We start from the raw sequence: 72,089 nt of genomic DNA on the forward strand, positions 1-72,089 counted from the left end.
GTCGACTTTCTGTACGCTCTGTGATCTAGAGTGCTATCAGATCTTCTTTATACCTACACATCTAGAAACGGGAGACCGACCTCACTCTCAGCCTCCTAGGTGAATTTGATTTTGGGGTGATTTCCATTTAAGAAATTGTTGTATCGTCCACATAGCGGAGCCAGCACGAAGGCTTCAAGGGAGCACTAGTTAACGATTGTTGCTCAAAACCCAGAAGATTATAACTTCAGTGACAACGGCCACGAAAGCCTGCAGATATACAGAAATTTATCTGATCCCTTTTAATATTCATGTGCCTAGCTTCACACGTTTTATTATTTACGATCAATTGATCAACTGAGTCTTTTTGCACAACACAGATATCTTGTCTAAATCATTTTGCAATTGGTTTTGATCTTCTGATGATTTTACGAGACCGTAAATGACAGTATCCTCTACAAACAAGCTATCATGGCTGCTCAAATTGTCTCATAAATCATTTGAATAGATTAGGAACAGCAGAGGGCTTATAACACTTTCCTGAGGAACACCAGATATCACTTCTGTTTCACTCGATGACTTTCCCTTAGTTACTCCACTGCAAAGTATGACCCTACTGACAGGAAATCAGGAATCCGGTCGAACAACTGAGACGATACTCCAGAGAAACGGAATCTGATTAGAAGTTACTTGTGAGAAATGTCAAAATCCTTCTGGAAATCTAGAAATATAGAATCAGTCTGAGGTCCCCTGTCGGTAACCCTCATTACTTCGAGTGAATAATCAGCTGTGTTGACTAATTGTCAAAATCGTTTTCGTCGATGTAATTGATAGCGCTCCACAATCATACTGGAAATCAACGTTAGTGATACGGCCCGTAATTCAGTGGATTATGTCAGTTTCCTTTCTTGAGTATTGGTGTGACCTGTGAAACTTTCCAGTGTTTAGGTGCGGATCATTCGTCTAGCAAGCGATTGGTATGTATGGAACTATTGTACCAGCATATTCTGAAAGGAACCTGACTGATATACAGTCTGAATCAGACTGGTGTCCTTTACGTACGACCAGATGTCTTTGGATTTTCTACAGATTTCTAGACATAGTTTCATCGTAGAAACTATTAAAAGCAACTCGAATAGAAATGAGTGCTAAATTTCGAGCTTCTGTAAAAATTCGCCAGCCTTGGAGATTTTGCTTACTCAGCATGCTTTTTTCGTAGCTTCCGCAACAGCGCTCTGGTCTGGTTTTGTGGCATGGGAGATCAGTATAAACTCTTACTGATTTCTTTGGTATATACCTCTGAGGGTAAGGAATGAGGAGGTTCTGTACAGAATTGGAGAGAGAAGGAACATGCGGAAGACACTGACAACGAGGACATGTGTTAAGACATATGGTAATGACTTCCGTGGTACTAGAGGGAGCTTTAGAGGGAAAAAAACTGTAGAGGAAGACAGATTGGAATACATCCAGCAAATAAACGAGGACTTAGGTCGCTCAAGTGCTCCTCTCAGATGAAGAAGTTGGCACAAAAATGGCTCTGAGCACTATGGGACTTAACTCCTCCGGTCATCAGTCCGCTAGAACTTACAACTACTTAAATCTAACTAACCTAAGGACATCACACACATCCTTGCCAGAGGGAGGGTTCGAACCTGCGACCGTAGCGGTCCCGCGGTTCCCGACTGTAGCGCCTAGAACCGCTCGGCCACTCCGGCCGGCGAAGTTGGCACAGGAGAGGAATCAATGGCGGGCAGCAAAAAACCAATGAGATGACTGATGACTCAAAAAATAAACACAATAAAATAACTCAATTTCCGTTGGTATTATTGTTGGTGAATTCAAGCCGCATCTGGTCGACGCTTACATAGTCAGTTTGGAAGGAGTGGAGACTCTCTTCTAGGAAGGCGCCAAGCGCATTCTTATCTGCTTTTTGAAATTGATATATTTTGTGTTTACGTTTGGTGGATTTGGATTTTACGGTTTTTAATGTTCTCCACCGACCTTGTGTTCACTAATTCCTGCATCCGTCACGATGCTCCCTATTTGGTCAGGATAATTTATTGGGAAGAGATGAAGTATGTTTCGCAACCACTTACAATTCGATTGGTCTCCTGAACTAACCTTTCAAAATAGGTTTTGGAGGAAGCATTCAGTACGATTTAGGAAGACGTTTTATGCCTTTCAATAAGATGAAACACAAGTTATTGCCAACATACCAAGTATGGATTGAAGTCATCTCAAACTATAATTGTGTGAATGAGATACCAGCTTGTACGATTACAAAATAAGTTCAGTAGCCTCCCAAATAGTTTGACTTTTCTCAGAGTCAAATAAATATTGGTCAGTTGCACTTGCGTGTCTTGTATGCATATTGCTTTGCGATTTCTACCTGAAAAGTTCTAGTAACGTTGGAAGCACGTAATAGCCAATATGTAAACACACCATTCTTTAAGCGTAGGAAAAAAGCCGTATACAGACGAAAGTTTAATCAGCACAGCCCACAGCCATGGGTATGCTTGAGTAACAGTTTGGCAGCATTGGTTCATGGCGTAATATTTTACATTTCCGTCAGAGTACGTGGAGCAGAGTATACTTGCAGGTACTTCTCTCCTCCCCCCCCCCCCCCCCCCCCCCACCTCTGTCCGTGCCCCCTCGCTAAATTTACGTTAGATGAGTACCAGTAATACTGTAGTAGAATTAATCAGAGTCGAAAGCGGTGAGACGTCTCAGAAGCATACATGGAACAATTGCTGCAGAGGTTGTCGAAATAAAGCACGTACGATTTTCGTCCAACTTTTCAAATGTCAAATGCAATCCTAAATCGTTCCTCTTCCACAAAAATCATTGAGCATTAACTGCAGAGGCTTCATAAATGAAGTAGGTACGATTTTCGTCCAGCATGGATGCCAAATACAGTGATAAGTTGTTGTTTCCCCCCCCCCCCCTCACCCCGCAACCCCCCCCCCCCCCCCACCCCTGTACCCTGTTGACCACTCACCAGAAATAATATATTTTTCGTCTCTAGAGTCGTTCTTTATATCTCTTACATGTCACTACTAGACCCATTAGATGAATCATAACAAAGCGCCAAACTCCAGTGGAATGTTTCGTCGTAAGTCTTTCTACAGCAACAAATAATTCGTGTTGCATATTAAAATAACCATACTAACATACTTACACATTATATCACAATTTAAGAGTTATTTAGTTATTACGAAGCTTCATAGGTTGTACTGTACAGTTAATTTAAAGCTATTGCTGAACTAAGCTTACATTTATAGGACCGTTAGCTACACATTTCCTAAGACGTGCGAGACTGAGAAATGAGCCGCTAACCGCATCATGATGAGACACATTACCTACTCCGGCTTATGAGAATTCACCATGAGGCAACTTGGTGATACATTCATGAATTCACTGGCCTCACACTAACACTGAAAATTTCCCTTCTTTCATATCGGCTGAAGCACATTATGGGACATAACATTAGTTCTTGTCGCAGGTAGAGAAAGAGGTACCAATGCAGATTCTTTTAGAAGGGCTCTGCAGATGGCCTGGCGAGATTAGAACTAAATTACGGGCGGAAAGTGGGGGGTGGGGTCACGGTTACAAGAGAAATTGGGGGTGGCTGGGTAAAACGCCGTAAACCTCCAAAGGCCTCGGGCACGCATTTGTCACTCGCAGCTAGCGGCCATCTGCGCCCTGGGGCTATCTCCAAAGTTTTAAACATTCAGATCATCCCAGAGCCGTCCTGAAGACTCCCGGATAATGAAAGCCATTCGTCTGCAGAATTAGGAAGAGGGTGGAGCGATATTTCATCACCGCCTGACGTGTAGTATTAGGGGAGCTCAGCGAGGGGACCGCGCCGGAAATGGATCTGTACGCCTCGAGCCTAGCCCCCCATTTTACTTTTACCTGCGGCAAGATCGCCTTAAAACACTGTGCAAAAGAGAAGGCGAGCTTCACAGGATTCTGTTTCTAGGGAAACGCTTGACAAAAATAAACTATATCCGTATCCAATTATCTGCCGCCATTCTCTCAATTAGAAGAATTTACGAAACAAGTTAAAACGCTGTGTTAGTCACACAGATCTTAGCAATATACAGAATGCATTTAGAGGACTTCTTTGTTAAATGTGAGATGGAAGCAGTGTGAATTTTATATGCCCTGTGATGTATGCCTCACGATTTCCTCGATATGAACTCATTCGTCTATAAGCATTAATTTCACAATATTACTATGTATGTTACGTGTTATCAATATTATTTTACTAAAATGAAAACTAACGTGAAATTTAGCTGATTAAGGTTACTAATTCGTGATAACATCGTCTACAAAATAATACTCAATATGCTTTATAGTGATAGGATGTCTTGTGCAGACAATTTGAAACATTCACACTACATCCATCTGACTCTAAATTCATAATGCATCCGTTTGAAGAAAATTAAGTAACTGCTGCGAATAGTTGTTTTATTTTTAATAAAGACGTAGTATTATCTGATCAGTTATCTTAAAACTGTACGTTATTAAGTACTATATGCAAATAGTGCTTACAAAGTTGAAAACAGCAGCCTGAGGGAAGCAGTTCCAAGCGATCTGGTTGTTGTTAAGTTCTGTGTACATGTAGCAGTGTCTACAGAAAACTGCCCTATTTAAAATATTTTAACGCCATCAGACTCTATTTCCAGAAGAATTTAACGCTTTGACCTATCTGACACAACGTTTAACCGATGGGTTTAAATGCATACTTAAATACACCTTAATGATCCAATTTTCTATCGATGAACTCATCACTTCACTTAAGAAATATGTAAATGCCCAGTCTTACACCCGAAACGTGTGCAATGAGCATGTTTGACTCAAAAGTTGTAGCTTAGATACCGTTCCTCACAAACAGTGTAAACATTGTATGACAGAAGAACGCTAAATGGATCCCGGAATGTCATTAGCTGCTCGGAAGGTTTCAGTATAAACTTACTTTACGCAGCCTGAAACAATCGTGCGAAAATGTCACTACAAATCTTACGTTTAATAAATAAATACCAACTTTGCAGGCCACACCCATTGCATAAATACCTTTTCTCAAGGGAAATGATCGTGTTAGAATCCCCACTACCGTATAATTTATGAAGTCCAGGAACACATGGCTTACTAAATAGAATCGTTATATGACTGCTATCAGTTTGATAGTGACAAGAAACGGAAATTAATTGAGACAAGTCGAGTGTAAACTACCGATTATTTAAACTCAAAACGTAGGCCATAAAGCGGGGAGCGCCATTGCTAATTTTAAACAAATATTTGAAGTCCATACCGCAGCATAACAAACAATTACCCATTAAGTATTGTAGCAACCGATAACAATACCAAAAACTGGTAGATGAATGAAGAAGAGGTTTATATACAATGTGCAATAGAATTAAAGGATAACTTTTTTGAAACACCGTAATCATTTCCCATTGGGACTCAGAAGTTTGAAAATTGGCTTAAAGGTGCCTAAGAACTGTCTCTGTAACGGTGCAGAAGCATGGCTTCCTCAGACGTCAGCCTTGGGCTCGACAACGCTTTAAACAGCAAGATATCGACACATGGGAAAGCAGACCAGAGTTGAGAACTTAATGTGACGTATAAGATGTGTTAGTGATGCCACATTGGCACCAAATTTCCTCACAATTTTGCTCATTGTCACCAAGCACATGTCACATGAAGGAGAGATCGTCACGCTCCCTCTTGCCTAGATTTCTCCGTTTCTTTTCACCACTCAACGATGAAGATCAAAACCGCGATAACAAGTACCGAATTCAGACGGTTCTCTTATCAGTGGCCGAGGTAAAAATTTCAGACCCACCACCACTCAGAATCGGTAAGAAAAAGCCTCATTAGTGGGGGAAGAGAGGTTTTACAAATAAAGGGCGTCAATGAAACCACTTCTTTAGATGTGTTCATTGGCACACATTTCGCGATCGAATACGACACTTTGACACTACTGGCACCCCCGGACGTTTTCGCCCTTTTCTAAGGATATTGTGGTGGTGCATCCCCATTCAGAGGGATCTACCCCTTTGGAATGCAGCGCGACCGCACGTTTTGGTCTCAAGTACATCTTGGAACCACAACGGACCTTTAAAAACCATTCGATGAAATTTGAACGCGGTACAAATCAGCGAAGGGTGATTGCGCTTTTTCACCCCTCCTTATTCAAGACGTCGTGTGGCTTCATCATGGGAGGAGGGAGGGGGTGTGTGATATTAACACATGAAAGAGTAAAATGGTAAAAAGTCCCTGTAAGAGCCCCAAGTTCAGCAAATGCGTCGCTAGCACCCGTCCACTGTAGAAATGCATCCGTGCAGGGACCATCTGAAAAGTAGTACTAGACGCCTGCAGGCAGGCAATCCCTTGACACCCCTCAGATTACAGTTGCCTGCCTGCAGAGAAGCACTATAGGGGTTGTCCCTCAATTAAGGAGGTTTTGCCTAACTGGGAGACCTTAGACATTAATTTGCCGTTTTATGCACGATTGTGTCAATGTTGCAGCCTGTGTGATAACACCTCTGGAGGTCACTAAACAATAGCGCTGTGAAAACGTAAGCACCCTCTGCTGCTCTGAATGGTCCATAGTGGTTCCAACCTGTACACGGTAGCAAGAATTAAAGTCATGCTGTACTACAAATGGGTGCGGTTACCTTTAACGTGGATGCACGAACACAATGTCCTTAGATAAGTGTGGAAATGTCTGGGTGTGTGAGTAGTTTCAAGGGTTGCCATGGATTACATCATGCTATTCATCGCTCTATGATCACCAAATATGTCTACAATCGAGCACATGTAAGACATTACCGGATGACAACTCCAGCGTTATCTACAAACAGCATTAATCATCTCTGAATTGACCGACCAACTGCAACAGGCATAGAACTCCATCCCTTGCAACGACATCCGTCGCCTGTGGAACACAATTCATACTCATCTGCATGCTTGCATTCAACACTATGGTGGTACACCGGTTGTTAATGTACCAGCATTTCACATTTGCAATATCTTATCTCGCGCTTGCATCAACCTCTGGTCTTGCTTGAATATGTTACCAAGAGCAATGTTTGTATTTCCGAAATTGTTTTACTCCACATTAATTATTTTTTGTTGTTCTAATGTTCTTCCGTTCATTGTATGTTCATGAGCCAGTTATCCAGCTATTGTGAGTGTTCGAGAAGTGTGAAGACAGGAATTAGCAGACGCCCCCATTACGCTAATTCAACCCACCATACGTCTCTCACTTTAGACCGTGAACGCCATCGCATACCCCTGTTACACCGGCCGGCCCCATCCAAATTCCACTGTTGCAACGGACAAGCAGCACAACTGCCCAAAGGCCCTACTTCACAACCCTACGCCACAACGAGGCTGGTAAGACTCCGTCAACTCATGATGAAATCATTCAGACTGGGCAACATTCCAGTCAATGCACAAGGCAGAGCATGCCGACAGATCATCTCCGATCTGGCCCGCGTACGTACTTTGACTGTCGATAGCGCTATTCTCTCGCCTCCGAGCAGGCAGTGGTACTATGCATCCACGAGATGGAAGCAAATCTTTGGGATCGCCTGCGATCCGGCTGAATCCATCTAATGGTCGCAGGCCTCCTGCACAATGTTACGCCGCAAGTTCAGCGAAACAGGACAGTCTAGTCCTGTGATGGCGTAATGCTGTTAGTTCATATCAAACTGGACCCTGACCCCACGAGGAACGCGAAAAATATGAAAATACTGCTGATGAATGATATCCTTATAGACCAGGGATGGCCACAACGCAGCCTGTGAGCCGCATGCGACTCTTGTCTCCATTTGGAACGATTCTTGTTGGCTTGTACACGAGCAACCTTCCTGACTTCTTTAACGCTGTACATCACAGATATTTCTAGTATTTGCGTGTTGTGCAGATAGTCACATGAATTGGCAATTACCGTCCCTCGAATGCCAAAACACACCGACAATTCAAATCCTGCACATAAGAAATGTACAATGACGAGATCCGTAATGTACAGCATGGTTATAATTAAACTTTCGCTATTTTAAAGGGCCATCCATGACAAAAACAAGTGAGCGTAGGACAATGAAACTTCGAGAAAAACATCTGTAAGTACGTGCAGAAGAAAAATAACGAATGAACCATTGAAAGTAGCACATGAGAGAGTAACATTTGTTAATCGTGTAGTAATTTTGCATTCCAGGTTACAGACCTTGCTCAGTGTGACGTAGAGACGTTGCTCAAAGTGACGACTATCTGCACCCATGATAGGCTGGAACCGCACGAGAGATTCTTCTACTGGTGCGCGAAACAACGGTGGACCATGGAATGATCCTGTCGTGACACTGCTTGAAGATCACACGTTGCTTTAAGCATTCTCAGCCACGCCAGAATAACTTCTTTAAACTGTTATTATACGTGGCGCAATTGTTCATCGGCCTGTCCCAGGAGCAATTCCTAGTTCGCCAGCTAATTTGAACTTCCGAATAATCTTTTTCAACCGCAGATGCACAGCCTCTCCACATTCCTTTTAATGCATCAGTACATGCGAACAAGAACAGCACTGATGCTGTTGTTTTGATAACACAGCCTTACGAATAAAACACTGCGTACCTTGTTCGGATCTTCGTTGACTGTCAGCAGCCCTACGTCGCCCTACTTGATCCGGGGCGTAACGGCATGTCATGACACTAACACTACTAGTAACGTAAATCTTGCAGCGCACAGTCTGAACATCATTGCTATAAAGGTGGGAATCCATATGGCAAATGGTTTCCGTCTACAATGGCTCAAGTAGCAAAAGTTTAATAAGAACCACCGCGTATCTTTGTACTTTTTAGTAGGTAGGCTGTATAATAGGCCCATTTTTAGTGTTACTGGATCAACTAACACAATTTCTTCTAGAGGAAGGAAAACCTTTAACTCAGCTTGATTACACGCAGTCGTTGTTAGATGCAGCCATTATTTTGTATAAAGTTCAGTAACTACAAATACTAAGCTTCGGATAGCAAAGATAGTTTTTGTTTATTTTTCGCACAAAATAGGTATTTTCCAAAAAGGTCTTAAAAATAAAACATTAATCAATGTCAAATGTGTGAATAAAATTACTGAACACCTTCCTGAAGCTCAAGAGGGAATTGAAGATCATTTGTGTGAAACTTTTTACCTCGCAGGAGAAATATATTGCAGATTTAATGATCCGAAGGTATCTAAATCTTCATATTCATTTCTAGAAAGTCCGTTTACTATTGGAATTGTGGTGGATGACTGTCACGTTTCACCGCCAATCATGAAGTATTCAGTAGCTGTATAGGTTGAACTGCTTGTCCTGTAAGAGGAAAGGACTGGAAGGCCTGAAATGAACTCGTTGTTCAATTATTGTTTGGAAGAAGTTCCAAGAAGACAGTTACCTTCTCAAAAAATTTTGTTCCAATTTCTGTAATGACTTTTGTGTGAATCAGTAACCTCAGCACTTAAGCTCGTTAAGTCTACGTACAGATCGGCACCGACGAACATTTGAACCAACTCCTCAGAACTGTGTTCATCAGTTTTTAGTGAAATTTCGAGAAGCTTACTGCAAAACAGAAAAGCCGACAAAGCGACTGATAGAAGTATGTTATTATTTCCTGCTCTGCAATGCACCATCAACGTTTCTTCATTTACGTTCAACATTAGTCTCTGAGGGATGCAACTCTCTTCCAATAAGCTCCTGAAGTTTGCGGTTCCCGAAGATAGGGTTAGAGGCCAACCTTAACGTAGTTGATGCCGACAAAGAAGCTCAGGTGCCCTCCACGTGATTGCCCCTGACAAGAACACTTGCGCTGTTGAAAGTGTCCTTTTCTGCTGTATTAACTGGGTTATCAAGTAAACAGAGGCGTGGTAGATAAAAACACGACGATAATCACTCTCGAAGCGTATCAGCGACTGATCCTTGAGAATTATCCTTTGACCAAGCCGAACGACGTGTTACTTTTGTTTGAGGCGGCTCGCGGAGCACACAAAGCGATCACTTGCAGACGAAGATACACAGTGCGGTAGGAGACACGTGATCCACAGACAACAGCAATGTGCCAAATGGGCAGTTGAGTCGAGATGACAGAACTGAATCACACTGTCGGTTAAACTATGCTGAGGGTGATACTCAAAATCGCAGCTGACCACGCTATAAATACTGTTGGTCCTCAAACTTCCTATGATCCATCCATATGCATTGTCATGCAAGTGTGTTGATAACACTTTTATACTACATTACTATTGTAACACTGTATGTCAAACGCATGCTACGCATAACAGTGTAATTTTATGTGTTTATGATAGTGTCGCGGGCCGTTGTGGCCAAGCGGTTCTAGGAACTTCAGTCCGGAACCGCGCTGCTGCTATGGTCGCAAGTTCGAAACCTGCCTCGAGCATGGATGTATGTGATGTCCTTAGGTTAGTCAGGTTTAAGTAGTTCTAAGTGTAGGGGACTGATGACGCCAGACGTTTTGTCCGATAGTGCTTAGAGTTATTCCAACTTCCTCCTCTGGTATAAACAACTGCTCCCAAACTTCGTGCTGCACGCTGTCTCCTGTCTTACAGAGTCTCATCGTAGGTAAAAAGGATTCTTTTCGCTTCTCACACAATGCTGTGTTATGGGGCACTGCCTATTCTCTTTCCATGCTACAGCTGGTGTGCTCTACACCAGCTCTGATAATGGCTTTCAGCGGGAAACATCTTTACAACTATTTTATTCCACTAAGTGTAATTTCCCTTTTATGAGCCAACTAAATGCCTCAAGGCTGCTGTATTGTACAACACACCCTCACTGTATCAAGAGAAAAGGGTATATAGAAACAACTATAATCGCAATCATTGGCAGTACTGAACACTGTAGTTTTCATCCACTGTCAATAACGCCAACTAAATGCCTCAAGGCTGCTGTATTTTACAACACACCCCCACTGTATCAAGAGAAAAGGGTATATAGAAGCAACTATAATCGCAATCATTGGCAGTACTGAACACTGTGGTTTTCATGCACTGTTAATAACTTGAATTGGCCGACTGTTTGGGAATAAACTGCCACATAACAAAATTAAGTAGTTCTGAATCGATGGATCCTTGCGCCTCAATTACGCAGTTTCTAGAAGAGTTAATTCAATTACTTGACCATTGCCCATTATTCTGTTATTCATTCTGCTTGTTACGCAGGCCAGTGTAATTGACAGCGGCTGATCCAGAACGACACCACCGCAGGATAACGTGGACTTTTTATGTTTCACGTTATATTAATTGTAAGTGTCCACCAACACCATATGTATATGTCTTTTGTCGGCTTCTGTCCACTTTCCGTCTTGTTTGGCGTATTTAAAATGTACAGTTTTATTTCTCGCTGCGAGTAACTGCCTTTTTCGACGACCTCTGATGACCTCAAATGCTAGGTCTCATAGTCCTTGGAGCCATTTATGATAACGTCAATATCTGAGCAAACTACCAACGTTTAGCGTTCATAAGCCGACTTCGCGTACGCGCGCTTGTGTGTGTGTGTGTGTGTGTGTGTGTGTGTGTGTGTGTGTGTGTGTGTGTGCGTGTGTGTGTGTGTGTGTGTGTGTGTGTGTGTGTGTGTGTGTAAGTGTGTGCGTATGTGTGTGTGTCTGTACTAAGGTGTAGGTGCGTGGAAGAACAGTAATCCTAGGCTGCACCCCGTGACACTACCACATTGAGACGAAAATTTTATGAGCATGTAATTATCTGTTCTTTTAGACTATATCCTCTGATTCCCTAATCGTTCACTCTTTCGAGTGTACATTCATACTCATATGTATTGCCCAATTTCTCTTCATACAAATGTAAATTGTTTATGAGTGTATTTTATTACGTAAAATTGTTAAGTTATGGAGATTTATATTTTGTAACAAACATCGCAAATTATTTTTTCACATGCTATGCCCAGTTAGGAAAAAATGTAATCTGAGTTTTAAGCGAAATGGGAAGATGATGACAGTCGAAGGTGGGGAGTATGTTGGAATGGAAGTGCACTAGTGTTCGCACTTTTATGGAAGTCAGTAGAGAAGGAACGAGACAGAGTAGTAGCTTGCTCTGACATTTGTAATGAGGAACATTAAAAGAGGTGATCATCGACGTTGTTTAAAGTGAAGATGGAGTCAAATGGTTCAAATGGCTCTGAGCACTATGGGACATAACTGCTGTGGTCATCAGTCCCCTAGAACTTAGAACTACTTAAACCTAACTAACCTAAGGACATCACACAACTCCCAGTCATCACGAGGCAGAGAAAATACTTGACCCCGCCGGGAATCGAGCCCGGGAACCCGAGCGAGCGCTTGTATATGATTATTAAGTAAGGAGTTAGTGCACCAACATACTCTGAAAGGGACCTAATTGGTATACGATCGGAGCCGGAAGACTTGCTTTATTAAGTGATTCAAGTAGCTTCACTACTCCGAAGTTATCTACTTGTAAGTTACTCATGGTAGCAACCGTCAAGGGGTAGTGTCTTCGATTACTTACCAAAACGTCCGCGATCCCGGGTGCGAAACCCGACACCGCTTAAATTATATGCTTTTGCGCCGGTCCCAAGTTATCTTATACCAGATCTAACAGTAACATCATCCGGAGACCAGCGTCGCCACCGTGATGGTAATGACGGACAAGCTTGCAGCACGTCGTCGGGGTCAAGAATCGCCGTTGTGGCCAGCACTGTGTGCGACAGTGGGCTGGGCCTGGATGTGTTGGTCAGTGGGCTGGGGAGATGGGGCGACTATAACTTTAACCAGCACCGGAAGCGTCAGCGCCTAGCGCCGGACGAGTCACGGTGTGACGCCGATCATGCTATGGGACGCTCTCCAGGCTTGTTTTGAGTGTTGTGTGATGGTCACAAGTTGAGGTCTCGCGACACAGTTGGAGCAGACCGTAAGTTGATTGGTGGCCACCGAATTTCCAGTCTAAAACGTTAAATGGCGTGAAGCCGAAAGATAACTGGTACTGTACATATTTTCCCGTATATTAAAATACTGCATTGCTTTCGGTTGTGACCGTATATTAATTTCCTTCTCTCTTAGTATCTTCTTAATTTACAATAACAAAAAAAAAATTTTGCATAACCCCCGTTCCGAGAATCCTGAGGATAGACGTTGATTGTGGATATTATATCATAGACACAATCCCTTTGACTGTTCAGAGACGTCGCTAAACCTGCCCAAAGATGTAAACAACCATGCTGCACCTATTAGACGGAGGGTCCGACAGCAGATCAGTTCCAGTTATTCCACCAGGAAGGAGGTACACGGCTCTTGTTGTCTGTAGTTCACCCATGCCTAGACGGTCAATACCGCGGTTCGATCACGTCCGCATTGTTATTTTGTACCAAGGAAGGGCTCCCAACAAGGGAAGTGTTCAGGTGTCTCGGAGTAAACCAAAGCGATGTTGTTCGGACTTGGAAGAGATGCAGAGATACAGAAACTGTCGTTGAAATGGCTCGCTCGGGCCTCCCAAGGGCTACTACTGCAGTGGATGAGCGATACCTAGGGATTATGGCTCAGAGGAACCATGAAAGCAACGCCACCATGTTGAATAATGCTTTTCGTTCAGCCACAGGACGTCGTGTTATGACTCAAGCTGAGCGCAATAGGCTACATGATGCGCAGCTTCACTCCCGACGTCTATGGCGAGGTCCATCTTTGCAACCACGACACCATGCAGCGCGGTACAGATGGGCCCGGCCCAACAACATGCCGAAGGGACCGCTCAGGACTGGCATCACGTTCTCTTCACCGATGATTGTCGCATATGCCTTCAACCAGACAATCGTCGGAAACGTAATTGGAGACAACCCGGTCAGGCTGAACGCCTTATAGACACTGTCCAGCGAGTGTAGCAAGGTGGAGGATCCTTGCTGTTTTGGAGTGGCTTTATGTGGGGCCGACGTACGCCTCTGGTGCTCATGGGAGGCGCCGTAACGGCTGTGCGATACGTGAATGCCATCCTCCGACCGGTAGTGCAACCATAACGGAAGCATATTAGCGAGGCATTCGTCTTCATGGACGACATTTCGCGTCCCCATCGTGCACATCTTGTGAATGACTTCCTTCCGAGTAAAGGTATCGCTCGACTAGAGTGGCCAGCTTTTGCTGCCCAGACATGAACCCAATCGAACATGCCTGGCATAGATTGAAAAGGACAGTTTGTGGACGACGTGGCTCACCAACCACTCTGAGGGATCTACGCCGACTCAGCGTTGAGGAGTGGGACAATCTGGACCAACTGTGCCTCGATGAAGTTGTGGATAGTATGCGATGACGAATACAGGGATGCAACACTGCAAGAGGACGTGCTACTGGGCATTAGAGGTACCGATGCGTACAGCAATCTGAACCTCCACCTCTGAAGGTGTCGCTGTATGGTGGTACAACATGCAATGTGTGGTTTTCATGAGCAATAAAAAGGGCGGAAATGATCGTTTATGTTGATCTCTATTTCAGTTTTCTCTTCAGGTTCCGGAACTCTCGGAACCGAGGTGATGCAAAACTTTTTTAGATGTGTGCATATTTCTTAGACTAACAGCTCATGTTAGCTATATGGTTACTAGGGATTTGTAGAAACTGAAAATAGTTCCTTGAATTTTATACTTAAATCTAGTAAAAGGTTCGTTACGTCACCTTTTTTATATTTTTATAAAGTCATGACTTAATAAAAATGCGTTGGTTAGCAGCGCTATCTGGCAGTTAGTGTTTTCGTGTAGCAATCTCTGACAGCCCTAATACAGGTATTCCGGTGGTCCTGTAGTGAATCGCCTTATTTACACCCACATCTGGACTATGTTACTGTCACCACTGTCAGTCGCCTTATTTTACAACACAAGTGTAACAATATGAGTATTGGTGATGCATGTGATGCCTGGCAAAAGTTGTAAATTACCTAGCCATGACGACTATCTACTTTAGGCAAGATAACAGCTCTATACCTCTTTACCAAATATATTTTTTATGTCTTTATTTTTGTTACACTAAGCTATATTTTTAAATATGGACATGAGAATAGGAGCGATCCAGCTCAACAGACAATGCATAATTATACACATTGAATTAAGTAATAATTTTTAACGTTGTGTATGATACAATAGAAGTTTTAAAATTAAATGTATTTTGCTACTGCTCATCTCTTAAATGCAATTTTCTGTATTTTAGATACGAAAACGGCTCGACAATGAGCTGAAACTATTTAACAATAAAGGAATTTTTGCAATCTTGACTTTTTGTACTCACATTTTAATGTAACAGATCGCCTATGTCCATATTTGACCATGTCAAATAACAAAGAGAAATGAAATGTATTCTCGCCGTCGTTGTTTTGTCACATTATCAATGTGCCACCTTTTTCTTCGTATACGTAATCTGCAAAAACGAGTTAGGAGTTTCATAATACGAGGTGGACTGACTGCAAATTTTATCAAGAATATAGCTGAATTGCTTTCAGGAGATATTTGACTCTGCTATTTAGTGATTATACTGTACAGGATGTTCGGGAATCACGTGACGAACTTTTAAGGCCTGTAACGAGGAGTAAGTCCATAACATTTTAAACAGGAAGTCATTTTCTGTATGTGCAGTATCCTGGTTTCTTTTTTGTTTTGGAATAATGTAAACACGTGATGTTTAAGTGTCAATACAAAAAAGTGTGTTTAAATGATAAATGAGCATTACCTTACGTGTCCTTTCGAATAACTGAACTGCATCACATCTAATTTAGTCCATCAAGCAGAAGTGGAAGAGTTAAATGGCTGAATTGAAACTGTCGTCGAATGGAAACGATATGTTTCCGGACGTCGGTTCCTATTCAGAATATTATTCCTATGCAAAATATTATGTGGTCAGTCCCTTCTATAGTTTCTGAACACCCTGTATAAATGCGTTTGTTTTAATTTCAGTCAGAACACGTGATAAGCAGTGTTAATTCTGGTGAGTAAAGCAGCTATATTCAGTTATTCACTTATTCTTATCTTTGTACATACAGTCGTCACACTCGCTGCTGTGATAATTGTTGCCGGCTGATAGCTGGAACGACACTGGCGCCCCTAGAGTCGAAAATCAGCCGTAATATTAACTTATTAGCAATGATTTCATTATTGTAAATCCGGTGTCGAAGCCTGAAGCTTATCTTCAGGTACCACCAAATGATTATAGAAACTTAAATGTTTGGCTGTCTGGACAGTGAATGATGGGGGGTGGGGGTCACACCCACATGAAACAGCCGCATGAGAGATTAGAACCAGAAACCGTAACGCCCGCGTTGACACTACGACAAGGAAGATATCACTGGCAACTGAAGCGGATATTTTGTTCTGTCAATCTGTTCCTTAGATGCGGATGTTAACCTGATCTAATATTTCCTAAGATTAACGTTTGTTTTTATTTATTTTGCTAATTAATTATCGAAATAATTATTATATTTTAGAGTTCCAAGCATCAGCAAATCACCGAGAGAAATGAATTATCGAGGAATAAGTGTAAAAACAGCCGCATCTCACTGACAGTGTCATAAGCTACAGCTTATTCACGAAAAAATATTTTCGAATATGTCTATAACTGTAGGCTATAATGTTGATACCAAGAGAATATACACTCCTGGAAATTGAAATAAGAACACCGTGAATTCATTGTCCCAGGATGGGGAAACTTTATTGACACATTCCAGGGGTCAGATACATCACATGATCACACTGACAGAACCACAGGCACATAGACACAGGCAACAGAGCATGCACAATGTCGGCACTAGTACAGTGTATATCCACCTTTCGCAGCAATGCAGGCTGCTATTCTCCCATGGAGACGATCGTAGAGATGCTGGATGTAGTCCTGTGGAACGGCTTGCCATGCCATTTCCACCTGGCGCCTCAGTTGGACCAGCGTTCGTGCTGGACGTGCAGACCGCGTGAGACGACGCTTCATCCAATCCCAAACATGCTCAATGGGGGACAGATCCGGAGATCTTGCTGGCCAGGGTAGTTGACTTATACCTTCTAGAGCACGTTGGGTGGCACGGGATACATGCGGACGTGCATTGTCCTGTTGGAACAGCAAGTTTCCTTGCCGGTCTAGTCCCCTCGACGATCACCAGTGGTGTACGGCCAGTGTAGGAGATCGCTCCCCACACCATGATGCCGGCTGTTGGCCCTGTGTGCCTCGGTCGTATGCAGTCCTGATTGTGGCGCTCACCTGCACGGCGCCAAACACGCATACGACCATCATTGGCACCAAGGCAGAAGCGACTCTCATCGCTGAAGACGACACGTCTCCATTCGTCCCTCCATTCACGCCTGTCGCGACACCACTGGAGGCGGGCTGCACGATGTTGGTGCGTGAGCGGAAGACGGCCTAACGGTGTGCGGGACCGTAGCCCAGCTTCATGGAGACGGTTGCGAATGGTTCTCGCCGATACCCCAGGAGCAACAGTGTCCCTAATTTGCTGGGAAGTGGCGGTGCGGTCCCCTACGGCACTGCGTAGGATCCTACGGTCTTGGCGTGCATCCGTGCGTCGCTGCGGTCCGGTCCCAGGTCGACGGGCACGTGCACCTTCCGCCGACCACTGGCGACAACATCGATGTACTGTGGAGACCTCACGCCCCACGTGTTGAGCAATTCGGCGGTACGTCCACCCGGCCTCCCGCATGCCCACTATACGCCCTCGCTCAAAGTCCGTCTACTGCACATACGGTTCACGTCCACGCTGTCGCGGCATGCTACCAGTGTTAAAGACTGCGATGGAGCTCCGTATGCCACGGCAAACTGGCTGATACTGACGGCGGCGGTGCACAAATGCTGCGCAGGTAGCGCCATTCGACGGCCAACACCGCGGTTCCTGGTGTGTCCGCTGTGCCGTGCGTGTGATCATTGCTTGTACAGCCCTCTCGCAGTGTCCGGAGCAAGTATGGTGGGTCTGACACACCGGTGTCAATGTGTTCTTTTTTCCATTTCCAGGAGTGTAAATATATATTTCATGTATGAGAAGCATACTTTTGAATTGTGATTGGTTCTTATTATGACAAACACTTTCCTTGACACGTAACAATTTTGTATAGAGTCTAATGATTCCCACGTTCTGACACTTCTCTTGACGGTCCATTCACGAAAATTTGGTGAATGTAACTTTTTTGCTTCAAAAGCGAGTATGTTGAAGATTATTTCGGTTTGTGGCTCGGATGTACCCACAATAGAGGAAATGGTCTCTTTGGTGTTGGGCAACGTTTCTTTGTCAAATCTGTGTCGTCTTACCTTCAGGTAATGTTTTGGAGGCGTATCTGGTATGTTCCGTAATATGCATATTGCGTTCCATCTAAGTTTTCTATGTTCCACATTCACTGATTTGACTGGAAGTGTAGTGAAGAAAATTTAACCTTGCTGGGTAGATACACGACTTCCTTCTGCAAAAGGTCATGTCATCTGATGTTTACTAGTCACTTTTTGGTTCTTCAAACATAACGAAATTTAATAAATATCTGTTGATCACAAGAGAATAATAAATAAACTAACCTGCAGTGTACCGTTTCACAACCGCCGCGTTCTTAGGAAACTGAAGGAAAACATATGAAGTGTCGTTGTTTAGTGTCGATTTTTATGGCACAACGTACGTTCCGCATTGTAACAAGTAACTTGCAAATCAATATAAGCGATACTATTTGCAGTCATCCGATATTGTATTCAGAACTGTCGTTTTCTGGCCACTTGGAGCGCTGCTGTCGTAGAGCATAACAAGAATCACCGGGAGTGTTGCATGTGCGTGTTAATCTGTCGCTTTGTGACAGAGTATTCTTAGCTTTTACGAGGCACGTACGTAGCAGCGGAACTTGATTGTTGGAACGTACTGAATATTTCAGTAAGTTGCGGAGCCACAGCCAAGAATTTAGTGCTAGAACATTAATACTTTCAGGAGATTTTTATGACATGTCTCTAACAGCAGTGTACAAAACACTTCTTGGGTTGGCCAGACGTGCCCCGGCCTCTAGTTGTAATAGAGTGACCGCACACGCCAGGTTGTATGAGATTTACAATACTGTCATATGCCGCAGATCTTATTAAATTCACAACCTTACCTCTTCAGTGATATCACTTCACTGCGATGGTAGCACGAGGTCGTGGTCTCGGCCAATGTATCTTTTTTAATAGTGATATTTGGAGGTCTTGGCTTTCGGGAAAGAGCATACAGTTAAACTTTTTTAAGGGGTGCCATTTAATGATTCCTGAGATTTTCATCACAGTTCACTCCACACTTAATATGTTGCACAAAATATCATAACAATTGTACATTTATGGGCAGATGACGCTTTAATTACGTCCAACGCACATAAGCGAGCGTACTATGAACCGGACTGTGATAACGTAATCATACAAAATTTTTTTAATGGTATTTCTCAACAAACGATTCGATCGTCTACAAACGGTGGTTGTCGTATTGTGCTCCACGTGCCACTGAATGTGACCCCAATTAGGTATTTGTGTGGCCCACGATTCAATTTTGTAATAATATACGTTTAGCAACGAACAGCCGAATCCAAGATCTTCAACAACCGTTAAGAGTTTCTTGAGAATGTAGTTTTTCCGCGCTGGTACAGACAAAAATACTCACAGAGACAGTAATATTTTGTGATACATTTAAATTTAATTGACGGTGGTGAATCCGGCCGTAAGATACGTAAAGTTGGCGCTTACCTAAGGAGCAAGAGGATGTGAGAAGAGGAATATTTTCTTCTTTACCTTCCAGGACTGACAACTTACTGGCATATGATCCTCGTACCAATCCGCTTTAATGGTATAAATTTAAAACGGAAAAACATGTACTTGAGAATGCGTGTTACAGAGACGGTCATCTTCAAATACGGTACATATATGCAACAAGAAATATGAAATTAAATTAAGACTGCTGTAATACAATAACATTAAATATATTTAGCCAGCAACTATGACACTGTCACGTATTGCAAAAATGGTTCAAATGGCTCTGAGCACTATGGGACTTAACATCGGAGGTCTTCAGTCCTCTAGAACTTAGAACTACTTAAACCTAACTAACCTAAGGACATGACACACATCCATGCCCGAGGCAGGATTCGAACCTGCCACCGTATCAGTGGCGCGGTTCCGGACTGAGCGCCTAGAACCGCTCGGCCACTGCGGGCGGCTCTCACGTATTGCATAATGCATTTAATTGTTAGTGCAATTACTATTATTAACACCGATTGCCACTCCAGTGCTAAATTTAAAATGCAAAAATCTTGGTAGACTGCCGATCCTAACGTGTGACGGGGTACAATTTCTCCAGCACTGAATACGAAATCACGTATGTTGACGGAAATTTTTTTTAAGATATCAAGCTGCTGCAGAGCGGTAGCTGTCGATCTGTGTGTAAAGAAACGAAACACACAGCTTAATTTTTTCTTACGGACGACGAAATTTTCCGTGATTTGGAGCAAGATTTTGTTGACACTGACAGTGAGGATTACGATATTGAAGATTCAGAGGATGATTCCGACGTCGCGTCAAACTTCAACTAGTATTTCTCGTCTTGATTTCGTAAAACATTCGCTGAAACTTTGCGTTCTTTTATGGTGTTTCTCCATTGGCTGAAACGTGAAACACTTCTTCTGTTTGTCGAGGCACACAGGATAAGCTGAAAGAGAAGGCACTACATACCATTGCAGCGAGTGCAAAATAGCCATATGAAAAAAGCCTTGTTTTAAAGTATATCATACAAAAATATTATAATATGTGAAAGAAATGTGTAGTAATTTTTATACGTATTCCAGAAGAAGAAGAAGATGTGTCAGGTTTTCAGTAAAGGTTAGTATTACAGATTAAATGTTGGGTAGCCTTCTTAATAAAAAGAATACTGAAAAACAAAAACAAAAAAGACTGGCATTTTAGGTACGTGCAGCGACATCGTGGCGGCAGTGAAAGAGTTGATCAGTTTCACAAGCTGCGACATCGTCGCGAAAAAACACAGTAACCCGTATATGTAATACGTTTCCTTCAATTTACGTCTATGGTCACAATCTTTTCTTTTTAACAGATTACCGGTGCGGTCGTTTCTGTTAAACAGAAAATATTGTGACCATAGACGTAAATTAAAGAACACTTAGTTAATCAGTTAATCATCTGCTCAGACAAACAACACTTTGTCATTCAATTACAATGATAAAACTTTGGGTCGCTATGAGTGGCACCAATCTGAAACAGACAACTCGAAGTGTTCCGAATGGTGTCGACTTACTTTTAACGGTCCTTGGGAGCGGAGGCCAGTTAATCGCATTCCTACTATAGATAGTGTACTGAGGCACATAATTTACATGTATTTCCAATTAATAATGCGATCGGTACGTATGAGACGCGAAGAGTCGCCCCACGATGTCAGTATTGGCTCTTGATCAAAAAAATATGACGACACTGTTCTACAGCGTCCCATGCTCCCACGCTGCTTTTATAATGTAATACTGAACATAAATGGCAGAGCCACCCTATACATGCTCATGTGGCCCTTGCTACCAGACTGACACTACCAGCTCTGATCTTCGAATCCCTGTCGACACAAGGGAGTTCTGCGTCGCTTGTTTCAGCCAATCCTGCCATGGAAATTTTGTGTTACCATATATATTGGGGTATAGCTCAGCCGATCGCAAGATTCTGATACGGATGACGCAGTGAAACCAGGCCACGTCACCAACAGACCAAGCTTCACGTCATTCCAAAGTCACATTGTCCGTCCATGCAGATTGTAGGCTTTGTGCAGTATTAGGATTTAGATACTTGTTAGCTAACGTAAATGTCACAAATGATTCACCAGAGATCGAACTTTTCATTTCAACTTTACGGTGGCAAACTGAGGTTGAAGTACTTTTTAATAAATACAGTTATTCAGTACATTTTTGATACCTTTCCTATCAGTTGCGTTACATCTAATACCGATGGAACACATCTGGGATGTTATCGGGCACCAACTCCGTGCCCACAACGAAGTCGCCAGTAATTTGGAGCAACTGCTTAACTTGTCCCTAAACATCTAGTGCCATATACCGCAGCAGGATTACAGAGACTTTCCGGATTCATGCCACGCAGACTCGATGCGGTACGGCGTTTAAAAGATGGACGAACACGCTATTAAGCTGGTGGTCAAAATGCTGTGTCTCATTACTATTCATCACATAATTTATAAATGGTATAACCAACGAAATGCTAAAGTTTTTTCAAGTTGGGGAGGGGAATGCCACAAGTTTCAAAATAGTTGTGAAGATAGAAAATCAGAAAAGGTTAATGCTAGAGGCTCAATCTAGAAACAGTAGGAGTCAGTGAAGTGAAATTGAAAGAAGGCAAGGATTTCTCGTCTGACGAGCATATGGTAATACAGACACCTGCAGAAAAAAAAGTGTGACAGGAGAAGGAATCCTATACTCGGAATAGTTCAATGATAGGGCTGTTCTCATCAGAACAGACAGCAAACGAACACCGAAAACAATATTTCCTATACGCAGGCCAACGTCGCAAGCACAAGATGAATAGTTAGAGAAATAGTATGAGAATACTGAACGCGTTATACGTGGAAAAGTCCTGGAGGTACAGAAAGATTTCAATTAGATTAAACCGTCGTCAGGCAAAGAGTCCAAAACCAGATACTAGAAAAATAAGGCATACCCAGCAGTATATATAGACTCACGTAACAAGTTAGTAATGATGAAAAGTAGGCTGAAGTGTAAGAGACTACTAAGGAAGAATCGATGTGCAAAGAAGTGGGTTACGGGAGTACTAAAGAATGAAGAGATACGCTTGAACTTCTCTGACGCTATATAATGAACAGCTCAGCAAGCTGTTCAGTTGAAGAGGAATGGCCATCTCTGAAAAGGACAATCGCAAAAGTTGGAAAGAAAACAGTGGTGCAAGAAACGTAACTACGGAGAAATCGGGGATAACAGAAGAAATACTTCAGCTGAGCTATGTACAAAAATGTACTGGGAAATTCAGGAATACATAAATAAAAGCCGCATCAAACCATTCAGTGGACTGGTGACACAAGAAAAGAAAAACAGGCTTAGTCCTACTCAAAACCGCGACCGTAAGTTAAACTTGGTCTCAAAATGAAACGCGAGATATTTAGTAGCCGCAGTGTGTAAGTTCGTCCATAGAAGCGTCTCCGTATCCAGTAAGAAAAAAATTGTTGTACATGGATAGCAAGAGCAGAAACAGATAGAAACTAACACGAGGAATATACAGAGTAATGTGGGAGCTAATGACAGATTTGTAAATACTGTGATATCAAAGCACTGTACCAACTTCATGTGAACGGAACACAAGTAATGAAGATAGGTGCCAAGTGCAATATGGAAACATGTTACATATTGATAAAATCCTTTAAAAAGGGCTGACTAAATCAGACAGAAACAATAAACATGTAGTATAATCAACAAAAAACCAATGAGAAGTACTGTGAGAACAAAACAATTAATCTTCCAAAAACTTCAAGTAAAATGCCACCAAAATTATACGTTAACTCGTACCAGCAGTGGCATTTTTCATTGGAAATAAAAACAACACAGTAACACTTTGGCGCCCTACATTTACAACAGCCGAATAAGACGTTTAATTGCTGAGAAAGTATCGGACAGCAAGGAATGAAATGGGAAAACGAACAGCAGATATTTGTACAATACCTTGTGGAAATCTAAATTAATAGCACCGTATAACTTTAGAAACCTGAAAGTACACGAATTTGACGATTGTAAAATACTACACTGAGATCGCATTCGTTAGGAGGTTTCAAATAATTCCTACTTGCTCTTGTGAAACGTGTTTCCAATAGGCAGTCCTAATAAGAAAGGATAACATTGAAAAGCTCGGCATGTGCGACACTGTAATGTATTTGAACCTATAAATGGAGGAGCTTGACAGTGTGCGTCGAATTCAAACAGAATAGGTGGACGTAGAACTTACTGTACACCACCGTCTACATTAGCATACTACCGTAGCCCACGACCCTTTCTTTTGGTTATCTACTACACAAGTGTTCTTGAAAATATGCGTTACAATTTTCTGTTCCTTGGAAACGTTTGACATTGCTCGGCAAAAGTAACTTGAGTCGTTAATAGATGTCTTTCTACGCCCATTTAGTAATCGAAGCAAATGCGGTTCCGTCTGCTACACTGTTCGAAAACTATAATAGTATCACATTCCTTTACATACCAATTCTCCAATTTCTTTATACAAAATGCCTGTTCCAATGTCGTTAACTGGTGAGACAGAATTTAAATCGAAGCCGCAGATACTACTGTGCTACATTAACTAACAGTTATTTACTAAATACGCAGCTTCACTTTGTTCTGTGAAAGGGAAATAATACAGAAAACAACAAGGAAATCACGGAAATCTGTGGTAGACCACTTTTTACATGCAGAGAAAGGATGTAAACCATTTTTAAAAAGAAGGAGCCTCTAACTTGTCTTCTGGATGGATTATTCGTCCCAAGCAAAGACTGAAATCGGATTCCATATACACGTAGTGCTTACCAGTGCCTTCCTGCAAATTGAGATATATTTAATGTTTATTTTAATTAGGTGTGAACTTCGTGGAACGAAAAGAAATGTAGGGAAGGTGGGAAAGAGTTAAAAGTACTGGCATTAGAAGAGTTGGAAGAAGCTTTAAAACCAATGGATAACAGAAATGGTACTGGTGTAGACCGCAGTAACAGCGAGTTATATGAAATACGGCGGAATTCTCCGCAAACTAAGATTGTTACATTCCCAAATTCATCCTGAGAGAAACCTAGAATACGGGAGAATTTGTCAACAGCAGTTGTGTACTCAAGTTTTAAGAAAGGAAATCGAACTAAGAGTGTAATAATTATAAGGGAAATAGCGTTTTAATAGCTGCATATAAAGTGAATGCAAAAATTTTAGCTGTAATATCAAGATCAACAGCTATAACAACTCTAACTGAAGACCAGAGTAGATATAGTTTTACGTAAACAACAATGGGAAACCCATTTGCCTTGAAGTTCCTGATAAATAAAAGAAGAGAATTTAATAATGACACTGTGGTGTGCGTACTGTAAGACATTCAGTACACACACCATCAGATTATTTGACTTGTCGCTCTAACGAAGTAGGCGAGTGTAAGCAATATGTCTCGTGGTCTCATTGTGGCGTGTTTATCTTCTGCCGTTAGGTCAGACGATAGAAAAGCCACTTGCACGCTTAGAGTAGCAGATTGACAGTGACCGACTTTAAACAGAACTTGATTAATTTTCACACACATTTATTAAAATAATAACAAGCATAAAAATTACTTAACTTGGTTCTAGATGCTATTTGCAATTGACAATCTGAAGTTCCTTTGGTATTGGTACGTTAATCTTATTCTCGCATATATCTCTGATACTTGACAAAAGTGTCTATACATTTATCTTCATGGCTATGTACAGGAATATGGTAATCTTATTAAGCGCAGACTGAAACTTGACTGTGAACTGGTACCAACAAATGTAGAACTTGTACAGACTGGTACAGACTAATGCAGACTGCTACAGACTGGTGCAGACAAATGCAGACTGACTAATCAGAGGTCTGTACACTCGTTATAATACCTCGCGCGTTCATGTATCACTGCGAAAGTCTGATCAACGAGGAGAAAAGGTTCTACGTTAGCAGCAATCTCATTGGCTGCGTTACATATTAATACGCGGATCGGCGGAAGCAGAATTTGGTCCGTCTCTACGACAGCGCCATCTCGTAGTGTGGAGACGGACGAGCGCTGCGCCTGCGCTGTTGTGCTTAGCGGGGCGCGCTCTAGTGGGAAAGTTGTGTACGCGCTGACTATGCGGAGCTATGTACACAACAGACACATTGCATTTATCGACTACGTCAAGGCGATTAACAGATTAAACAGAATATCTGTAATTACAATTTTAAAATTAGTAGTTACATGTATACAAACAGTAAAGAATGTTAATTATCTTTAACAGCCATACAATAAAAGCCCTCTGGAGAGGCTGTAACTGCAGTGAAACATGTTTGGGTTAAAAAACAAAAGTGTGTTTTGCTAAAGGCGGACCCTATCCTAAAACATATGTAAGAATGAAAATATGCTCAATATCACAAGAAAATGGAATTCCACGTCAATTCCAGTAGAATGTTAGATGCTTATACAATGTAAGTAAATTTTTAATAAACGCAAGGGAACAAAATAAGTTAGACTGGCATTATAATGAACCAAAGAGTTAACAAAAGATTCTGTCTTTCTCCAATTTTAGTCAGTTTATATACAAATTACATGATTAAAATCTAATGTGCAAACAAAAAACAACAAAGAAATAAAACTGGGTAAAGACGATTACATAAACACATTAATGTTTGCTGACAACTATAATAATAGGCACTATAATATAATAGGCACTTCAGGAGAAGAATTAGAAATAAATGTTCTTAAATTAAAGAAAATTGGACAAAATCATAATTTCATAATATCTATAGAAAAGACACAAGTCATCCATTTGGAGGAAACCAACAGGTGATAGAAAACAAAATAATCAAGCAGGTAGTTCATTTTAACTATCTGGAATGCGACAGTTCCTTTGAATACAAGAAAGACATAACACCAAAAAATAAATAAAAAAAATCTGGGTGCTTGTGGAACAATGAAAACAATATTAAACAAGGAAAAAATGAAATAGAAATTTTTTAACATACACTACTGGCCATTAGAATCGCTACACCAAGAAGAAATGCAGATGATAAACGTTTATTCATTGGACAAATATATTATACTAGACCTGACATGTGATTACATTTTCACGCAATTTGGGTGCATAGATCCTGAGGAATCAGTACCCAGAACAACCACCTCTGGCCGTAATAACGGCTTTGATACGCCTTGGAATTGAGTCAGACAGAGCTTGGATAGCGTGTACAGGTACAGCTGCCCATGCAGCTTCAACACTATACCACAGTTCATCAAGAGTAGTGACTGGCGTATAGTGACGAGACAGTTTCTCGGCCACCATTGACCAGACGATTTCAACTGGTGTCGATCTGGAGTATGTGCTGGCCAGGGCAGCTGTCGAACATTTTATGTATCCAGAAAGGCCCATACAGGACCTGCAACATGCGGGCGTGTATAATCTTGCTGAGATGTAGGGTTTCGCAGGGATCGAATGAAGGGTAGAGCCACGGGTCGTAACACATCTGAAATGTAATGTCCACTGTTCAAAGTGCCGTCAATGCAAACAAGAGGTGACCGAGACGTGTAACCAATGGCACCCCATACCATCACACCGGGTGATACGCCAGTATGGCGATGACGAATACACGCTTCCAATGTGCGTTCACCGCGATGTCGCCAAACACGGATGCGACCATCACGATGCTGTAAACAGAACCTGGATTCATCCGAAAAAATCACGTTTTGCCATTCGTGCATCAAAGTTCGTCGTTGAGTACACCATTGCAGGCACTCCTATCTGTGATGGAGCGTCAAGGGTCACCGCAGCCATGGTCTCCGAGCTGGTGGTCCATGCTGCTGCAAACTTCGTCGAAATGTTCGGACAGATGGTTGTTGTCTTGCAAACGTCCCCATCTGTTGACTCAGGGATCGAGACGTGGCTGCACGATCCGTTACAGCCATGCGGATAAGATGCCAGTCATCTCGACTGCTTAAGATACGAGGCCGTTGGGATCCAGCAGGCGTTCCCTATTACCCTCTTGAACCCTCGGATCCCATATTCTGCTAACAGTCATTGGATCTCGACCAACGTGAGCAGCAATGTCACGATACGATAAACCGTAGTCGCGATAGGCTACAATCCGACCTTTATCAAAGTCGGGAACTTGATGGTACGCATTTCTCCTCCTTACACAGGGCATCACAACATCGTTTCACCAGGGAAAGCCCGTCAACTGCTGTTTGTGTACGAGAAATCGGTTGGAAACCTTGGCTCAAATGGCTCTGAGCACTATGGGACTTAACATCTGAGGTCATCAGTCCCCTAGAACTCAGAACTACTTAAACCTAACCTAAGGACATCACACACATCCATGCCCGAGGCAGGATTCGAACCTTCGACCGTAGCGGTCGCGCGGTTCCAGACTGAAGCGCCTAGAACCGCTCGGCAACACCGGCCGGCGTTGGAAACCTTCCTCATGTCAGCACGTTGTAGGTGTCGCCACCGGCGCCAACCTTGTGTGGATGCGCTGAAAAGCTAATCATTTGCATATCACAGCATCTTCTTCCCGTCGGTTAAATTTCACGTCTGTAGTACGTCATCTTCGTGGCGTAGCAATTTTAATGGGCAGTGGTGTACTAACTGTTCCGGTGCCATTTTACGTGTCTACGACTTGATTTGCAATACCTAAAAAGAAAGTCGACACATACGAGCAGAAACGAAAGCAACATGTAAACATGCTGTTTATATCCACGGGAGTACGATAGTCTACACTATTAGTGGAGGCTCATGATAATCATGATGATGGTGATGCGGTTACTGGCTTTGTTCTAGTACCTAGTGGCGTTATCCCCATAGGGTCAGACAAATACTACTTCAGAATTTCGACAAGTCTAATATCTGAAATATTGTCTTAATTGAAAGTATGTTGCTGGCTAATAATACAGGTAGTTCAGTGCTTCCAGTGAAATTGTGGATCCCTCACCAATTGCAGTTTCTGGTTGCCTGCACGTTTTGTTTTTGGCTTATTGACTGAATCAGGTTGGCGAGGGTAAGACGGGCTACAGGCGCACTGAAACAAAAGTCGACAGAAAAATGCAAAACTAAAAATTTTACAGAATGTTATCATGATATAAATCAGACTATTCCGTTTGGCGAGGGGGTTACAAAACTGTAGATGGATATTGTCTAGCCAAGATATTTTGATATGCCTTTATCGATGTTTTAATTAGTTAACAGTAATTAAAATACCGTCGTTTAAGTGAAACTAGTTGTCAGAAGTAATATTTTTTTACCCGATGCTTCGACAGAAATATATCAGTTGCTTAAAATGCTTTTTCTAAAAAATTCTTAAAACTGAGTTGAACCATGTTCTTATTTCTGGCTTTGTAGGATTTGAGAAAGTCATTCCCCAGAAAACCCAGTCTGTCACTCCTAATAAGAGGTAATGTTGACTACCACTATATGTTACCAAATATGGGGATAATTTGTAAAAGACGAACAAAATACGATAACATTAACCACGTGAAGAGAGCTGATAAAGAAAATATAAGGAAAAGGTCCATTATGAAAAGCGACAGCTATTTTCAAGAATTTTTGTCAGAATCTTATTATACAGAATTTAGGTTATGGCAAACAAAGCAGCTTTCATTAGAAGCAATGGATCTGGAGCAGATCGACTGACCGCAATCGATCTTGGTTTTATGAAATGCACGACGAGTTAAATACTTTTATATAACAATACAGTAGTAAAGTTCACTCTGTTGTTCTGCGTTGCCAGACGTTTCCGTCTTCTTCAAACTTAGCGTATTTGTTTTATATCTCGCTTCTCTGATCATATAGCAGACGGTCATACGTTTCATTGCCTTCCCCTGCATCCCGACAGCTGTCCACTTCTTCCATTTCTCTATTCACTCGAGCATGCAAATGTGTCTGACATTTTTGGAATCTTCCCCAGCGGCCAGTGCCTTCCTAATTTTGCTTTCATCGCTCTATTGTTAAAGCTCTTCATTCGTTTTACGCGCTATGGATACGCCACTTAAACGACAGCTAGTCAGACGGATTCATGCGAAACACTTGCAATACTACTTCCTGGCACATCACTGTTGCATCAGTGGCCAGAGTGACGAAGCAGTCTGAAAATGTACAGAATAAAACCATGAAAGAAAGCGGAAGCAGCCGAATGAAGCGATAAATAAGGTGGAACGATGAAATATATATCTCCGCTTGCCGTGGAAGTGGAACCATATATCTCGAAGCTAATTACTCGAGTGAGCTCCAACAACCCGGCACCGTTGGCCGTCCTTAACTGTGTAACAGAATGCCTCTGCCAAGTCCAAGCAGATCATATCGAACAATTTCACGAAGTAATCGAAGCCAGCTGTAAGTAATCGACAGCAAATGAGCTTCATCGGCAGCTTGCGTAACCACGCGGGACTGAAACTTTGCTGTCATAGAATCGTTCCCCGGAGTTTAGCTCTGTAGGCGACGGCCACCTGTGTTTCTACCTTGTAAAGCCCAAAGCTCTCTGGAGTTCGATACGGTTACGAGGACAATCAGTTAAGCACTGAAGAAGACGGTTAAGGAAAAGCATTTTCGTACAAACCGTATTACCTTTTCTCAAGATATTCACTTTTAAAATTTATGCGCTGTTGTATGCGTTAGAACTAAATATGGAAACATTTTCTTCCACTGGTTCCAGTACATCAAAACATTTGTTAGATTGGAGAAGCTAATCTTCTTTGCCAAGGTCACTAATAATAATCTTTATTCTCAGAATAAAGGTTATTATTAGCGATCTTGGCAAGAAAAGCTTAGCTTCTCTAATCTATCTACATCTACATCCATACTCCGCAACCCACCTGATGGTGTGTGGCGGAGGATACTTTGAGTACCTCTATCGGCTCTCCCTTCTATTCCAGTCTCGTATTGTTCGTGGAAAGAAAGATTGTCAGTATATCTCTGTGTGGGCTCTAATGTCTCTGATTTTATCCTCATGGTCTCTTCGCGAGATATACGTAGGAGGGAGCAATATACTGCTTGACACCTCGGTGAAAGTATGTGCTCGAAACTTCAACAAAAGCCCGTACCGAGCTACTGAGCGTCTCCCCTGCACCGTCTTCTACTGGAGTTTGCCTATCATCTCCGTAACGCTTCCGCGACTACTAAATGATCCTGTAACGAAGCGCGCTGCTCTCCGTTGGATCTTCTCTCTCTCTTCTCTCAACCCTATCTGGTACGGATCCCACTCTGGTGAGCAATATTCAAGCAGTGGGCGAACAAGTGTACCGTAACCAACTTCCTTTGTTTTCGGATTGGATTTCCTTAGGAGTCTTCCAATGAATCTCAGTGTGGTATCTGCTTTACCGACGATCATCTTTATACGATCATTCCATTTTAAATCACTCCTAATGCCTACTCCCAGATAATTTATGGAATTAACTGCTTCCAGTTGCTGACCTGCTATATTGTAGCTAAATGATAGAGGATCTTTCTTTCTATGTATTCGCAGCACATTACACTTGTCTACATTGAGATTCAATTGCCATTCCCTGCACCATGCGTCAATTCGTTGCAGATCCTCCTGCATTTCAGTACAATTTTCCATTGTTACAACCTCTCGATATACGACAGCATCGATGTTATCCACAAGGTCATTTATGTATATTGTGAATAGCAACGGTCCTACGACACTCCCCTGCGGCACACCTGAAATCGCTCTTACTTCGGAAGACTTCTCTCCATTGAGAACGACATGCTGCGTTTATTATCACAGGTCCCCACTTGCAGCTCAGAACGAGTAAACTGAAAAACATGTGTTTGGAAGGACTCAACAGTTGCGTCAGCCGACTATAATCGCTGTCCACATAACTTTTGTTTGACATGAAGCAACGTAATTTGTCTGTAAAATTATCGGCTCTTTGATGTGCTGTGTACCACGTGGGAATGCCATGATGAAGAATGAAGCAACATTGATTTATTTATTGAATCTGGAAATATTAGCGTCATCAGGCCCTGTCTAACATCTAACCACACATTCTACATATTTTATATTACATTCATTATGACAAGCATGTTGCAAGTTACACTTAATACACAAAATTATAAAATGTTATTGGCGACTATGGTGGTGAAAGAGAAATAAAAAAACCACAGTTGGTGAACAGGATCTTTTCTAGTGTCAAGAAAGAGTTAAATATTTAATTAATATAGAATCTGTGGCGTACCAGTACGTCTGTGGCAATCGATACCAGTGAGGCTTACCACAAATCCACTGCCGCGCTGGTTATTTCTGGTCAAGGAGGAAGTGGAACAGCGTCGGCTACTGTGGGGCCTCAGTCAGGAGTCTACATATGGATGAGGGAGGGAACACCTAGTCCGCTGGAGTGCCCTGCGTAGCAGCCAGCCCGTGTACTGGAGTTGTGGCTGCGTCGGCTGAGCTACGAGCGCCATTTTCTCGGGGTCATGCACAATGTGCGGCGGCCAGATGTATGTCGTGGAGTAATTGGCATCGAGTGCACGCTTTCGGCCTGCCATCGCCTTGGTGCCGTGTACCAAATACGTCGCACATATTGATGCTGTGGAGTCACCAGCAAAGAGCATAAGTTGTCCACTTCCCGCTATGTGTGGGGTAAGGTTTTTGGGTACATGCTGCGCCTTTCGCGTCTCAGTTGGTACGGATGAAAGTGATGGAACCACACTTGCAAGGTGATGATCTGAGACTGCAAGAAGTCGATTATGAGTGTGAGCGATACTGTTTTGTCAGTCATTGTGGTTTCTACGGCATATGTCACTGAGGGCAATATTATCGAAATGGAAGATGACGTAGATGAAAATGAAATGAGGACATGATACGGCGTAAGAGTTTGACAGAGCACTGGAAGACCCAAGTCGAAGCAAGGCCCAGGGACCAGACAACATTCCATAACAACTACTAATAGCCTTGCGAGAGCTAGCCCTGACAAAACTCTACCATCTGGTGAGCAAGATGTATGAGACAGGCGAAATGCCCTCAGACTTCAAGAATAATACAATAATTCCAAGCCGCGCGGGATTAGCCGAGCGGTCTGAGGCGCTGCAGTCATGGACTGTGCGGCTGGTTCTGGCGGAGGTTCGAGTCACCTCTCGGGCATGGGTGTGTGTGTTTGTCCTTAGGATAATTTAGGTTAAGTAGTGTGTAAGCTTAGGGACTGATGACCTTAGCAGTTAAGTCCCATAAGATTTCACAGACATTAGAACATTTTTTGAACAATAATTCCAATCCGAAAGATAGCGGATGTTGACAAGTGTGAAAATTACCAAACTATCAGTTTAATAAGTCACGGCTGCAAAATACTAACAAGAATTCTTTACACACGATTGGAAAAACTGGTAGGAGCTGGTCTTGGGGAAGATTAGTTTGGATTCCGTAGAAATGGTGGAAACGCGAGGCAATATTGACCCTACGACTTATCTTAGAAAATAGTTTAATGAAAGGCAAACCTATATTTCCAGCACTTGTAGACATAGATAAAGCTTTTGACAATGTTGACTGGAATAATATCTTTTAAATTCTGAAGGTGGCAGGTGGCAAATACAGGGAGCGAAAAGCTATTTACAATTTGTGCAGAAACAGATGGCAATTCTAAGGGAAGCAGTGATTGGGAACGGAGTGAGGCGGGGTTGTAGCCTATGTTATTCAGTCTGTTTATTGGGCAAGCAGTAAAGGAAACAAAAGAAAATTTTGAATAGTAATTAAAATCCATGGTGGAGAAGATACAAAAGTTTTGAGGTTTGCCGATGACACTGTAATTCTGTCTGAGACTGCAAAGGACCTAGAAGACCAGTTGAATGGAATAGACAGTGTCTTGAAAGGAGGTTAGAAGATGAACATCAACAAAAGCGAAACGAGGATAATGGAATGTAGTCCAACAAAATCAGGTGATGCTGATAGAATTAGATGAGGAAATGAGACACTTAAAGTAGTAGATGAGTTCTATTTGGGGAGCAAAGCAACTGATGATGGTTGAAGATGAAAGGATATAAAATGCAGACTGGAAATTGCAAGGAAAGCGTTTCTGAAGAAGAAAATTTGTTAGCATCAAGTATAGATTTAAATGTCTGGAAGTCTTTTCTGAAAGTATTTGTATGGAGTGGAGCCATGTATAGAATTAAAACATGGACGATAAATAGTTTAGACAAGAACAGAAAAGAAGTTTTCGAAATGTGGTGCTACAGAAGAATGCTGAAGATTAGATGGATAGATCGCGTAATTAATGAGGAGGTAATGAATAGATTTGGGGAGCAGAGGAGTTTGTGGCACAACTTGACTAGAAGAAGGGATCGGTTGGTAGGACATGTTCTGAGGCATCCATGGATCACCAATTTAGTATTGGAGGGCAGCGTGGAGGGTGAAAACCGTAGAGGGAGACCAAGAGATGAATACACTAAGTAGATTCAGAAGGATGTAGGTTGCACCAGTAGGTACTGGGAGATGAAGAAGCTTGCACAGGATAGAGTAGCATGGAGAGCTGCATCGAACCAGTGTCTGGACTGAAGACCACAACAACAACAGCATGTCATTTCTGGTTTTCTTTGTGTCCTGTTCGCGTCATTGTCTCAGTTATGTTACTGTTCCTTGTGTGTTCGAGCCAGTGTCCTTGTTCAACTGTGTATGCGAGTGGTTTCGTCTCTGGTAAAGTCGGGGGCCTGTTTTGGAACGTTACGCTTGATGCTCGTTCTCCCATGGTTTTAGAAACTAAGGTTAAGTTTGGCTTGTCTTTGTCTACCTATGCCTGTCACCTTGTGTTTTACGTGGTGCAAAGGAATGTCATACTTTACTGAACTGTTAAGTTTTGAAACTTCCTGCCATTCCAATACCTTTAAACACTAACTGCGTTGGAAGTTTTGTGGTTGTTCAAAATGTTCAAATGTGTGTGAAATCTTATGGGACTTAACTGCTAAGGTCATCAGTCCCTAAGCTTACACATTACTTAACCTAAATTATCCTAAGGACAAACACACACACCCATGCCCGAGGAAGGACTCGAGCCTCTGCCGGGATCAGCCGCACAGTCCATGACTGCAGTGCGTCTGACAGCTCGGCTAATCCCGCGCGGCGTTGTGGTTTTCTTTAAGATTGTTCCGTATATGTTACTGATCTCAATGGGGCACCGTTGAATTCTGTAAGTTGTAGTATGCCAGTCTTTTATTTTTTCTTAATTTTATAAATTTTTAAATTTCTTATTTATTGTTCTTAGGTAAACACTTTGATGTGCGTGAAGCTGATGTACGTATCCCATATTTTCCGTGTGTAGATCCTCTGCGTTACCCCGTTTACCTTAAGAATTTTCTGATTGCTAGCAAGTGTCTTTCAAGACTCATAGAGTACCACTAATTATGAAGTTTATGTTATTATATATTAAAATATTTACCATAACGTTCTTTCGTTGAATATTGGTCATTAGCGCTCATTTTTGATGTCACCGTTGATGAATTATTGTGTCCTAGTAGTAATCCTATGAGTATTTTTTTGTATAATTACAGCTATATATTTTGCTACCAACTGTCAAAGATTAAAGGATTTGTGTCCTATGGACAAATATGCTCAAATATATTTCAAGATCAAACTATTGTGATCAGGCAGGGTGAATCCGCTCTTATAATGATGTGTAGTGCTGAGATCTTGATGTTATTAATACATGATGAACTGACATTTGTCCAGTAAACTTGCCAGTATCTTCCACTCTCCCTGCCGTTTCAGAACGCAAGCAGAGATTCTAACTACGATGGAGATTACGAAGTAAATGATCTCAGTCTCGGGTTGTGTACATAGTGAATGGACTGGTAAATTTGAAAGGCAAGTTTCGTCCACAAATGTAGCTTTCCCCAAGATTCTGAACTGACTGTCGTGTTTTCAAGGAAAATAGCCACAGGATGAGAAGATCGTCATCATTTTTAGATTTAATAATACAGTACTATGATGGTGAGTTTGTTGGGAAGAAAGTTAGAGTCCGTTACGTTCAAAAGTGTTCCACCGCTATGATTTCTCGCAACGAGACAATGACCAACTTAAAAGCGACAGATTCTGTCCCGCCTCCATACCTGGAACACAGCAGGAGGATCAGTGCTGCCTCCCTCGTCAAGTTGGCAGCTAGGAACTGCTTTTTACCGATGGAGTCAGTTCATAGCATTTTCACCGAGCAAATAAAATCAAGGAACACACAGCCCCAAGTCCACTCTGAAGCAGTCGCGGTCGATTGGTTTTGTTACATCGAGTAGACTTGCGTGCAAATCTGCCGCTATCTTAATTGCAACACGCGCTAGAGTTCATTACCTTTACGTCAGACGTATAGCTGTAACTCAGGATAGGAATTCGGTCGAACCTTTAAAAGATGCGATCTACTTCGGCATTCGTTGTAACAGCATACAGTTTTGCCCGGTCCCGCAAGCAGCCGGCTGCTAGCTTACGGTTTCTTTTGTCGTACGGAACTCATTCATGCGTCCACGCCCTCATCCTCGCCTCTACCACTCCGTCGGTAAATTCAGCAGTTAAGTGTTTTATGTACTCTTTTGGATAGCTTGTCTGTAGCTACAGTTGTCCAGAGATGTGGATTCATGACTGTTCTGTGCAGACTGACTCAACATTTCCCTTGTGTTTGAGGTCAATACACAGATTCTGAATTCAACTGCAGCTCCTATTTTATCCTTCTGTATACTTTCCACCTGTCCTAAGGACACCTGCTGTAGGTTGCAAGTGTCGATGCTGAACGGTCGAGGAGAGAGTCAGTTTTTTTAGGTAAGCCATAATTTGTCTGGAAAATTGCAGGGAGAGTGACAGAGCTGCACATAAGCTTATAATCGAGATAAATCAAAGTTCTTATTTAAACACGGTGGTGGGTCGAAATTCCTTAAGTCTTCAATGCCTGGACGAGGAGCTCGTTTTATGTAATAATCGTACACCACCTTATCATTTAATAATTTCGTTACGATTGGTGATGAAGCAACACAATATATTTTCTTCCAGGGCTTCAAAATCATATACGAGACCTAGAGTTTTGTACAACAAGCTGCAAGTTCACTTTCGTCCATAAGTACAATGAAGAAGGATTGAAACTATGTGGGCTAGCAGCATGGACAGAGAAGGGGTGGATGAGAAACAGACCGATGAAAAACTATATATGTTAATTTCTGGGATAAGTTTCGATTATGATGAAACAACTTGCACTTAATCTGCGATGCAACTTTCTGGCCTGTGTGTTCACTAGCGAACCGATGAAACAGACATAGCATTTCGAGGTTACGTAACTTGATTGGTCGCAGCCAACTGAGCGTACGAAGCACTGTCATGGTCAAATAGACGAGTGTTGCGGATGTAATGCACATAAGCCTTCATGGTTAGTTCTAACAGTCTAGTGTTTGACGAACTGTGCCCTACTGGATTAAATGACAACAATGGAGGTTCGAGAGATTTTACACGTTTATGTTTCACATCCTCTGCAAATATGTACTTAAGCAGATGTGCGTCGAAAGTTACCTCCCTCCCATCCCCCCCCCCCCCCCCCATACAGCTTCTCATACAGGTGTCCCCTACAAAAATGAATGTCAAAAGCCAAATGTGTAATTTTAATGCCCTACACTTTCTTTAGACTCTGGAGAATATTCATAGTGCCCGTGCCCATTATACTCATTACTCGCGGCGCGTTGCCGATTCCTGTAAGAGTTCGGGCACTGTTTGTGCATCCGCACAGAAGAAGAAGATGATCAAATGGCCGGTGAGCCTTAACTATATATATACATATATATGAAGATGGTATCTCTTCTTTCAGACATGTCCGAAAGAACAGAAATCATCTTCATATATGAGGCTCACCGGTCAATTGACCATCTTCTTCTGTGCAGATGCACAAACAGTGCCCGAACTCTTACGGGAATCGGCAACGCGCCGCGAGTAATTAGTATAATGGGCGGGGGCACTATGAATATAGTGCGGGACAATATGAAGAGAGTCTAGGTCTCACGGCATGCGTGCCAGAGATCATTCCCCGTAGTCGCACTACCCTCGGTGGCTCAGATGGATAGGGGTCATTATAAGGAAATGGTGGACTAGGATTAACTGATGCAACGGATAAAGTCTTTGCACTTTTTATCAAAAGACAAGTTAATTTAATAAGAGACACAGGAGAAAGCATAACCAGCCCACTTTTCGAGATCATTAAACCTCGAAGCCTGCTTTCCCCGATTGACGTGCAGAATATCAACAGTCGCTTACAGCATGTGAGGATTTTCTTTGTTGAGCTTAGTTATGTCATGTCGAACTCAGACCATCACGACACTGAACATTGAGAGCCATAATGCGGGAACGAAAGAAAAGCGAAGGAAGTAACAAAATAGAACGACAGTTTCCCAACATTGAGTGAACTGATATTTGGAAAAAAACATTAGTTCTAATGTGCTCACGTCTAATATAAAAACATCATGGTACAAGACAGTTAACAACATAGTTAGAACCAATGAAAGACTGCACGCAATCGGACTCTGTGAAACAAATTTATGTCAAAAATGCCATATAGTTGACACAATAATTCATAGATATAATTGCAGTGGTCACATGAATAGTTGGAAGTGGGTCCAGGAGCAAATAGCTCTGATTACAAGAACATCCCCTGAGTATATATCCCCTGAGTATATATCGCTGTCATTGATACACCGGCCTGAAGCACGCTATTTCCCAGAAGCAAAAAATAACGCTGTGTACTGGTTGCGGGGAAATTTTGTTAATTAAGTCCTTAACAAATTAGGATCCGATAGCATCATAGAATTCAAGGTACACATGCTGTGTGAATTCCACAAAATTAGAAGGTATTCGAATCACAAGAAAAAGTTCGGTAATATGTTACAAATTGTATTTGAAAGAATGGGCATTGGTTAATATAAAAAAGGAGACTGTGTTGGCAGTGATGTATTGTAGTTACCTTAAGGATATTATTTAAAATTTTACAGTATATTTTTAGTGTGTTCTTTTTCTACTTGAGAGAGTAGTTTTTGAAATTTATAAGCTAATGTACAGAACTTATGTGACAGTGAGATTGTGTGTCTAATAGTGACAAAACACAAAACACTAAAGGAGCGTTATTGACTTATATTATAAATCAGTAAATTTACAGTTTTTATGGAAAGGTCCTTATCGATTGGTTAAAACCATAAGATTCTATCTGATAATGTAATATTTAATGGCTGGCACATTGCCCTGTTCATTTCTGCACTGTGATGTGTAAGTCAGATTGGCAGTGAAAGATACTTAACATTCAATTAATGTCCAGAAAGTGTAGTTGGAAGGCTAATAAACTTTATTATATATCTCCTTTCCACAATTCTCAAGTATTTCAGATATTGTATAATATCATTATTAAATTGTTTTATATTTAAAATCATTTCACCAACTTGCTGATATCCATCATAAAGAACTATTTACGCTTCTGTAAAGATTGGAGCTCATGTAATTCGAAGTGCAGATTTTATTTCTTCCTGTTGAAGTTTTAATGTCTTTAAAAAAACTTTTCTTTATGTTTAACTGAATTCCTTCTGTTAATTCAGGGAGCAACACAATCTTCTGTTGTCTTTCTTTAACATCAGCATAACTGAAATGATCAAACAGTTTTTGTTTAAATAACTTCATGTATAACAAGTGTCCATGGTTAATACGGAACTTAGTATGCATATGGGATGTGTAACATCGTTTTTTAATAAATGTTTTTGTAAATAAAGACGATGGATAGAACATCTGCCATGTAAGCAGGAAATCCCAGGTTCGAGTCCCAGTCGAGGCACACATTTTCAACTATCCCCTTTGACTTATATCAACGCCTGTATGCAGGTAGGGGTATTCATTTCATTGTAATTTCATTCTAACAAGCTGCATGGTCACTGATGGAATATGTTGTTTTGGACATCACGGATCCGGGAAAACAATTCCACTAACAATTCACAATCCTAAAACCAGTCACTGAGAAACAACACGGACGAATTATAAGAACAGATACCATCCTCTTATAAGAAATTTTAACCTTTTTGTCCCCACTCAAAAATTATACTTTGTTCCATAACCAGATTACTGGGGTAACCTAATGAATTTATTGTCGTAGAGACATGGCTGACAATACTCAGCTCTGTGTATATTTCAAATCGTTGCAACGAAGCGTTCTAATTGTTGCTGGATATTGTTGCTACTGTTTCACAACATTATGAAATCTTCATTATTGTGTAACCTTTGTTACTGTGAACCTCAAATCTGAATTTCTCATGTAAGATTAACTGGAATTCTATAGATCTCAATACGGTGGATTAACCCTGTGGCAGGCGCGCTGAAGATGATCACGCCAGCGGGCGCGTGTGGCGCTCAGTGCCGCTTAACGTCAAGTACCATTCAAAGGAAATTCTTTTTAATTTTCTGGTAGAATTTATAGAAGAGGTTTTGAGCTACGAGTGAGGTTATCACCACAGATTTCAGTGCTATTATAAGTCTTTAATAAAGCAAGTCTTACAAAACTGTATTGTGAAGAGAAACGGCAATACTGTACAGTCATAATAAAGAACGAGACATCCAGTTACAAAATATCGTGGACACGTATCGTCAATCACACATTTTTTTCTTCTGGAGATGCTCTGCAGTCCTTAAAAGTCACAATATTGTGGCTGTGATGCTTGCAACAAATCCTTTGGAACTGGCGCAAGTCACAGTAGTTTCGTTATTTTTTTTTTTTAGCACTACAAAGATGGCACCTTCCACACCTTCTAACAATCTCTTCGTTACTTACGGGGATTGATCGCTACGGTGACAAATTCTAGGATGTCACTTGGTAAAGTAAAGAGTTGAGCCCTTTCTTTCAAATGGCTCTCCATTAGAGTCTAGGCCATGTTTCAGAGGGACGTTCCTCTTCTGAACCTTTTATCTGGATTTTTTGCAGAGAACAGCACCTGGGAATTAATTCCAGCAATATCCAGACACAGTAAAAAAGGCCAAGGGCCATCATCTTCTTCTCCCCTGAGTGGAGTACGATCTACACATGTAATCAACAAGGTGTACGCCAACTTTGGTCTTATTGTTGTGGAAGTGTCTATTTCATCAGTTTCGTGCATTGATGACAAAAAAAGAAGAGCCTTTTTTGTTTTCGTTTGGCTAGAAACAAAACAGAAGTCGTCTAGAAATCCGGAAAGACAGTTTCCAGTTTCTCGCGACCTGTTTGGTAAAAATTCCGCAGGAATTTCCTTCCTTTTCTTTTTTAGTCCCTGTGAAGACTAGCCCATTGCCGACCGCTGCGGCGAAGCGGTTCTAGGCGCTTCAGTCCCGAACCGCGCTGCTTCTACAATCGCAGGTTCGAATCCCGCCTAAGGCATGGATGTGTGTGATGTCCTTAGGCTAGTCAGGTTTAAGTAGTTCTAAGTCTAGGGGACTGATGACCTCAGATGTTAAGACCCATAGTGCTTAGAGCCATTTGAACCATTTGAACTAGCCCGTTTTCTAGAAACTACTCTCCTAAAGGATAAGTACTATTGTTGTCTGCAGTTACATTCCTGTGAGTGCCCTTGATTGGTTCAACTAAGCTTTTAACAATATCCATAGGCTGGTTAGATGCAAGATATGATCCAGGATTATGTCTGCCGTAGTATACTTCAAAGTTACACAAGTGTAAAATGTCTTGCTGTCCCTCAATGCGTACAACTTCAAACCATACTTGGCAGGTACTTGGCAGGCTGATGGGACATGTATGAACAAAACCACGACGTCCACGAAAACGAACAAGCATTGCATCTGTGGTGAGTAGAAATCACGGATGGCAGCAGTTTTGACAACTAACAGTCGCTTTTTTCTCGTTGAAGTATCATCAACATCTCAGTGACCAGAGGAAGAACAGAAAGCGCTTGCAGCTAAATGCTGCCCTGAGAATAATCTTTTCTGTGCCATTTGATGCTCACAGCTTTGATACATTTGTGTGTCCTCCTTTTTGTGAAGAAATGGGAAACAGTGCTCCTAAGAGAGCCATTACTTCAGAAGAAGTATTCCTGCAGTCTCTGTCCGTCGCGTAATTCACGGATTGACTCTTGTTATCTATATACGTATTGGTGTTCGCAATAACACAATCAATTATCTCAGGATCAAAAAAGTTGAGAAAACTTACAGTTTCAGTTTTAGTTCCTGTAGCATTGCGTTTCGGGCCAGGCACAACTAACGGATTATTTACCCATAAAATTGCCTGGTCCTTAACAGCTTAAAATGGCACTCATCGCTTGATAAATCATTCGGGACAACAGGAAAAGTATAATATTAATCGTCGGTAACTAAATAATTATTCACTCGAAGTGTTTTTTGTAAAACATAGCTTCTGATCTTCTAACCATTCAGCAGAGTTTACGCCACATTTACACTACTGGCCATTAATACTCCTGCACCACGAATATGACGTGCTACAGACTCGAAATTTAACCGACAGAAAGAAGACGCTGTGATATACAAATGATTAGCTTTTCAGAGCATTCACTCAAGGTTGGCACCGGTGGCGACAACTACAACGTGCTGACATGAGGAAAGTTTCCAACCGATTTCTCATACACAAACAGCAGTTGACCGGCGTTGCCTGGTGAAACGTTGTTGTGATGCCTCGTTTAAGGAGGAGAAATGCGTACCATCACGTTTTCGACTTTGATAAAGGTCGTATTGTAGCCTATCGCGATTGCGGTTTATCGTATCACGACATTGCTGCTCGCGTTGGTCGAGGTCCAATGACTGTTAGAAGAATATTGAATCGGTGGGCTCAGGAGGGTAATGCGGAACGCCGTACTGGATCCCAACGGCCTCGTATCCCTAGCAGTCGAGTTGACAGGCATCTTATCCGCATGGCTGTAACGGATCGTGCAGCCACGTCTCGATCCCTGAGTCAACAGATGGGGACGTTTGCAAGACAACAACCACTTGCACGAACAGTTCGACGACGTTTGCAGCAGCATGGACTATCAGCTCGGAGACCATGGCTGCGGTTACCTTTGACGCTGCATCACAGACAGGAGTGCCTGAGATGGTGTACTCAACGACGAACCTGGGTGCACGAATGGCAAAACGCCACTTTTTCGGATGAATCCAGGTTCTGTTCACAGCATCATTATATTCGCATCCCTGTTTGCCGACATCGCGGTGAACGCACTTGGGGAAGTGTGTATTCACCATCGCCATACTGGCGTATCGCCCGGCGTGATGGTATGGGGTGCCATTGGTTACACGTCTCGGTCACCTCTTGTTCATATTGACGGCACTTTGAACATTGGACGCTACATTTCACTTGTGTTAGGACCTGTGGCTCAACTCTTCATTCGATCCCTGTGAAACCCTACATTTCAGCAGGAGAATGCACTACCACATGATGCAGGTCCTGTATGGGCCTTTCTGGATACAGAAAATGTTCGACAGCTGCCCTGGCCAACACATTCTCCAGATCTCTCACCAACTGAAAACGTCTGGTCAATGCTGGCCGAGCAACTGGCTCGTCACAATACGCCAGTCACTACTCTTGATAAATTTTGGTATCGTGTTGAAGCTGCATGGGCAGCTGTACCTGTTCACGCCATCCGAGCTCTGTTTGACTCAATGACCAGGCGTATCAAGGCTCTTATTAGGGCCAGAGGTGGTTGTTCTGGGTACTGATTTCTCAGGATCTATGCCCCCAAATGTTGTCACATGTCAGTTCTAGTATAATATATTTGTCCAATGAATACCCGTTTATCATCTGCATTTCTTCTTGGTGTAGCAATTTTAATTGCCAGTAGTGTACTTACATCACCGAGGACGTGCGGTAGGCAGTGACGCCTCAATGCAGTTGTCCATTTCACGGAGCAGTCACGGCTGTTATGAAGGGTCTCACAATGCGACAGTAGTGAAATTTGTCGCCTGACACTGAAACTGAGGCATATGCAGCACCATTGTTGTGTGCTTGGCGCTCTAACTTGATTACAGAAAGAGAACTGAACTGGCAGTATTGTATGGCGCCACGCGCCTGCCGCAGGGTTAAGCTATGAAGCGAAAGAAGAGTATATTAGAAAGCTATTGTCTACTGTTGGTACGGAAGAAGATGACGCTACAGATTTCAGCGACGAGGATTCTACAGACGAATGGATTCCGAGTCATGAAAACGCTACTGCTTCAGATATTGAGGATGCTGTTGGTGCTTGTAGTGATATTGAAGTTGACAGAGAGACAAGTCAAAATAATAAAGATGAAAATAACAGAGTTGACGAAAACAGTGAAACAACTGTATCTTTGCTGGAATTCTACGTGGTAAAGTTGGAATTAATGGCATAAGGAACCTTTGGGGATAAGAAAGTTGCCCCAGCATAATGTTTTGCAGGAAAGGTCTCGTCCAACACGTACAACAAAACTTCTTTCTATAAAAGACACCTTCAGGATTATATTTACAGAAGAAACGTTAGACCAAGTGCAAGGCTAATTATGTATACACAAACTTTAATATCCGTTCAGAAGGAGCAGTGGAAATGTGGAAGCCATTGACAACTGAAGAATATGAAGCATATCTTGGTATACTGATTACAGCCGAGATAAGATTCTACAACATTGAACACACAAAGAAAATGTGGAAAACAAATGTATTCCCACTGTATCGTGCAAACTTGTCTCTCAACATGTTTTGGCAGATAAGAGGATTTATAAGATTTGAAAATGTGAACAATAGCGCTGAGCGTCTAAAAAGTGAAAAAGCTGCTGCGATATTTGACACATTAGAAATGCTGGATTCATATCTTCGTAAAAACTGTGCACCTTGTGATTACCTCGCTGTTTATGAGCAGATTTTTCTTTACAAAAGGAAGACAAGATGTACTCAACACGTGCCCTCAAAGTCAGCCAAATATGGCTTACAGGTTTGGTGGGTTTATGATTCGTGAAATTCTTATCCAATAACTGGCCAAATTTTTGCAGGTAAATCTGTTTCCGGAAGAGAAACTAATCAAGGGGAGATGGTAGTAACAGATTTATGTCACCATTTCAAAGATAATGGGAGAAACATAGTCACTGACAGTTTTTTCGCAATTTTACCATTAGCAAGTCGGTTTATGACTTGGGATGTGTCCATAGTTGGTACTGCGAAAAGAAACAAGCCCTGTATACCGCAAGAAATGCACCCTTCCTCTTCACTCCAAGAACTGTCTTCTGTAGTCGGATTTATTGAAGACAACGGTTTTCTACGTTCATATGTCCAAGGAAGAAAGAAGCAGTTCTAATGTTATCCACAATGCATTATGGCGCATCCACTTGTGGCACTCTTTCAGAGGCAGTTGTTATACATTATTATAACAGCAGAAAGAGGGTGTTTATAATATGGACAAGCTGTGTTCTCATTACAGTGTAAAAAGAAGGCACAGAGATCGCTTCTAGCATGTTTTACATTGTGGATATTTTCTGCTTAGCGGCAGAGATTATTTACGCAGAAAACAATCCTCAAGGTAGAAATACGACTCATAGACACACTTGAAAAATAGGCTATTATAGTTATAAGGGTTACCCAAATAACCCAAAGTGAAAGAGTGAAAGAGTATTAATCTTACATCTCAACATTGTATTTATTTGTCCTATGTAAAAATTTATACCATGGGCCGTAACCGTATCACATCTGGAACAACAAAATGGTTCAAATGGCTCTGAGCACTATGGGACTCAACTGCTGTTGTCATCAGTCCCCTAGAACTTAGAACTACTTCAACCTAACTAACCTAAGGACATCACACACATCCATGCCCGAGGCAGGATTCGAACCTGCGACCGTAGCAGTCGCACGGTTCCGGACTGCGCGCCTAGAACCGCGAGACCACCGCGGCCGGCTCTAGAACAACAGAATGGGCTTAACGACCTTAAGATAGAGGACCTTTAATCTAACCTAACATAGCCCGTCTTACATCACCTGGCGTGGTATCTCTGAACAGTCAGAAGGACTATGTCTGTAATACAATATCCACAGTCAACGCCTGTCTACAGGAGTTCGGGGAACCAGGGTGATGGAAAACTGTATTTTGATGTGCGTGAATGCGTCCAGAGATATCACTAAACCAGCCCAAAGATGTAAACAACCATGTATAACCAGCGTCTATTAGAAGGAGGGGGCCCAACAGCCGATTAGTTCCAGTCATTCCACCAGGAAGGAGGTACACGGCTAATGTTGTCGGTAGTTCAACCACGCCTAGACGGTCAATACCGCTGTTCTATCGTGTCTGTATTGTTACTTTGTGCCAGAGAGGGTTCTCAACAAGGGAAGTTTCCAGCCGTCTCGGAGTAAACCAAAGCGATGTTGTTCGGACATGGGGGAGATACAGAGAGGCAGGAACCGTCGATGGCATGCCTCGCCCAGGCCGCCCCGGGGCCACTACTGCAGTGGATGACCGCCACTTACGGATTATGACTCGGAGGAGCCCTGACAGCAAAGCCACCATGTTGAGTAACGCTTTTCGTGCAGCCACAGGACCTCGTGATACGACTCCAACTGTACGCAGTAGGCTGCATGATGCACAACTTCACTCCTAACGTCCATGGCGAGGTCCATCTTTGCAACCACGACACCATGCAGCTTGGTATAGATGGGTCAAACAACATGCTGAATGGACCGCTCAGGAATGGCATCACGTTCTCTGTACCGATGGGTGTCGCATATGCCTTCAACCAGAGAATCGTCGGAGACGTGTTTGGAGGCAACCCCGTCAGGCTGAACGCCTTAGACACACTGTCCAGCGAGTGCAGCAAGATGGAGATTCCCGGCTGCTTTGGGGTGGCATTATGTGGGGCCGACGTACGCCACTGATGGTCATGGGAAGGCGCGGTAAAGGCTGTACGACACGTGAATGCCATCCTCCAACCGATAGTGCAACCATATCGGCAGCATATTGGCGAGGCATTCATTTTCTTGGACGACATTTCGCGCCCCCATCGTGCACGTGAATGACTTCCTTCAGGATAACGACATTGCTCGACTAGACTGGCCTGCTTGTTGTCCAGAGATGAACCCAATCGAACATACCTGTAATAGATTGGAAGGAGCAGTTTATGGACTACGTGACGCACCAGTCACAGTGAGGGAACTACGCCGAATCGCCGTTGAGGAGTTGGACAATCTGGACCAACAGTGCCTTGATGAACTTGTGGATAGTATGCCACGAGGAATTTAGGCATGCATCAGTGAAAGAGAACGTGTTATCGGGTATTAGAGGTACCGGTGTGTACGGCAATCTGGACCACTATCTCTGAAAATCTCGCTGTACTGTGATACAACATGCAATGTGTAGTTTACTTGAGCAATAAAAAGGGCGTAAATGATGTTTCTGTTGATCTTTATTCCAATTTTCTGTACAGGTTCTGGAACTCTCGGATCCGAGATGATGCAAACCTTTTTTGTTGTGTATATTTGGTTGGATAAGTCTTGTTTCACACTCTTCGCATCTTCTGGTTGTGTTTATTTCTGAAGAGCGAAACATGGCGGGAGTTCGATAGTGATTTGGGCAGCCACTTTGTGGTATTTTATGAGCCTCATGGGTACTCTGCAAGGGCGTGTTACTGACACGGATAAAGTGATCATTCTGGGCGATCAGGACAATACCATGATACAACGTTTGTTGGTAGGTTGGTTGTGTGGGGAAGGAGACCAGACAGCGAGGTCATCGGTCTCATCGGATTAGGGACGGATGGGGAAGGAAGTCGGCCGTGCCCTTTCAAAGGAACCATTCCGGCATTTGCCTGGAGCGATTTAGGGAAATCACAGAGAACCTAAATCAGGATGGCCGGACGCGGGATTGAAGCGTCGTCCTCCCGAATGCGAGTCCAGTGTGCTAGCCACTGCGCCACCTCGCTCGGTACAATGTTTGTTCCCCAATGGTGGTGCTGTGTTGCAAGATTACAAGTCCTCTGTTCACAAAGCTCGCATCGTCCTGAACTAGTTTTGTGGGCACGAGGATGAGTTGTGCCATTTCCCCTGGCCACCAAAATCATCATATCATGTTGTTATTGTACTATTATGGTCTATTTTGGAGAGAAGCGTGCGAGATGGCCATTGTCGTTACCTATGAACTTACCATTATTTTGCAGATTGAATGGTACAAAATTCCCTGATTTTGTATTTGTCCGTTCTGAGGCGACTGGAAGCTGTTTTCCTTGAGTGTTAATGCGGTGGACTTTGGTGTTACCATATTTTGGTGTACTTCCTGTAATTGGTACGCAATCTAGTTATTCAAGACACAAATCTAAAATCTAATTTTCTAGGTATAATGTAGTGAAGGTTGATTGCCATGTAGGAGAAGTATCGGCAGAAAATCAGAGCTACGAAATAATTAATAAGACGAAAATGAAGGGAGAGCTAGGCTCTTTCGCCATGAGTGAAACATAGATGTGTCGTGCTCCGGAGCTGTTACCTGAGCCACTGTTCTGTGTCACGGTCCGTGTTTCTCGCTCAGAACTGACATAAAAGTACCGTGGCAGGAGCCTCTAGTGCAGGTCCCGCAATAAAAGACGTCGTTCTGTAAACTCGTTTCATTACGCCCCGGCTCCGTACTCGGCGCGCCTGAGGTGTCTGTGTGGGGGCGCACCGCCGCCACGCGGAGGCGAGAGAAGGCGTAACAATACGGCTGGCTTTTAATAGCTGCCACTACTGTGAGGCGTAAAACGCGGCGTGACGGCACTGCGTCGCTTTATCGCAACCCCCGCGCCGACGGTGGAGGAACAGTGCCTCGTCAGCCTCGTATTTTACTGGAAACTCAAGTCTACTCAGGGCTGCCAACCTTCGATGGATTGCGTCCGTTATAGTTCTAGTCTTTCTCCCATCCATGTATCCGCGTTCGATTCTTAAAATATCTCCGGATAGGATGTCCTGTGGCTTCACAGAGGATGTGCCATTGCAAAGAGCACCTACCAACGGGAAGACTAAAAGCTCATTAGAGCCGAAAACTTCATTACGTGAAGTTGAGAGTGGTACATCATGAGACTTATGTGAAATGGAGTTTGCTTTCTGTGGGAGAGGAAAAGACAGATTACTAACGGAGAGTGTTGTTTTGTGATTAAACTTTGCTAAAATGACTGTTATATTCTACTGCGAGTGGGAACGCTAATAACCGGCGTCGAGTGCGTGATTATTCCGTGCTGCCACCAGTCGCAGCATGACCGAAGATTATAATTTTTTTCCTGTATGAGACGTCAGAGGAGACCGGACGTATTTTAGATACGCAAAAAAAGGAAATCTTGTATTGTTAATCAGAGATATGTTTCTATTTTCAATTACTGAGACTTAGATGTGAAAACACGTATAGACGGGTTGGAACTTACGATTGAATAAGGAAGATTTAAATTGTAAACAACTAGGACAAAACCAAAGAATTTTATTTAAAGGAATAAAAGGTACATTGAAGCGTCATTTCGTTGATAGCTAAGCACGAAGTTCGTGTGCTAGTATCACCCGCTTAAACTAAGTGGACAGACGTGTACTGTATCCTCAGGGAGGACCTGCAGTTTACACGGTCAATTTCACCTTTGAAAATAAATTTCTGACAAGAAGAATAAATGTTTTACCCGTAATTTCTTGATCACCAAAATCCAGTGGACATCTCCGCTCTGTTACACGAAAAAATGCTGTGAGGCTTACGTTGAGATTGATCGCAATTTTTTAGTCCTAGCTAAATCATCAGACAAGTGAATCAACCAAAGATGAATGAGCTCAACCTACACGGAGCTGAACAATGTAGTAAATGAGGAGAAACTGATCCGAGTTTTAATCGACCATGTAAGCAGCAAGAGTCGACGTGAAGTAAGGATGTCGAAAGCCAGGCGAACTGTACCGGTACATCGGAGTGGTCTAAACGGTGCCTACAGGCTATTCATAACAAATCCTACTCCTGTTATACCATTTCCTGCTGCTGTTGATATTACCCTACACTCACCTGGTCACATATCTTCGTGGCTATCAGAAGCAAAAGTTATTCTATAGTAAAAAAAAAAAAAAAAAAAAAAAAAAAACCAAATCTATAGATGATAACGTAGGGTACTTTATTTCCAATTCGGTTCTGTCTTCAATCGATGTGCACAGTGTGTCAGTACAGAGTGCTTCAAAACATATTACGAAAACTTGAGTGCGAAATGTTTCAAAATCTGAAACAGCACTCTGGATGAATGTCACCTGACGGTTTGCTAGGTGAGGAACTGGTAGTGGTTACAAAGCATTCTACGTAATAGTGGTTACAATGGTTATTTTATATTATCAACCAATTTGGTAGCACAGTTAGGCTCAGAGTGAATAAAACTGTTCCTCTATTCCCTATATCTCTCTTCGTGAGGCCTTGATGTGTTGGGCAAGAGGTCTGGATTTGGCGTGGAGACCTCCCGTGCATATAGCGTTCAGATATGGTTATGCCCTCGTAACTGGACTGAGATGCTAGAAATTACGTAGAGGAGTCTGCAAAGAGTGAGCTGGTGCAATGGCTATTTGGTGGCGCACTACGACGCGCACTTGCATGCTCGTATTCACGAGCGTGAGCAACTAAACTGACTATATTGTGAACGTAAACATCGGCATGGCAGGGGACTTGCGTCGCACAGTGACCAGAGCACCGTATGGAGGACTAGTAAGCGTATCCCAAGTCGTATTCCAGAATGAGAGTTCCAATAGTAAGCAACAAGAAAAGCCAACGTAATATCCGAAAGGATGTAACACGTCTGATATGGCGCGTAACGATTAGCGCCAGACAGGGCGTGTTGCCTTTAGTGCGCCGTGCAGCCAGCTCAATGTCGTGGTTTCCGGCAGAGAGCGTCGCTACTGCAGCCTCTTCTTGCTCCTCCCTGCGGAACGGCCATTAGCCCTAGGGTGCCGTAGTTTGCAGACGTTACTTGTCTCGGTAGTATCGCGTGGCTGCGATTTAAGGGGGGTAGGACGTCAAACCGGCCGACTTGGAGCAGGAGAGGCACCACAGGACATTTTAATTTCCACTGTATGTACTTTTACAAATAAATTCATAAAACTTTGTCAGCATGACCAGGAAGGATTCAGAATTCACACTCATAGCACTGGAAGTTCGAAAAAAACAAAATAATTTTTTTTTACATGTGAAATTTCATCATTTTTTTAACTTACTAATGGCAGTATTTGTTGCTATAGGTACACTTTTCTTCATAAGTAAGAGAGACTCTTCGATGAATTTTGCACAGCATACAAACCGTACTTAAAGGTGGCTGAAACTCTAGAATTTTCAAAATATATTAAAAACTGTGGTAAAAATTTAGGTATTTAAGTATAAAATTTGTGTTTTTTCTAAACATGAAATTTAAAATATAACAGCTCATTCGTTTTTTCATAAATTAAATAAATTCTAGAGCTTCATACACCTGTGAGTATGGTATGTACGCTGTGCAAAATTCATCGAAGAATCTCTCTAACTTATGAAGAAAAGTGTACCTATGGTAACAAATGCAGCCATTATTAAGTGAAAAAATGGTGAAATTTCGTACGTAAAAAAAATTTATTATGTTATGTTTTCGATCTTCCACTGCAATGAGTGAGAATCCTGAATCCTTCCTGGCGATGCTGACAAAGGTTTCTGAATTTATTTGTAAAAGTATAGACATAAAAGTATAGACACTGGAAATTAAAATGTCATGTGATGCCTCTGCTGCTCCAAGTCAGCCCGTTTGACGTCCTACCCCCCTTAAGCGGTTATGACTCACATTTGGGAAGGGTGGCGTTCAATTCCGGCGCCCAGATTTAGGTTGCCAGAACTTTCTTAAGATATATTTTGCTGTGGGTCTTCAAGAAAGCTCTGCCCAATCTCAGCTCGAGCAGTCGATGGGTCAACAAGCCACAATCATCAGCTTTTACCTAGTGGCCTATGTCTGTACATCATGACGTTCGCTTCAGCATACTGTTTCGATATCCGCGTAGCTGTAGTAGCATTATGTCCGTTATGAGTTTTAATTTCGTAATACATCACTTTTTGTAGGCTGACCCTATAATTTTTTTGTCGTGTGGTTGGGCAAAATGATACGTTACGCTGCGTGGTTAGCCATGAGATAGGGCTGCTCTAGAGTCGTTAAAGTCTAACACGACTTCCGAGGACAGTGCTTTCCCTTTTTCGCTTAAGGTAAACCTCGGATGGTTCCCACCAAAAGGACACGGTAAAATTCCGTTGTCCTTATTCCTAGCTTGTGCTCCGTGTGGAATGATACCGTCGTCAACGGGTCGGTAAATCTAATTCCCTGTATTTCCAAACATGCTTATTATTAGCTCTGATGAAACGCACGTATCACTTTGCAGCGATCATTTATAAGGACATCGTTATACACAGATTTTCGTGAAGTATTATCAGGATTAATTAACAGTAGCATATTAGAACCTTTGTAGGATTGCCATACGGATTTGATCAACATCACTGCCTTGAATAAAGCTGCTGCTATAGTCAAATGGTATTTATGTTTACTCTTTTATTAAGACACAATAAGTTCATTACATAATATTTATGACAATCCAGTTATCGACGAAAAAAAGAATTCTAATTTTTTGATTTTTGAATCACAATAGAGTCACATAAACTATCCGTAGACAAGAGTATTATAAGGGATCACTGTTACACGTCTTTTAACAAGGACCAATAATTGATTACTATTTATAATCAATAGCAGGGTCCTACACATCACAACGTAATGTTTCTGATTACTTAATATGAAGTATGATAACAAATTTTAAGTTTATTAATGAACGATATGTGAGTAGCTACAATTACAGTCTTTTGAAAACGCTCGCCAAAATTATACAGGGTGGTCCATTGAAAAGAGCGACAAACTAAAAAATTACGAAGAACGAAACTTGTCTATCTTGAAAGGGGAAACCAGAAGGCGCTATGGTTGCCCGCTAGATGGCACTGCCATAGGTCAAACGGATATCAACTGCGTTTTTTTAAATAAAAATCTCCAATTTTTATTACATATTCGTGTAATACGGAAAGAAATATGAATGTTTTAGTTGTACCACGTTTTTCGTTTTGTGATAGATAGCACTGTAATATTCACAATCATATGGCTCACAATTTTAGACGAACAGTTGGTATCAGGTAGGTTTTTTAAATTAAAATACAGAACGTAGGTACGTTTGAACATTTTATTTCGGTTGTTCCAATGTGTTACATGTACGTTTGTGAACTTATCATTTCTGAGAACGCATGCTGTTACAGCGTGGTTACCTGTAAATACCACATTAATGCAATAAATGCTCAAATTAATGTCCGTCAACCTCAATGCATTTGGCAATACGTGTAACGACATTCCTCTCAATAGTGAGCAGTTCGCCTTCCGTAATGTTCGCACATGCATTGACAATGCGCTGACGCATGTTCAGAGGCGTTGTCGGTGGATCAGGGTAGAAAATATCCTTTAACTTTCCCCACAGAAAGAAATCCGGGGACGTCAGATCCGGTGAACGTGCGGCCCATGGTATGGAACTTTGACGATCAATCTACCTGTCATGAAATATGCTATTCAATACCGCTTCAACCACACGCGAGCTATGTGCAGGACTCCATCATGGTGGAAGAACATCGCATTCTGATATGCAGTGAAACATCTTGTAGTAAAATCGGTAGAACATTACGTAGGAAATCAGCATACATTGCACCATTTAGATTACCATCGATAAAATGGGGCTAATTATCCTTCCTCCCATAATGCCGCACCATACGTTAACCCGAACTTCTCACTTTTCGACTCTGTAAGCGCAGAACAGGGAATCAGTGATCATAAGGCCGTTGCAGCATCCCTGAATATGGAAGTAAATAGGAATATAAAAAAAAAGGGGAGGAAGGTTTATCTGTTAAGCAAGAGTAATAGGAGGCAGATTTCATACTACTTAACAGATCAACACAAAAATTTCTGTTCCGACACTGACAATGTTGAGTGTTTATGGAAAAAGTTCAAGGCAATCGTAAAATGCATTTTAGCAGGTGCGTGCCGAATAAACTGCGAGGGACGCCGGCCGGAGTGGGCGAGGGGTTCTAGGCGCTACAGTCTGGTACCGCGCGAGGGCATGGATGTGTGTGATGTCCTTAGGTTAGTTAGGTTTAAGTAGTTCTCAGTTCTAGGGGGATGATGACCTCAGATGTTTAGTCCCATAATGCTCAGACCCATTTGATTTTGTGAGTGACGCGAAAAATCCACCGTGGTTCAACAACAAAGTTAGGAAACTACTGCGAAAGCAAAGAGAGCTTCACTGCAAATTTAAACACAGCCAAAACCTCTCAGACAAACAGAAGTTAGCGTACAGAGGGCTATGCGTGAATCGTTCGGTGAATTCGAAAGTAAAATTCTATGTACTGACTTGACAGAAAATCCTAGGAAGTTCTGGTCTTAAGTTAAATCAGTAAGTGGATCGAAACAGCATATCCAGAGACTCTGGGATGATAATGGCATTGAAACAGAGGATAACACGCGTAAAGCTGAAATACTAAACACCTATTTTCCAAAGCTGTTTCACAGAGGGAGACCGCACTGTAGTCCCTTCTCTAAATCCTCGCACGAACGAAAAAATGGCTGACATCGAAATAAGTGTACAAGAAATAGAAAAGCAACTGAAATTATTCAACAGAGGGAAGTCCACTGGACTTTATGGGATACCGATTCCACACAAAGTACGCGAAAGAACTTGGCGCCCTTCTAACAACCGTGTACCGCAAGTCTCTAGAGGAACGAAAGGTTCCAAGTGACTGGACAAGAGCACAGGTGGTTCCAGTTTTCAAGAAGGGTCGTTTCTGCAACATGACGCGCTTGAGTGGTTTTATTGGAGTAAGGTGTCAGTGTTCTTTGCTCCAGGAAACATATAATTGCTGGTTCCCAACAACTTGAAAGATGAGCTTTGTTGATTCATTCTGGACTGTGGGACAATGGCTGGCATGTATTTCTTGATGTAATAATTTGCCAACAGCCGTATGTATTGTAGAAAATTATGTACTGCATGCATCGAAAGAATGCTACGTGAGCGTTATTCTAGTCAAACTAGAATTGGCGGCACTGACGGCAGGGTGCCACAGGGAATTGGTTATTATTCTACAAGATAGCAATAAAAGTTACATATGGCATAAATAATACAAATCTGAAATGAAAAGTTAAAAGTAAGAATCACAATACAAAAGAAAAAATAGCTGGTTGCATATACGCCACGACCAGTAGCGCTACAAAAGCCTATTCAGTACAACACTAAAATAACTAAAAGGACGTAATGATACACAGCCTTAAAAAGCTTTATACAAAGGACATAAAGTACACAAGGAAACCTAACCAAGAGTATACCTAAGCTGTATATATTTCGTTACACATTACAACAAGTTATAATTCATACATCAAAACACAAACGAAAACTGAAAAGTACATAGTGAAGGATAGTTAATGTATCATCTGTTACGTGACAGCGTTATGAAAAACTCGATGACAAAGTCCGTTCATACTGAACAGATCCATCTAGAAAATTAACGATCGCAAACCCTGCAGCAGATTAAGTTCAGCAAACCATAAAGCAATTTAGTTTATTTCTTATTTTCTATTATTTGTTTCTTCTTGTTTTCGTGTTCCTACTAAGTAAACAGTAAAAGAAAAGTGCAGTGAACACTCTTATCAATGTTCAAGACCAGAGCTGCGTAGATGAATATGAACAATAAGAACTGCCCAGGAATCTGTCTTGTAAATACACGTTATCAACTACGTATATTGTTAAAATTCCGACTACGGACTCTTCAAAAAGATCCGGATGGAATATTACTTCCTCTCACATACATATCGTGAAGAGACCGTGACACAAAAATCAGAGAAATGCTCACGCAGAGGTATAACAACAATCGTTCTTCCTGCATAGCACTTATGAATGGTAGATGGAAGGGTGGGAAGAGTATCATGATACCCTAAACACCATGTGCCACGTATCATGAGCTGCCTTTAGGAGTGTACATGTAGATGACATTGTCAATTTTGTGTAAATGTTTTGTTTATGTGTCAGCATTTTCAATTGTCGTAACGTCGAAATTATACGACTTCGATGGAAAAAAAAATAATAATCGCGTAACATGTTTCCGCGAAAATTGTTTTGAAGCATTGATTAAATCATGGGGAAGGAATCCACGAAACTGTGTAAGCTTGTTGTGAGAAACATACAGTAATGTGATACTCCTCATTACAGCTCTGAATATGTTGGTGTGTGTGTGTGTGTGTGTGTGTGTGTGTGTGTGTGTGTGTGAGAGAGAGAGAGAGAGAGAGAGTGCTTTTTTGTGTCTGTTGGGTATGTGTAAGTGTATGTATACACGCGCCTGTGGTTCCCATTCCCTTTGTCTATGGGAAGAATTCGCATACGTAAGCGCAGTGTGGAAGCAGTAGCGGCGTGGCAGAAACTTGTTGGATTAATTACGCTAATGAGCAATTAAATTAGAGACGCCTCCAGTGCCGTGTGGCGCCCCTTTCATCATGATTACGGCTGAGACTCGACGTGGCACAACACACGTCTGCGGAGACGCGTAGATTTCTGAACGCGCGCCAGCCGCCCAAAGTCCACTAGATCTGACAGATCAGTATACAGGCAGCATATCTCTGTATAATAATGCGACATTAAAAGCCAGATTCATACTCTAATGCCTTCAGAGACAACGATTTTCTGTCAGTGGAGGAACGCGGCAAAAATTTTCTAGGTAATACTTTTTATTTCTTCATGACGACCACAGTCACACGCTTTTAATCGTGAGTATACTCGCCTACGACATTGCTCTTCTGCGTGAAACTAAAGGCATGACGATTGAGTCTAAAGAAAACAAAGAAACAATCCCATCTGTGCCGACTGCTGGTGGGAGATACGTAACGCAAGGCAGAGGAGGCATTGTCTAACTGTAAGTATAGGTCCCTATTTCGTAGATGTAGGCCAGTGAACAGGGGCACATTATCTGCCGAAAGGCTTCAAAAAGAGAAATTAAATCTGTACGATCTTCCAGCCATTATGAGGCGGAGCAAATGGTCATGCAGGAATGGCCGCTGCGGGGAATGCCCTACTCTTTTTCGAAGGAACCGTCACATTTGTCAAAATCTATCTAGGAAAACCACAGAAAACCTGTAAAAGTCCATCAGTGACGGGTGGCGTAGAAGCATAAGTGTCGCATTTCATCTACGTAAAATTCTTCACCCCTGGAACACCGCAATCAAACAAGCTCTCGCAACCTCCGATATACGTGTGCTGAAGGGTTCAAGAACGTATCAACCTGGTGGAACTTTTTAGTTTTGGAGCATCCGATGGCGTTGCTTCGGCAGTATTATATCTGCTCGCTGTGACAGCTGAATTTCACACTGCGGTACTATCACTTGTAGAGTCGTTCAACACTGAGCACCAGACTAAAGTTACCGCGGTTGGCTGCATGGCTACCTACTGGCACATAAATATTCCCATTTTTAAGAGTCTACACGTATGAATCTAGCAAAAAGGAGAAGCTATGTTGTAACCAATACATATCTCATAACTATTTTTAATTAGAGGCTATGAACTGTAAGCCCAGAGTTACGTAATGATGGTTGTAAAAACTCATCTGGACTGACAAGGTGCAAACGGGAGTACACAAAAACGAAGGTAGTAATTGTAAACAACAGTTGCAGAATCATTGGTATCAAAATTTTGGGGAATCCAAGTACCTGGAAAGTGCTACCAGAATTACTCAGGCATATTGTCGTCCAACAGAAACCACGTGGAAATACAAATGATTTAGGCCAGTTGTACCTATTCTCGGAAAAATGACAGTACACCCTGAACATTTAAAAAAATCTGTACATGGCTGCAGCAGCAACCATAGAATGAAATCTTCGTGAAGAGATAATAAGTAGCCAGTCAGTTGCAAAACTGAAGGTTTATTTAAACCCCTTACCGCGGTTCCACCGCTTACAAAAACATCTCCTTCAGAAGGAAATTAGCGACAACCTAAACATGGTAACAGTGATATACACGATGATCTGACATGTAGTTCACTGCAATGTATAATTCCTTGTAAAGTGAACTCTTTGACTCCATTGCTATGGTCAATGCCAGCTCTCCTTCCCGACATTCGTTTACTTCTTACGTAGTTAAATCGCTACAGTCAGTTTGACAATGTTTCATCCCAAATAGGCAACGGCACCGTGAAACATGACTCTATGTGCTCACTTTCGTGATCCTTTTACTGAAACTTCTGAATATGGATCACTAATATGCATACCTATGTTAGTGTCTTCATACTTGCTATCGTTAATTTCTTCCTACGCTTTATTCCACAAATTAAGTCTGGTGGCGTAATTTTGAAACGCGGAACGGTTAATAAGGAATTGTACGATCAAGACCTTTCTATATTTCAAAGTTTTGCCTAAACTGTATGGTCGCGTGCGTCTACCATGGATGTATTTCTCCATCAAGTAATGGACTTATAAGAAGTGCTGTATGTTTTATGTTATTACGAAGTGAGAGAGTGTTACAATATCATAAATGTGTGCAAATGGAAATCATTAAAACACACGCGTTTCTCACTGCGATGAGATCTTTTCATGAAATTGAGACGTCCCACTTTCTCCACCGACTGACACAAAAAAAAAAAGAAGCGAGACGCCCATTTATATTCGAAGGAATGACCATCGTTATAAAATAAGAGAAATCAGAGCTCCCATGTGCTATTCGAGAGTGGAACAGTCATGATGTAGAATGAATGTGGTCCTGTGAACTCTCTGCCAAACACTTAAGTGTGAAATGTAATCATGTAGAATAGATGCATGGATACGTCGATTTTTAGTGAAGCATAAAAAGCGAGAACAAAGCGAGAACAGGACAAAGAGTTGGTCTAGCTTCATTGACTACGGTGCGCTTCTTCTTTTCCTTTCTTTATTCTCGCCGAACTGCAGACAATATATATATATATATATATATATATATATATATATATATATATATATATATATATATATATAGTTGTGGGAAAAAAGGTTTTTTCGCGCATGATCTGTAACTCGCACTACCAAAGTCTTTCATTCGAACAACGTGGTATCATACGAGGAAGTGCTTAAAAGTGATGCCTCCGAATTTTTTGTGCGAAAATCCTTGAAGCTGTTCACATAAAACAAACGTTATTAACATTCTACATCTTCATTCTTAATGTCTACAACTTTGTGGCTCTCTACCACTAAAGGACTCCGAATTGTAGCGTGTAAGATGGTGGTGTGTAACGTAACTATGCTACAGTAGAGTTTCTAATTCGAAGAGTTCGTCCACACATGCAGCACCCTCCATTTGAGCATGCCAGTGACAGGCCACACTCTAGGGCTGTGCAACAATCCGACGCCTTGGGTTCACTATCCTAGATCGTCCTCCATACAGTCGTGAATTCGCCCCATCCGGTCTTCAGCTATTTTCAAAACTTAAAGAATACCTTCGAGGACTTAGCTTCGATAGTGATGAAGCTGTGAAATCGGAGCTGAGGTTGTGCCTCCGTCAACAACCATTCAACAGTGATATTTTCAACAAGCTGATCTCCAGTTGAGAGAAATGTGTTCGTCCCCAGGGTGACTATGCTGAGAAATAAACATGTAAACATGAAGAATTAAGATTAAGAATGAAACCTCCTGGGAGATTAAAACTGTGTGCCTGCAAAGTTCGCAGGAGAGCTTCTGTAAAGTTTGGAAGGTAGAAGACGAGGTACTGGCAGAAGTGAAGCTGTGAGGAGGGGGCGTGAGTCGTGCTTGGGTAGCTCAGATGATAGAGCACTTGCCCACGAAAGGCAAAGTTCCCGAGTTCGAGTCTCGGTCCGGCACACATTTTTAATCTGCCAGGAAGTTTCATATCAGCGCACACTCCGCTGCAGAGTGAAAATCTCATTCAGAAAAGATTAAGAATGTTTATAACACTTGTTTTACTTAAAGCTTTAAACGTTTTCATTTAATAAATCCGGATGCATCATTTTACAGCACGCCCTAGTAGAAATATACTTATGGTCTCCACCGTCCGTATGCAGGGAGGCGTCTAATGTGGTGATGTAGGCGAGTGAAGAAAAACAGTTTGGAAAAGAAAAGAATGGTCAAATGTTCCGTGAAATGATTTGTTCAAAAGTAAGGAATAAAATAGATTTGGATACATTTGCCGCACCTTTGAATTACGCTGGCAATCATGTCCACAAATGAGACTGCACAGTTTAAATAATCTACCAGAAAAGTAGAACCTACTCTTTAAAAGTCGAAGAGTCAAAGTTAATCATCGAGCTTTAAATACTCAATCGGCATCTCCTTTGCTGTGTATGATTTCGACCACACGTCTAGTAAAATTTGGACAAGGACACGTCGTCCAGTTTCTAGGAACTCTTGTTTTTGTTTCGTTCAAACCATTAGACAGAGGCGACTTGCGCGGTCCCATAAATGTATCGACCCCAGCCATAGAAAGGTAGTATAAGGAGGCGGCACGGCCTCCAGTAACCAGTGTAAGACAGAGCCCAGAAAACTATATCCTTGACGAAGCGGTAGAATCTAGAATCTGCGTATATTTGGTAGCCACTTACTGATCTTACAGGCACCATAAAAACATTCTCTGGTGGTGTTCCCATGCAGTAACGACGAGAATCAGCCTAAAAAGCAAGTATCATGACAGCAAGGATCATAATAAGATTATTAATTCCTGTATGGGGAAACAATGTCCAAGACAAAATTTATGCAACAGTTCGGCAATATCTACGGAACTCTGAGGATACGCGTATCTACACGGATGAACTTGCCGCGATTGACTGAGCTAATAATTCTGTACGGGCATTCATTGTGCTTACGTCACTGACATGACTAATACAAGACTTGCACACTGAAGGAGCACAGTTATTCAACCGTCAGGATCGTTCTCTCTTTAATACAGCAACTGTATCTTCCACATACTGAAACGTCCCCTTAGAACAATTATACATGACTGTCCTTAAACTGACGCACAATATTTTTAGCGCAACGCAATCTGACTTTCAAAAATCCCTACAAAAGAATGGCCCTGACTAACATAACCTATGTTGTTGTTGTGGTCTTCAGTCCTGAGACTGGTTTGATGCAGCTCTCCATGCTACTCTATCCAGTGCAAGCTTCTTCATCTCCCAGTACCTACTGCAACCTACATCCTTCTGAATCTGCTTAGTGTATTCATCTCTTGGTCTCCCTCTACGATTTTTACCCTCCACGCTGCCCTCCAATACAAAATTGGTGATCCCTCGATGCCTCAGAACATGTCCTACAAACCGATCCATTTTTCCGGTCAAGTTGTGCCACAAACTTCTCTTCTCCCCAATCCTATTCAATACTTCCTCATTAGTTATGTGATCTACCCATCTAATCTTCAGCATTCTTCTGTAGCACGACATTTCGAAAGCTTCTATTCTCTTCTTGTCCTAACTATTTATCGTCCATGTTTCACTTCCATACATGGCTAAACTCCATACAAATACTTTCAGAAATGACTTCCTGGCACTTAAATCAATACTGGATGTTAACAAATTTCTCTTCTTCAGAAACGCTTTCCTTGCCATTGCCAGCCTACATTTTATATCCTCTCTACTTCGACCATCATCAGTTATTATGCTCCCCAAATAGCAAAACTCCTTTACTACTTTAAGTGCCTCATTTCCTAATGTAATTCCCTCAGCATCACCCGACTTAATTAGACTACATTCCATAATCCTTGTTTTGCTTTTGTTCATGTTCATCTTATATCCTCCTTTCAAGACACTGTCCATTCCATTCAACTGCTCTTCCAAGTCCTTTGCTGTCTCTGACAGAATTACAATGTCATCGGCGAACCTCAAAGTTTTTATTTCTTCTCCATGACTTTTAATACCTACTCCGAATTTTTCTTTTGTTTCCTTTACTGCTTGCTCAATATACAGATTGAACAACATCAGGGAGAGGCTACAACCCTGTCTTACTCCCTTCCCAACCACTGCTTCCCTTTCATGTCCCTCGACTCTTATAACTGCCATCTGGTTTCTGTACAAATTATAAATAGCCTTTCGCTCCCTGTGTTTTACCCCTGCCACCTTTAGAATTTGAAAGAGAGTATTCCAGTCAACATTGTCAAAAGCTTTCTCTAAGTCTACAAGTGCTAGAAACGTAGGTTTGCCTTTCCTTAATCTTTCTTCTAAGATAAGTCGTAAGGTCAGTATTGCCTCACGTGTTCCAGTGTTTCTGCGGAATCCAAACTGATCTTCCACGAGGTTGGCTTCTACTAGTTTTTCCATTCGTCTGTAAAGAATTCGTGTTAGTATTTTGCAGCTGTGACTTATTAAACTGATAGTTCTGTAATTTTCACATCTGTCAACATCTGCCTTCTTTGGGATTGGAATTATTATATTCTTCTTGAATTCTGAGGGCATTTCGCCTGTTTGATACATCTTGCTCACCAGATGGTAGAGTTTTGTTAGGACTGGCTCTCCCACGGCCGTCAGTAGTTCCAATGGAATATTGTCTACTCCGGGGCCTTGTTTCGACTCAGGTCTTTCAGTGCTCTGTCAAACTCTTCACGCAGTATCATATCTCCCATTTCATCTTCATCTACATCCTCTTCCATTTCCATAATATTGTCCTCAAGTACATCGCCCTTGTATAGACCCTCTATATACTCCTTCCACCTTTCTGCTTTCCCTTCTTTGCTTAGAACTGGGTTTCCATCTGAGCTCTTGATATTCATACAAGTCATTCTCTTATCTCCAAAGGTCTCTTTAATTTTCCTGTAGGCGGTATCTATCTTACCCCTAGTGAGACAGGCCTCTACATCCTTACATTTGTCCTCTAGCCATCCCTGCTTAGCCATTTTGCACTTCCTGTCGATCTCATTTTTGAGACGTTTGTATTCCTTTTTGCCTGTTTCACTTACTGCATTTTTATATTTTCTCCTTTCATCAATTAAATTCAATATTTCTTCTGTTACCCAAGGATTTCTACTAGCCCTCGTCTTTTTACCTACTTGATCCTCTGCTGCCTTCACTACTTCATCCCTCAAAGCTACCCATTCTTCTTCTACTGTATTTATTTCCCCCATTCCTGTCAATTGTTCCCTTATGCTCTCCCTGAAACTCTGTACAACCTCTGGTTCTTTTAGTTTATCCAGGTCCCATCTCCTTAAATTCCCACCTTTTTGCAGTTTCTTCAGTTTTAATCTACAGGTCATAACCGATAGATTGTGGTCAGAGTCCACATCTGCCCCTGGAAATGTCTTACAATTTAAAACCTGGTTCTTAAATCTCTGTCTTACCATTATATAATCTATCCGATACATTTTAGTATCTCCAGGGTTCTTCCATGTATACAACCTTCTTTCACGATTCTTAAACCAACTGTTAGTTATGATTATGTTGTGCTCTGTGCAAAATTCTACCAGGCGGCTTCCTCTTTCATTTCTTAGCCCCAATCCATATTCACCTACTATGTTTCCTTCTCTCCCTTTTCCTACACTCGAATTCCAGTCACCCATGACTATTAAATTTTCGTCTCCCTTCACAATCTGAATAATTTCTTTTATTTCATCATACATTTCTTCAATTTCTTCGTCATCTGCAGAGCTAGTTGGCATATAAACTTGTACTACTGTAGTAGGTGTGTGCTTCGTATCTATCTTGGCCACAATAATGCGTTCACTATGCTGTTTGTAGTAGAGGAAGGTTTATCTGTTTAGCAAGAGTAATAGAAGGCAGATTTCAGACTACCTAACAGATCAAAACGAAAATTTCTGTTCCGACACTGACAATGTTGAGTGTTTATGGAAAAAGTTCAAGGCAATCGTAAAATGCGTTTTAGACAGGTACGTGCCGAGTAAAACTGTGAGGGACGGGAAAGACCCACCGTGGTACAACAACAAAGTTAGGAAACTACTGCGAAAGCAAAGGGAGCTCCACTCGAAGTTTAAACGCAGCCAAAACCTCTCAGACAAACAGAAGCTAAACGATGTCAAAGTTAGCGTAAGGAGGGCTATGCGTGAAGCGTTCATTGAATTCGAAAGTAAAATTCTATGTACCGACTTGACAGAAAATCCTAGGAAGTTCTGGTCTTACGTTAAATCAGTAAGTGGCTCGAAACAGCATATCCAGACACTACGGGATGATGATGGCATTGAAACAGAGGATGACACGCGTAAAGCTGAAATACTAAACACCTTTTTCCAAAGCGGTTTCACAGAGGAAGACCGCACTGCAGTTCCTTCTCTAAATACGCGCACAAACGAAAAAATGGCTGACATCGAAATAGGTGTCCAAGGAATAGAAAAGCAACTGGAATCACTCAATAGAGGAAAGTCCACTGGACCTGACGGGATAACAATTCGATTCTACACAGAGTACGCGAAAGAACTTGCCCCCCTTCTAACAGCCGTGTACCGCAAGTCTCTAGAGGAACGGAGGGTTCCAATTGATTGGAAAAGAGCAGAGATAGTCCCAGTCTTCAAGAAGGGTCGTCGAGCAGATGCGCAAAACTATAGACCTATATCTCTGACGTCGATCTGTTGTAGAATTTTAGAACATGTTTTTTGCTCGAGTATCATGTCGTTTTTGGAAACCCAGAATCTGCTATGTAGGAATCAACATGGATTCCGGAAACAGCGATCGTGTGAGACCCAACTCGCTTTATTTGTTCATGAGACCCAGAAAATATTAGATACAGGCTCCCAGGTAGATGCTATTTTTCTTGACTTCCGGAAGGCGTTCGATACAGTTCCGCACTGTCGCCTGATAAACAAAGTAAGAGCCTACGGAATATCAGACCAGCTGTGTGGCTGGATTGAAGAGTTTTTAGCAAACAGAACACAGCATGTTGTTATCAATGGAGAGACGTCTAGAGACGTTAAAGTAACCTCTGGCGTGCCACAGGGGAGTGTTATGGGACCATTGCTTTTCACAATATATATAAATGACCTAGTAGATAGAGTCGGAAGTTCCATGCGGCTTTTCGCGGATGATGCTGTAGTATACAGAGAAGTTGCAGCATTAGAAAATTGTAGCGAAATGCAGGAAGATCTGCAGCGGATAGGCACTTGGTGCAGGGAGTGGCAACTGACCCTTAACATAGACAAATGTAATGTATTGCGAATACATAGAAAGAAGGATCCTTTATTGTATGATTATATGATAGCGGAACAAACACTGGTAGCAGTTACTTCTGTAAAATATCTGGGAGTATGCGTGCGGAACGATTTGAAGTGGAATGATCATATAAAATTAATTGTTGGTAAGGCGGGTACCAGGTTGGGATTCATTGGGAGAGTGCTTAGAAAATGTAGTCCATCAACAAAGGAGGTGGCTTACAAAACACTCGTTCGACCTATACTTGAGTATTGCTCATCAGTGTGGGATCCGTACCAGATCGGTTTGACGGAGGAGATAGAGAAGATCCAAAGAAGAGCGGCGCGTTTCGTCACAGGGTTATTTGGTAACCGTGATAGCGTTATGGAGATGTTTAATAAACTCAAGTGGCAGACTTTGCAAGAGAGGCGCTCTGCATCGCGGTGTAGCTTGCTAGCCAGGTTTCGAGAGGGTGCGTTTCTGGATGAGGTATCGAATATATTGCTTCCCCCTACTTATACCTCCCGAGGAGATCACGAATGTAAAATTAGAGAGATTAGAGCGCGCACGGAGGCTTTCAGACAGTCGTTCTTCCCGCGAACCATACGCGACTGGAACAGGAAAGGGAGGTAATGACAGTGGCACGTAAAGTGCCCTCCGCCACACACCGTTGGGTGGCTTGCGGAGTATAAATGTAGATGTAGATGTAGATTCCTATTTTCCTATTCATTATTAAACCTACTCCTGCATTACCCCTATTTGATTTTGTGTTTATAACCCTGTAGTCACCTGACCAGAAGTCTTGTTCCTCCTGCCACCGAACTTCACTAATTCCCACTATATCCAACTTTAACCTATCCATTTCCTTCTTTAAATTTTCTAACCTACCTGCCCGATTAAGGGATCTGACATTCCACGCTCCGATCCGTAGAACGCCAGTTTTCTTTCTCCTGATAACGACATCCTCTTGAGTAGTCCCCGCCTGGAGATCCAAATGGGGGACTATTTTACCTCCCGAATATTTTACCCAAGAGGACGCCATCATCATGTAATCATACAGTAAAGCTGCATGCCCTTGGGAAAAATTACGGCTGTAGTTTCCCCTTGCTTTCAGCCGTTCGCAGTACCAGCTTAGCAAGGCCGTTTTGGTTATTGTTACAAGGCCAAATCAGTCAATCATCCAGACTGTTGCCCTTGCAACTACTGTAAAGGCTGCTGCCCCTCTTCAGGAACCACACGTTTGTCTGGCCTCTCAACAGTACCCCTCCGTTGTGGTTGCACCTACGGTACGGCTATCTGTATCGCTGAGGCACGCAAGCCTCCCCACCAACGGCAAGGTCCATGGTTCAAATCACTTACCTCACCAAAAATCTTCGTTACTCGAACTGCTGCAATACAGCGAGCGCCACTACTGCCAGCTAAATAAAAGATTCAAACTACGGAAGGCACTAACTACTGATAGAGAATAAACAATGTATTTACCTTAATATTGTTCAAAAGTCATATTATATATATCAGTTCATGACATCCAGTCTTACAAATGTCCAAACTCCGCCATCTCTCTCCCCACATCCACCACTGCTGGCGGCTCACCTCTAACTGAGCAACGCTAAACGCTGTTCACATCCAGCTGCCCAACACTACAATGACAGACAACAATGCAAACTAGCCACAGGCTGAACACAGCACAGCCAGTGATTTTCATACAGAGCGCTACGTAACGTTGCCGATAAGAAAACATAAACAGGCTACTTACATAGCCCCCATGCTCCCCACAAAAAATTTTACAAATTGTTTTGGGCACTGGCCAATAATGATTTGATAAAGTTTTTCATAATTACAATAACAAGATATCAAATGCACACACTTATTGATACAATGTTGGTCAAAAGCTAAAATTTTCTCACAGTCCATAAGGACAGTTCTGATCATTCATCACAGTAAAATTGCTGTGTTTTTCTCAAAGTCTGAGCAGTAAAGGAAAATGCACACGGAAGTAGTGGATTTCCATGCAGTCTTGAAGAAGTAGTGTTGTCCTTCCAACGGAAAGAGAGTGCTGACTCTTGACATGCAAACAGGTAATGGGCCATAACAGAGCAAACCCACAGCAGAATCAGTCGAAGTTTTGAAGAATACTGGTAGGTAGGTCATCACAGAGCAGACCCACTGTGGTCCTAGTAGAGATTATGGTATTGGTGGGCCATCAAAGGTGTAGACCCACTGTAGTCCTTGTAGAGATTTTGGTATTGGTGGGCCACCAGAGGTGCAGACCCCCTGCAGTCCTTGTAGAAATAATGGTATTGGTGAGTTATCAAAGGTGTAGACCCACTGTAGTCCTTGTAGAGATAGCTAGCAGCCATCCGTTGCGACTGTGCAGGTGCACAATCACCATCGAAGCGTCTTGCAGAGAATGTAGCAAGTCCATAAACCACCACTTGTGCACTCACAAAGTTTCTGGAATTGGCCTTAGAAGTCTTGCAGACAATATAGCAAGTCCATAAACCACCACTTGTACATTCACAAAGTTTTTGGAATTGTCCTTAGAACCAGCAATGCAAAGGTATAAAATACATCATTAAAGAACATAATAGTACAGATAACATTTGTAGTAATATGGGCTTTACAAAAGAATCGAACTAACATATACATCAGTGTTACAGGAATTATGACATCAGTAAATATATAAGAGATCAGAATAACTTTTGAAACATCAACTTCACACATGAGCATTAAAACAGAACAGAATAAATAATGTCTAAACATCTTTACAAAGAAAATAACATAGTGTTTGAAAAATTCTACAACATGAATCTTATTAGCTAAACACATAAAGACAGGAAAAAGACAAATACACAAGGATACATAAACACATAGCGGTATAATACGAAAGGAAAGACAGGGTTCGTTTTCAGGGTAACATTTGGTACTGCAGTCCAACCGAAAACTTCATACCATAGATCTTTCGTCTTATTTCAACATTTGTTTCCTCCAAAAAAATTCTATCCAAGCATGCTTTCTGTATTTATATGTTCACACATTTATTACCTCATTGTTTATTTTCCATTATCTTACCTCATCATTTATTTCCAATAAAATCCTACCTAAACCTGTTGTCCCTAAACCCTACTTTTTTGGTTCATATCCTCTTCCAAAATACTTGTTGACCAAACCATTTTCTTACAGCTTCTCAATGCATTTTTTCCAATTCATCACAACTCGTTCCCTTATATAGCCTACCCCATCTTAAGGGGCTCCGAAACGCCCTATACTTGCAATGTTAAATTAACGCTTATAAATTACATCTTTCCTCACAAAGTATTTGAGGTACTAAGTTGAACTTGCAAACTCCTCCTCCAGCTTCCTCTTGTTCCTCCTCCTGTTTACTCTTGCTTGTATTTCTAGACTCTTTACAGCTCTGTCTGCAGCCCGAAGGCGTTCCTTGTCTAAAGCAAGCATCGCTCATTCTTGTGTTCGTAGATTTTGCTACCATTTTCTTCAGTTGCAGTTACTGCAACACTGTTCCAAAAGGTGGTCATGTATGAACACTTATCACATTTCAGTTGTATTTCACTAGCAAGTCCTACGTGCTTTATTATGGAGAGTTCCAGACCAACTTCACTACAATGAATACATCTTACACAGTTTGAAAAAAATCCTTTGAGAACCGACATATCAAATATTTCATTCACATCCGATTCGCCCATAAAACATTCATAGTTTTCACTCATTGAACCAAGCTTCTTCTGTGAAGTATTTTCTTTCCCCCTTTGACTGCTATGGGCAGGTGTACTTGAGAGGTTAGGTTCACTCAATTGGTTATTGTCTTTATTGTTTACAGTAATAACACATCCTTTGGCTTTCCAACATTTCTCCTTTTCTTGAAAGCCTTCAGAGGATTTCTAATAACTTTACTTTTACTCATTACTATACTTCAACAAAACAGAGACTCAAGAAACAGAATTAATTACGAATATTTTCGAGATAACGACAGAGTAAATAAACATGAAACAATCGACAATCACACCAGCGATATATATTGAACCATCACAGGTTAGCCCAACACATACTTTATCTCACATCACTAAAATGTACCTGATGAACACGGACGTTAATAATAACACCATTTGACAGCAGTTTAACAGCGCCACAGTGGGTCACGCCCATGTAGAACACATTTCAAAAAAAATTTAAAAACAGTTGTAGTCTTCGGAATTGAATAAATTATATATCTATTAAAAGGTAATAGTCTGCAGATTCAGAAAACGCAAAAAAGTAAAACTTGAACTTTTCATGATTTTGAGCCTTTCCGGAGCCCCTTAAGCTAACTTAAATCTACTGAGCTCAGATGCTAAACTAAGGGATGAGGCAATGCAGCAGTACAAAACAATTAACACAAACAGCAACGACAAAAAATGCAAATTGGCAAAGCAAGCAGCAGTAAATGTAATAACTTATATCTAAACATGACAAAGCTCAAGCAGAAAAAATATTACAGTAAAAATGGCCATTTTTAATACCTATGTCACATCTTAACACTAGAGTGATGCATCACGAGAACTTACTCTAGCAGACAATTTACCAAATCGTAAAGAAAATTATTTATGCAGTTCCTGTGAAGGGAAATGATTATTTGTGCTCTCTTTTCTAAGAAAGTACATCATTAACGTATTCTTTACTGGGTCTGTAGACAGAAAATAGTGATATTAGTACATCTATTAAATTTTATTTTAACCAATGCTGCAGTGGAGCTAGAAACTTGATATTGAACAAAATGAGGAAATATATATACATAAAGCAACATATGAAACGTCATTCACTAGGCAAGTGGCGTCTCCAAAGGCAAAAAAATTCTCTCAACTAGAAAGACAATAGATGTAAAATGTTTCTCATCATTTTATTAGGCATATTAGTAAGTATCATAAATTAAGAGCTCCACAGTGTAATCATATGTTTTCAAGTTTTAGCGTGTCGTATTTGTGATGCTTTCTACAAAGGAATGTCAATAGCGAGGTTAATGGCCCCTTTTTTTTTTCTCCACCTGTGCCTCTGAAAGGCACACACTAATTGCTTTTTTCCAGGCGACTGTCGCGCAGCTGGGCGCCCACGACTCATTATGTGAAGGTGGTCACTTAACTTTCTTATTGAAATATTTACGACACCAGTTTGCATTACAGCGACAGTCTCATATAAAAAAATTTCACAGGTCGAGAATTTGCATTGAAAATGTGTAGAAACAAAATCCTATGAATATAACAGTGTGCAAAAAATTTTCGCCAGCATAGTGATACATTCTCGCATTTACACACATTTCATAACTCTTAAAGTACGATTCTTGGTTTCCAATATCCTTTTTCAGAAGTCAGAGTCCCTAACCACTACTCATTATTCCTTACCTTATTACACATATACATATTCATCAACACTCTTCAATATTTCATCTTAATAAATATGTAGCATAATCAAATTCCTCGTATAACATCAGCTTATTGATCATAAACATTCCTTTACAGCATAATACACATCGTCGTCGTAAAAATAACATCATAACACCTCAGTCAAATCTCAAAATCGTCGTAGCTTTCTGCAATAATTTCAAAACCTAATAAAAAATTATCTGCTCATTTCAATAGTGTTATCTATCTCAAACGTACTTTAAAAATCATGATCCCATACCAAATACATCATTCAAAACTCTCATAGTGTCACAATGGTTCCGAAAAAATATGAACAGTTCAAGGACGAAGTGTTTTTATTGTTTATCATCCTTGCTCAAAAAGTTTTCTCGCGCATGGAGTACATGAGGTAGTTGGAACCAGTGGCCAGAGCGACAATCCAGTCAAATATCTTTGGTCGTCCGTGTTCAGACGAAGCTATTAGTCACCTTTGAAAACAAGGAACTGATGCTAAACTAATAACTGCCAGCTTCTTTGAACCGAATAGGGTATATAAGGTGTAAAAGGGTAGTGCATTGGCGGAGGTGTCATTTGTAGTCAGGTGATTCATGTGAAAAGGTTTCTGCAGTGATCACGGCCGCACATCGGGAGTTAACAGACTTTGAATGCAAAATGCTAGTTGGATCTAGACGCAACGGACATTCCCTTTCGGAAATAATTAGGGAAATCAATATTCCGAGATCCATTGTGTCAGGAGTCTACTGAGAAAACCAAACATCAGTCATTACCTCTCACCATGAACAACGAAGAGGCCAACGGAATCCACTTAACGACCGAGAGCAGCGGCGTTTGCATGGTCTGTGCTAATAGACAAGCAACACCGCATGAAATAACTGCAGACATCAATGTGGTATCTACGAGGAACCTATATGTTAGGACAGTGCAGCGATATCTGGCAGACTATGGCAGAAGACGCCTGACGCGAGTACCTTTTGTAACAAGACATCGCATGCAGCTACTCTCCTGGGCTCGTGACCATATCGGTTGGTCGCTAGACGATTGGGAAACCGTGACCTGGTCAGATGAGTTCCGAGTTTGGTTCGCAAGAGCTAATGGTAGGGTTCGAGTGTGGTGCAGATCCCACAAAGCCATGGACCCTGGTTGTCAACAAGGTACCGTGCAAGATCATAGTGGTTCCATAATGATGTGATCCGTGTTTACATGGAAGGGACTGAGTCTTCTGGTCGAAATGAACCTATCATTGGCTAGAAATGGTTTAGTTCATCTACTTGGAGACCATTTGCAGCCTTTCATGGACTTCATGTTCCCAGACATGTCAACAGGACTTGTTTGTAGAACATGCTAGACAATGCGGGTCAATGATTTGGCTACACACATTGCCCGACATAAATCCTATTTAACAGTTATAGGACATGATCGAGAGATAACTTCGTGCACAAAATCCCTCACCAGCAATACTTTTGTAATTATGGTCGGCTGTGGAGGCAGCGTGGCTCAATGTTTCTGCAGGGGACTTCCGACGACTTGTTGAGTCCATGCCACGTCTTCCACGAAAGTGGGATGAATTTCCGCTTAGGATGTTTCTACACCACAGTTTATCCATGGAAACGACTACTAATTGTAACGATACTTGGTGATACATTAAATAAAGTGAACATTATTGTTTATTGAAATATTTTTGAGTATAAGAAAAGACTTTGATAAAGGCCTGCGTAAAGAAAAGAGGAACTAAATTTAGGAATAATGTCGATATGGTCGACATAGAAAATGTATAATAATTAACAAACTCTTTGATCTGTGTAATTAGAATGAAACAAATTTATATTTTTAACATTGTACAAGGACAAAGAATTGACTATTACGTATCTCTGTTTCTTGAATGAGCGC

The sequence above is a fragment of the Schistocerca piceifrons genome, chromosome 7 (assembly GCF_021461385.2).
Source record: "Schistocerca piceifrons isolate TAMUIC-IGC-003096 chromosome 7, iqSchPice1.1, whole genome shotgun sequence".
Lineage (NCBI taxonomy): Eukaryota > Metazoa > Arthropoda > Insecta > Orthoptera > Acrididae > Schistocerca > Schistocerca piceifrons.